This window comes from Chanodichthys erythropterus, chromosome 4, assembly GCF_024489055.1.
Source record: "Chanodichthys erythropterus isolate Z2021 chromosome 4, ASM2448905v1, whole genome shotgun sequence".
Lineage (NCBI taxonomy): Eukaryota > Metazoa > Chordata > Actinopteri > Cypriniformes > Xenocyprididae > Chanodichthys > Chanodichthys erythropterus.
The window spans coordinates 38,714,129-38,786,217 of NC_090224.1; the positions used below are offsets into that span (position 1 = coordinate 38,714,129).

The window sequence follows — 72,089 nt, forward strand, 5'->3', positions numbered from 1 at the left end:
TATATCGACTGCAAGAATGTGCTGTTATGATATTTACTGTAAAGTCCCAAAAGCCCCAAAACATTTCGAATAACCGTTGCACAAAACATGTTTTGAAAGAGAAATGCTATTAGTAACAACATTAATAATGTCTATTACTCGTATATATATTTTTCAGTTGTATTGTGTGATTACAAGGTCACTTCAATATTGCACACATCAAATTGTGAGATTATTCTTCTGGGAAGAACACATGCTGGACTCCAGTACTTTGAGCTTCAATCATTGATTTATTGAGAGAAAACGCCTCAAATGAAGCAATAAAAACCAGGCAGGGCTTCCTGAGAACGGATCGTGTACATTCTGAATGACTTCAACAGCAGCTATGACGGTAAAAACAATGGCCGTTTTAAATCTCAGAGCATTATGGGATCAGATTGGTCCATCTGTGCTGAGACAGTAGCTGTTTACATACATAGATTTATATGCAAATTTCACTCAAGACTTTCAGGGACAGGGAGATCTGGCTAAACAGGATGTGGTCCTGGAACAACATCCCTGTCCGTTAATGAGCGATGACTCAGATCTCATCTGATGGGAGTGTTGAACACTCACGGGCATCAGAACTTATTCAGACAGAGATCATTTCTCATCTTTCATTTCAGTATTCTGTGATTTAATTGCTGTTTGAGTAAAAAATACGGGGCCAAACTGCTTCCTGTTTCCAGAGCGGCTCCAGAGTCGTGTGGTAATTTCATCTGAGTTGGCATCTCTGACTTTACTGAGAGGAAGGGAGAGAGTTGTTCTGACCTCGATGTGCTGTTGTCACACTGGTTCTTACTGTAAGCATCTGTGTATTTTGGGCCTAAAATGAGAGACTGTTTTAGAAATCATGTGAACCGTTCAAAGGGGCCATTATACTCTATCAATCTAATGTTTGGGTTTGGAAAGATTTTTTTATGTTTTAGAACAGTCTTTTTTACGGAAGAGGATTAGGGCCAAGCAATAATAAAAAAAAAATAAATAAAACCATCTCGAGATTAAAGTTGTTAAATTATGAGAAAAAAGTTGTTAAATTTCGAAAAAAAAGTCGAGATAAAATGTCGTAATTTAACAAGTTTATTCTCAACATTTTATCTCAACTTTTTACTCGAAATTTAATGACATTTTTCTCATAATTTAACTAATTTGTTCTCGTAATTTAACAACTTTTTTCTCGTAATTTAATGACTTTATTCTCAACATTTTATCTCAACTTTTTTCTCGAAATTTAACAACTTTAATTTCGAGATGGTTTTATTTTTTAGTATTGCTTGGCCCTAATCCTCTTCCGTACTTTTTAACCCTTTAAAAAAAGTTACACATAGGTCCAAAGAGGACAAAAATGTCAAAATCCAAAAACTTTCATAAAAAATTTGGTCTCAGTTTAAAGAAGACCCTTGGCAAATAATTGCTGAAGTAAAAAAAAAAAAAAAAAAAAGTTTAAGAAGTGAAATAAGAAAAAAGTTAGGAGGTTTTAAGTTAATGAAAATGATTTATGAACATTATTTTATATAAAATATATATTTTATGAAACATGTTGTACTCTAAAACTGCTACTAAATCTAAATAAGTTGTGTTCCAAATTTGAGGTTGATATCTCAAAAAATGAGCTTTCAGTAAGATTTTATTTGGGTGCAATATCAAATTTCCCCCAGCAAATCTCCGCTGGTGCACACCATTTATGATCTGCATTACAGTAGAGTGTTTCTCTCAAGCGTCACACACCCACACAATTATAGCTTCATGATAAACATGCAGAAGCAGAAAACAGGAATAAAGCGAGTATGTGCTTTATAGACCAAACCTGAGAAAATGGCACCATCTGGCAAAAAAAAAAAAAAAAGAGAAAAAAAAGAGAAAAAAAAAATTGAAACTGAAGCCTTGAAAACAGAATGAAAGCTTGTTAAAAAGACATTATAATTTTAGAGCTAAATGGCCCTGGGATTAAAAATGGCAGTTTTAATAGGGACATTTTTGTCCTTCAGTTCTTGAGAGGAACTATTTCGTGTTTCTAGTGTAAAACAGATTTATTAAAGAAAATGAGGTTGAAAGAGTAAAATTCCAATAAAAATACACACCTGTGCCGAAATTTATGCAGCTGACATTAACCAAAAAACAAAACTGAAAAAGACAAACACGTCCATAAGGACGCACAAGGGTCAAGACTGCATTTATTTGATCAAAAATAGAGTAAAATGTGAAATATTATTACAGTGTAAATCAGCTGTTTTCAATGTGAATATATAGTGAAGTGTAATTTATTCCTGAATTTTCAGCATCATTACTCCAGTCTTCAGTGTCACATGATCCTTCAGAAATCATTCTGATATGATGATCTGCTGCTCAAGAAACATTTATGATTATTATTAATGTAGAAAATATTTGTGGAAACGGATTTTTCAGGATTCTTTTATTCAAAAGAACAGCATTTATCTGAATTAGAATCTTATTTTCAATGTCTTTTCTGTCACTTTTGATTAATTTAATGTGTCCTTGATTAATAAAAGTTTAAAATTTGACTATATGTTTATGTGACTCTGAAATATCAGGTGTTTGAATATGACAATATATGATTTACATAAAAATAATTTGATTCAAAACATGCATTATATACATATCATGTGGAATATGACCATGTGAGAAGTGAACTTCCAGGTTTGTCAGATTATCGTTTTCAGTTTTAAACCCCCAGTGCCATCTGAATTCCTGAGTTCAATCTCGCAGGAACGACACAAACATTCTTTTACAGACGCTCTGCTGTGAAACAATGAGCCTCGAGAAAGGCTTATTTCTGCGTCTGCGCTCCAGAACACACATTCACCTCGAATAAACCTGGAGATCTGGTGTCAAACGTGTGTTTTCTCTCACGCTCGACAGACGGCAGGCGACACGCTCCATTAGAGGATGAGCTAAAGAAATAAACAAACGCAAAGACGGAGGTGTTGCGAACGTATCACACTCGTTAATTAACTCTCACCGAGAGAATGAATCATGTCGAGTCGCCTTTATTTTTAAGAGTAAAAAAGTGACAGAAGGGAAACCAAAAGATAAACGATGACATCATAGTACAGTTTACACAAATCAAGCCTTCGTCGACACGGGCAAATCAAGAAACATCTCATACGAGGAGCATAAAAATACACATTTTAAGGTTCTGGTGAAAAAAATGAATCAGTGAACTAAACAAAATGTTCTTCAGCAGAATAAGAAGAAGGTGTGATTCTCTAAGGCCACAGTGTGTGCTGATCTGAACTCCTGTAGGTCTTAAAGTCCCCCTAAAAATCAGGCCGGCCTCTCTTCAGAGAGTGTGTGAGATGTTTGGCTGGTCTGAGTGTGTGTGTGTGTGTGTGTGTGTGTGTGTTTTACTTTGGGACGGTTGTGTCAGTGTGGACTTCCTCCGGCGGACAGCTTCAGCTCCTGCAGGATCTTCGCTCGAATGTTTGCTTGTGCTAACAGTGTCTTTATGGCCTGCACTCGTGTCCGTCTGCGCTCTCTTTCCCAATCCATCCCGCTCTGAGCGCGCGCGCACCCTGCGGCACAAACAACACACACACGGCGTCGTCATGTGACAGTGACGGCAGGTCAGACATGTTCATACGGCAGAGTTCATGTGTCTGGCTTTGGATTGGGCTGCAGGTCACGTGCACACTCGATCTGACACTCAGCTGCTCTCTCTGAAGGAACCGTCACAAACGAACAGTAAAAGACGGGAGAGGGAAAGGTACGTGTTTGAGTCCCGTGTGCAGCGGCCCTGATCCTGTTCACTTCAGCTCTCTCTACTCAAACGCCTCTCGGCTGGCGGGTGAGGTCGCGGACGGGTCAGGGGTCACGGGGTCATTTGGTGCTGTTGAGTTTGGACGCTGGCGGACCCTCGTCTTTTGGCGCGACGCCGTTCTGTTGGGTTTCCTCCATGTACTGCTGCACGGCCCGCAACACGGCGTCTTCGACCAGCCGCTTACTCAGACTCACTAACTCCTCATCGTCCGGCACCGCTGCTTTCGTAACACCTACACACACACACACACACACACACGCACACACACACACAGTCAGTTACAGCTGTACGCTGACCAGCGCAGACAGACACAGATCAGATGATCAAACACACGTCTACATCGGTCAGATGTGAGGTCAAGGGTTACAGCTGCTAGTCAATCATAACTCTCTTTCTCAGCTTTCAGATGTTTTAGATTTATAAACAGGAATAATATAGGGATGCACAGATATAGACATCGTGACTAATACTATTACACTGCAAAAATCATTTTTTATTTAGTATTTTTGTCTTGTTTCCAGTCTAAATATCTAAAGATTCTTAAATCCAGATGCTTTTACTAGGTAAGTAAAATGACATATGATATTTTTTCTTGTTTTCTGTCAAAAATGAAATAAAACATGAATATCTTGAACTTTTCCCCCAGAAAACAAGAAAAAATATCTTGAAATTTTACAATTTATTTATTTGTTTTATATTTGGACTGAAAACAAGACAAAAATACTAAGAAAAGCATTTTTTTGCAGTGTAACCTACAATTATTCAGCTGATTTGTTCACTACCGTTTGGGGTCAGTAAGATTTTTTAATGTTTTTGAAAGAGTCTCTTCTGCTCACTAAAGCTGCTTTTGTATGATTAAAAATACAGTAAAAATGTGAAATATTATTGTAATGTGAATCACCTGTTTTCTATGTGAATATATAGTAAAGTGTAATTTATTCCTGTGATCAAAGCTGAATTTATTTAATCAAAAATGCAGTAAAAATTGAAATATATTTACAATTTAAAGTAATTGTTTTCTATTTGAATATATTTGACAAAGTAATTTATTCCTGTGATCAAAGCTGAATTTTCAGCATCATTACTCCAGTCTTCAGTGTCACATGATCCTTCAGAAATCATTCTAATATGATGATTTGATGATCAAGAAACATTTATGATTATTATCAATGTTGAAAACAGCTTCATATTTTTGTGGAAACCATGACACATTTTATTTTTCAGGATTCTTTGATGAATAGAAAGCATTTATTTTAAATAGATTTTTTGTAACATTATAAATGTCACTTTTGATCAATTTAATGCATTCATGATGAATAAAAGTATTAATTTCTTTAAAAAAGAAACATACTGACCCCAAACTTTTGAGCAGTATATTTTTTAAAAAACAGTATTTATTAAAAATAAACAATAATAAACCCGAGAATTGTCAGTTTACTCTTTTAAATAAATAAAATAACCCCTCATATTATCTAGTTATTATTACATAATTATTTGTATGTTATTGTTCATAACTGATATGATAAAATTAAGTGTCCATTACACTGAAACTACAGTCGAGAACTGCTCATGCTTAAATCAGGAATCAAAACCTGAATGATTGTTGTGTTTTTTACTAGTGGTGGGACAATAAATTATTGAATCGCTAATCGAGAAATGATTCTGAGATTTTCCGAATGCATCGTGATTCTTTCTCGAACTGATTCTGAGCTTAGTGTTGAACAGCAGATGGCGCTGCTTTAGAAACAGCCTCTCTTCCAGTTCCTCACAAGGTTGAAGTGAATCTCTGTTTGCAGTGGGTCGTTCACATTAATCTCGCGTCATAAAAGCTTTCTGAGGTGTAAGTACAATCTCAGACTCAGCCGAGTCTTCATGAGCATTTGAGTGTGCGGTTAAAAACTAGCCTAGAGCACCACCTGCTGTTGAAAACTAAACTCAGAATCGATTCCAGAGAGAATCACGATGCATTCGGAAAATCTCAGAATCGATCCATGAATCGATTGATTTTCCCAGCCCTATTTTTTATAGTACTTCTGTAACATGGCACAGAAAAATAATTCACTGATTTAAATGAATAAAATAACCTGATAATATTATCAGCTGAGAAGTAAATATATTGTGCATCCCTAAAGTAATGGAAAACGTCACAGTATATTTACTACTGCAAACAAACACAGTGGGGGTGAATCTGCGTCTAGTTCCCTCAGTAGTAGGGTAGTGAGGGGTTGAAGTACACTACACAGAGACAGTGAAGGAGGAACACGTACTTGTCCGTGCAGCACGCTGCCTGCTTTGCAGAAGATCTGCAAGATAAACAACACATTTAGCAACCTGAAGTGATTTCCCCACAACCACAGCATCAGAAACCATCAGAATCACACAGATGGTCTGTGACGAAGCATGACGAAGACCTCTGCGCTTCTGTTCAATCACGATCGGCTGATTAACACTGCTGAGATCATGCTTTGTGAATTTCAGAACAATCGGGATGGCTTTGATTCATGATCGTGACAAAAATGACATTGCTGATTATTTCCCTTGATACTGTAATTATCATGAATAATGTTGAAAATGCACAATAAATTACACCACATCTGCTCCTTGCTGGTTTTGCTGATTGTGAACCCAATTTGACTCCATGATTGATCTGATTCTCACATGTCCTGTGTGTGTCTGACACAATAACTGTTCATTTAATAACTATCTGTAGAGTCACAGTCCAAAACACAACAACAGTCTCTCTGGTGTCTGCAAATATCTTCTGGCTACACAGTACAGCTTGTTGTTTGACATTTAAAACCCAAATCTTAGTGTAATATTCAGTAAAACTGGGATACTTTGATCAGAAAACATCTGAGACACACTGAACACACACATCCAATCAGATCGCACGGCTTCAATCCAGCCCCGCTCCTGTTTTACTCACTGAACATCCACAGACACAACTGCCAATTAACTAAACGAAAGAATGACCGAATTTGATCCTAAAATCAACAAAATACGTCAAAAGTGAGGAACAAATCAGGATTTATAAAGGGAAAAGCTGACATCAAAATGTTCTTATGTGTCCGACAACTGAAGAGTCCTAGTTTTTGTGCCCATCTATACTGGCAATTCAAATAATCCATTGTTTATTGCAATGCAAAGATAGAGAATGTCCAATATGCATTAAAGGGGTCATGAATTGAGAAATCAACTTTTCCTTTGATATATAAGAGGTCATCGTACTATAAGAAGTTTCAGAAGTGAAAACCTCCTTGTTAGTCCAATAAATGCTTGTATTGTCACCAGATCCAGAGAACGGCTGATCCTGGAATGTGTCTATAGATGGTGAAACTCCGCCTCCACAGAAGAAATCAACGCCTACTTCATCACTGCATCATTAGCCCCGCCCACTGGTGTGTTAGTGAGATGAGGAGCAGAGAAGAGCGATACAGGACTAAAATAACATTACCTTATTTGTGTTCGGTTCATTTCACTGTGGAAAATCACTGTGTAAATCAATCGCATTTCGACGCAAACAGACTTTTACGACATGAACTTGACAGTAATGCAACAACATGTCAGTAACTGAGTTCATTCTAATGCCTGATCTGATATTAATGATTCATGTACAGTCACATGATCTTTGTCTGTGTGTCAGTAAATCAAACCAGTGACTAAACGCTCAACTTCACCTTGATTCTTTTAGTAGGATGAAAATAATATGTTATTTAAACAGCGATCAGAGAACGCTCCCTTTACAATCGCTGGAGCTGTCAATCAAACAGAGTTTATCAGTGACTGAGTTCTGGACTCGAGCCAAAACTCCCGTTTTATTCACCAAATCTCTTATTTACATCGTGTTTGCACTGTTAGTTATGATGAAAGCATTCGTTAGTGTGCAGAATGACGAGATCACTGCTTTCATGATCTCAACAACATGTCTGTGATCGACTGCAGTGTTCATCACTGCAACCTTTCATGCCACGATCTCAATATAATGCAGCACTTTTTAACGATTAGTGAACCTTGAGAGCTGTAATAGTAAAAACATGGTGAAAGAGAGAGAGAGTAATACTTGGTAATTATTTTATATGCTAATTATTTTATATGCAAAGATGTCAGCCAATCACAGCAGTGGGCGTTTACACTGAAGTCTCACAGCAGACACGCCCCTTAAAACAGAGCACTCAAATCAGGGTACGAACAATACCTTTTATTTCTAAATTATTTAATTATCTAAATTATTAACAATTTTTCAGTTCATGACCCCTTTACTATTCGGAAGCTTTCGAACATTCACATTTATCTACGCATGTCTATATAAATGAGGACACAGACCTCACATATTCTTTCTAATGAAACACAGAGATGATCCAGCAGCCTCACAGTCAGTCAAGTGAACTTGAGAAGTTTAAGTTTAACTTAAGTTAAGCTTAAGTTTACTACAGCAGAAAGACAAATATGTGGAGCTGCTTATGTGATGCAAACATTGAAATGTATTTACAAATCATGCACTATGATAAAAGTGTTTTGAGCTCATAACGCAGTATTATGTAAGTGATCAATAATCAATAATCTGCCCCTGTACGCATGAAAAGGAATAAAAGTTATAGGTGTTTTACTGCCACTAGTGGTCATTTCAGCTGGAAACTGCAGTGAATTTTATGTATTGTTTTTTTGTGAGTGTGTTTTGAGCCCTGTTTTTCCAATGAGCCGTGTTCAAAGGTTTATCTTGTTTACAGATCCAAACCTCCTAAAGCAAGACAAACACAGGGATTTGTGGCGGTGCAGAATGAACTGACTGATGGCATTTCCTCAGGAAGCTTCATCTCGGAGGGGTTTCATTCGCTGTCCTGCAGGGGCCAAGGTCACGACCTGCTCCTAGATCAGTGCTCAGCGCCTCACCTCTCTCTAATCAACCTGTTCTTCCCATCGAGGAACAATGTGCAGTTACTGTAGGATGGTCAGCTTGTCTTCCGCCCACTTTAGAAAGCAAAGCGCCAGCAGCTATTTCCAGAACTCATTTCCAGTGAAATGGTGCTGGTGCGCGGCCAGAGAGTCTCTCACAACCGGCCCACAAATACAATATAAAAATAAACATGCGGCATCAAGGCCTTGGCTTTTTGCATCTTACATTTTAATGTCCAATTAAGAGCTGCTGACTTTAATATAATGCTCATAAATGGCAGCAGATTTAAGGGGTTGATTTGTTTGGTTCTCCTGTGCAAGAGCGAAATGTCTCCAGAATGGCCACCGGCTGAAAAAAGGTAAAGGTGTTTGTTTGTACAGCCATCTAGTGTACTGAAGTCAATCTGACGGGTATATTAGGGGTGGAGATTCATGCTTGCTTTTTTCTAATAATCGTATGTTTTTGTATGATTCCCATCGTATGAATTCATCACCTCGAAACAGTTGCGTTTTCCTGCGAGATCAGGTTGCTATTAGCGCTATATATATTTGGATATATAATATTTAATTCCATGGACAGTGTTGGTTAGAGTATTTACTTCCTTTACAGTCATGTTATAAAGGGCACCTATTATGCAAAATTCTCTTTTTCATGATGTTTGAACACTGATGTGTGTGAACAACCAGTCTGTAATAGTAAAAATCCACCCACTCCTTTTTTTATAATACCCATAAATCAGAAGCAGTGTCTGAAAGCACACTCTTCCAGATTTCCCCCTACTGTGATGTCACAAGCCCCGCCCACGACTGCCCTATTAGCATATATCCCACCCTGAGTGAGTCCGCCATGTTTATGTCCATGCTATAGCGCTTATTTATATAACGTCTGTGCCACATAAACTTTACAAATATTCTGTTTTCTGTTTAACTTTACTCCCGGCATCTGAGCCACTGAGGACAGTGGATGAATTTCATTTATGAAGGAAATATGCCGAAGAAATTAGGCAAAGTGGCTGCGTGAGATTCTCCAGCCTTGTTTTTGTTGAGCTGTTAAAGCTCCGCCCTCTTCTGGAAAGGGGGTGGGAGCAGCAGCTCATTTGCATTTAAAGGGACACACCGAAACGGTTTGTTTTTGCTCATTCCCAAATAGGGGCAATTTTGACAAGCTATAATAAATGATCTGTGGGGGATTTTGAGCTGAAACTTCACACACACATTCTGGAGACACCAGAGACTTGTATTACATCTTGTGAAAAGGGGTGTTTAAGTTTATTTATTTGTGAAAAATACTATAGCACGATTACAAAATCAAAAAGTTGAGCTTTACACAATCCAGATTCTGAGCAGCTTCACGTTTTGTTTGTTTGCGCGAACAAGCCTTAAATCTGGAAACAGATCTTTGTTGGTGATTCATCCTGCTTTTTTAGTTTTGTCTTAATTCTGAAAGTTTGGCAAATCAGCACAGCTCGAAATAAAATCCACAGAAAACGTGAATCATACACAGTGGTGTCCAGCATTCATATGGCGAGCCGCTGAGAGCGAACAACACACACACACACACACACACATTCACAGCACTGTGCGTTTGGGAGCTCTTATCTGTGTGTGTATCTCTGGAGAAGAACCGCACAAGGTAATCAAATCTGACCTTCCAGCGAGACTAGCGGGACATGAACATTTGTGTACTTTCTGTACCCAAGGCTGCTGTGATGGATCACTGTCCTTCACTTCATCTCACACAAACAGAAGAAGAGACACACAGCACAAGAGAAGAGCGATCAGCCTCCATACACACACTGACACGTCTTTAACACAAACCGCATCAAATGATGTTTGCCTCTCTGCAGGACATCAGACAGCGCCGTGTCAGTGTGCAGAAACTGTGTGAACGTCTATTATTTATCTGCATCCCACTGCTTCACCACAACCTCTCGCTCTGAGAGCATCACACACACGCCGGGCTCTCGCTGTGACCCCGTCAGCCTCATAAACACACTGTATTTCTGAGCCCCATGAGATCTTCCCATCTATACGGCACGCTTCCCTCTGCCGCTCTCTCATGCGTGTGTTTCTGCTCCCTCGCGCTCTTCACATCACGTGAGCTCAAAGTAGGGCACGGGCTTATGCGCACACCATGTGCACTCGTCTTCCTCAAACTGAGCTTCATCTGAACAATGATGGATTGCGGTCCTGCGGGGCCCCAGGGCTCGGTGGAGGCTCGTCCTGATGCCACTGTGAGATGCATCCTAATGTTGAAATAACATGGAACTATGCTGCAGTTTTCAAGTGCAAATGGGAAGCTTGTTATTACGACATTCATAACACGGAAACAGTCTACACTCTTAAAAATAGAGATTCCAAAGGGTTTTTTTTTTTGCAGTGATGCCATAGAAGAAGCCATTTTTGGTTCCCTTAAAGAACTTTTCAGTGCACAGATCTCAAAAGAACCATATTTTTCTTAGTGTGAAGAACATTTTAATCTCAAGAACCTTCATCCACTATGAAGAAAAGGTTAAAGGTCCTTCATGGAACCATCAATGCCAATAAAGAACCTTAAACAAAAAATATATGTATAGTGAAGAATAATGAATAATGTCATTAGTCGGTTAGTCGCAGAAAAAAAAAAAAAAAAAAAAACGTTTTGCGAAGTCATACAGATGTTCACCTATCATCCATCGACCTCAAATATGACTTATTTGAAACATGCAAGTAGTAGCAACTTTACATAACGTTATCCTAGATAAATGCGCGCTATTATTAGGTAGGGATGCACCAATATGAAAATTTTGGCCGATACTGATAAGTCTTTATATTTAAAAGCCCGTAACCAACCGATAAATCTAAATCAAAAAATGCATATAATTTTTGAGAGATTACAAAAACAAAAATCTCACCATTAAAAGCCACGTCCCAAGTACACAATTATAACGTTGTCAGTACAATTTTATCTAGCCTATATGACAGACTTGCATTGTATTTTCCTTTATGAAGTGATTTCAATCATATTTCAAGCAATTCAAAACCATAATTGCGGACAGTGCGCATCTGATGTGTCTCAGCTGAAGGAAAAATTATTCATTATTCATCGGCATTAATATATCGGACAAATTTTCTTATTGGACTGATAACGATAACACTAAAGATAAACATATATCGGCCGATAACAATATATCGTGCATCTCTATAACTAGGCGCATACCAAAGCGTTTGTGCGGAGTGTGAAGCTGCTTTACTGCATGACATGGAGGCGCCGGCGCGATCACTGGCATTTTTTCCTGATAACAGCAGAAACAACTTTGTCATTTTTGTTCATACAGATAAGAGTAATACATCATTCGAAACTTTTATTTGTGTGAACTCACTATAACAAGAAAACATGCTTTTGTAAAATAAAGAAAACAAACGCTCTCTCCTGTCTCGGTCTCCCTTAACTGGAGCACGTCACAAACATAAACCAAAACTCAAGATATACTTGCCTCACAGATATGTGAAATATATCTATAGAATGCTTAAAATGTCAAGCAGGGTTGCCAGGGTTTCACAACAAAACCCGCCAAATTGCTATTCAAAACGCGTGAACCTATTCAAATGGAAAACAAATATTCTCAGATTATGTAATATACGTGCATATAGACCAGGGTATTGACACAATTTTCACGCTTGGATTTGATTACTATTCACATGCTTTTGATTCGATTCCATTCCGATTCCGATTCGATGTCAATAATTTTGGATGTAGCATTTCAGTTTCAGTACATGGTAAATTTTCTAGAGGAAAAAAATCTCTCAACTAATGCTGTAAACATTAAAATTATAATGAATATGTAACGGTGCATAGCTATATTTATCAGAATGTTGCTTTCTAGAGCACTTCTCTATCTGACTAATGAGTTTCTGGTCACTGAATGTGTTTTTCTGAGGTAAATGTGACGTCACGTGACATTGTTTACAAGCTGTTTTATTGAGTCTTTCCGAGGTTGAAGCACTGATTGAGCGATTACACGAGACATGATACGGATTTCAGTAAGTTGTACTGTATATTTTAACATACCTTCAGATGTTCATGTTTATTTCACTGTAACTGGTATTAAAGCGGAGGAGAGGATGATCACATGCTTCTCTTTAACTGAGGCGCTATAGCGATCCGTCACGCCACATTTAACAGCGCCAAAACGGTATTTATTTTTTGAATCTCATAATAAGATGGACGTCATTTGAAATCTGAGACTTTGCTTCATATCAAAATGAAGCACAAAGATTATTGTGATTTATTGGATGGGAGGCGCTACATATTCTGCTCATTCATCAACTGAAAACAGACTAGACTAATCGATTCTTGGGATTTAAGAATCGATATCGGTTCGTAAAAATGAGAATCAATTAAAATCGAGAAATCAATATTTTTACCCAGCCCTAATATTGACAAGTCCACTACTGCAAACACACAAAATATTATCAATGAATTATTCAAATGTTTAGACAGTCTGTTCTTGAGCGCTGATTAGGCTATGTATTATAGGTTCGTTATTATGATTTATATGACTTATTAATATATACGCGTGATTAGTCGACTAATCGCTTTAATGAACGACTACTAGTTGACTAAAAACATCTTTAGTCAAGTCCTTAAACAAATAATTCCAACTAAAATGATAAACATTTTTCATTTCTATCACATGGTATCACAACTAAACGTGAAAGTCGAGTGATTCCTATAAGCTATATAAGCATGTAAAATTACAATAATCTACACAATAACTCATTATAACTCACTTGCTCTCCTATCGCTGATCTATAAATAGATGCATTATATGATATTATCTAGGTTATAGACAGTGTTTCCGCCATGTTTCATATAGAGATGCCCCTTCCCACGTCACAACTCGTGTATCATCTACAGACTGAGTTTCCCGTGTGTAAATATGACTGTCACACACTCATAAATGCAATCTTTAAGACTCACATATATGAAAACGGTCACATCTGTGAGATGAAATGACAAGAGTGAACACACCATACTGTACAAGAGAACCTCGACTAGACAATGATGTTCAGATGGACACTGACTGTGATATATATGAGTTTTTCCACAACACTTCTCCTCATTCATTCGAGCTGAAGCTAAATCTCTTTCTCCAGCCGCCTCTTTCTTTATTACCGATTAACAGCTGGCGTCCTGTCCATAGAAACACAAGCAGACTGTTTGATCCTCACCCTAATTCCAGACCTAAATGTTACTATATCTAAATGGTGTTTCACACATCCAGATGAGCACATGACCTTCTGTGACGCCCACATCCAGACTACAGACACTCCCACCTCTCCAGAGATCCCAATCACCGGCGTCCTCTGCTAATCAACATCGTTTAGACTCATCGCCTCATCGGATTCCCACCCTGAGCACTGCGATCAGACGCGAGACGCGCTCACAAAGCCTCCAGCTGCATGCATAAAACAGGCAGAGAAAGGAGCGCTCCTCACTGACACACGGCATTCTGGGTCCACGGCTGCTGGAAGAACGGCTCCGAACACTTACTGAGCTTATCCTGCGGTCGGGAGAGAGGGAAGCAGCACAACTGCCCCATGACGGCTGCGCTCCTCTGGCTGATCTGTCCTCAAGCGCAGGAGTGGTACGATCCAGCCATGGTGCGAGTGAGCGTGTGACTGTCTCTCGGTCCGCTGCGATTATGCAAGTCTGTGTGTGTGTGTGTGTGTGTGTGTGTGGAGGGGGCTGGTGGGAGATTGGCCGGCTGTAGCTCCGCCTCCATCCTCATGCCAGCTTGAATAATTGCTCTGGAACGGACAGCGGCTTACTGCTATCTGTGTGTGTGTGTGAACAAGACCTTTAAACACACATCTGTCCTCTGCTCACACACCCTGAAACCAGGGCAAGACATTTCTGCACAAATAAACAGTGTGTTTGCGCTCGCTTCATTAATCATGATTTAATCTGACATAAAATGCTCTGACAATTAAATTACCTCATGTTACATTTGACAGTGACTGTATGCCATTACGTTACTAATTAGACTACAGACAAAACAGCAACTAATTGGGTGTTACGATTCATTAACTATACTGGTGTTTTCAACATAGAGAGATTCATCACACTGACACACACACACACCCTACACGTACCCTTAACCTAATTAATCCCTAAAACCAGGTCTTGACCCACAAACAGGCTTTCAGAAAGTGACCGGCCAAAGTGTCCTTACATTACTCTCTTTGTCCTCAAACTCAAAGCAGTCCTCAAACAAAGCAGTCAATGTACAATGTCTCAGTGTTTTTGTTCATTCAGTGGTTGTTACTGGTCACCAAGATGGTTTAATTCCAGCTAATCTTCAAAATATCTTCTGTGTTTAACAAAGGAAAGTCATACAGGTGTGAGTGACGTGTGTGATAGGTGTGACAGGTGTGATTTTCATGTTTGTGTGAACTAACCCTTGAAGCAGCATCATGTGAGTTAGATGTGAAGTATGTCATTTCAATCCCTTCAGTGCTGTTCATGCAAAACACAGTTTCTGAGATTCAGTGAGTCTGAGAGCAGCTCATCGTGAGACGTGTCTCTGCTGACGCTGACAGATGACACTTGTTATTACTGACTAATGCCATAAATGTTACTCAATCTTACACAACTTTATGAAGCCAAAGTCCACACTGACAGCATTAAAGGCTTGATTAGACGGTTTATGAGAGTTGTTTTAAGTTTCACACTGTTCCAGGGTTACTGCAGTCCTGGGATTAGTTTTAGTTCAGTTTTAGAAGGTTTCACCCTGTAATAAATACTTCATAACGCTTTATTGTTGCCTTTTTCCCTGTCACATATTATAGTAATCATCATAAATTATCATTCGAAAGCTTAAACTCTCAAAATTCATCTGTTGTGAAATTTGACATCACATTACCATGAAATGCTCCTTTAACCCTCAGGGCTCTGAGGTTTTTTGAGACCCTGGAGAAGTTTTGACATGCCCTGACATTTGTGCTTTTTTCAGTTGTTCATAAACATATTAATGGAAAAAGTGTCATTACACTGTATTCAGCACAAACTAGGCTACAATAATATGTGAGGAACATGTATGAACATGTTTGTGTTTTTGAAGGAATAACGTTTATGCGTGGTTATTGTAAAAACAAAAAACTTAAGTCACTGAAATAAGGCCAAAAAATATATATTAAATCTTTGTTCACAAGACTTCTGGGTATTGGAGGTTGTAGACTAGAGTTTTTGCTTCAAAATGAGGTAAAAATGATGCTGCCTGCTTGTTCATATAAAACAATAAAGAGATCTTCTAAAACATCTTTGGTCAAGAAACACAGTATGCGTGGAGGCGTGAATCATCATGAATAATGGGTGATTCTCACCCGAGAAGACAAAAGAATTGCATAAAGAGCTCTAATGAGCTGCATAAATAATGAGCTCTTTCAGTCAGATAGGCTTTGAAAAAAATCATGTCTCAGCTCATCATGGTGTAAATCAAACATACAGAAAAAAGTGAAATACTGTGAAATATTATTACAATTTTAAATAATGGTATTCTATTATATTCTTTAAAATGTAATGCATTTCTGTGATGCAAAGTGTCTGAACAATTATGTTACCTCTATGGCATTTCATATAGGCTTTTAGCTTAAACGCATGCACATTTGGAGAAATATTGATGGGTTCTCATATGTTTGTCAATTTTCTATATGGAGGAGTAATATTTATTCAATATTTATTGTCATCACTATGAGCGCTGGATACTGTGTTTTCAATTCATACTTGCAGCCGGAGGGCGCTCTGTGCACCTTTAGTCCACAAATTCATATAAAGAAGAAAAGGAACTAGGAACTAACGGCATGTCTTCTAGAGATCGCTAACCATGGCTTTAACATCCAGATAAACACTTTTCAAGACAATAAATACACGATTGAGACGATGAATGCATGTATTGACTGAATTTGCGTCTGAATAGTGCTGGCTCCGTGGGCGTGGCCGCATTAGCGGATAATGAGCTGAATCACTGACTTCTGACATGGCTCTCTTTTCATACAGATTACATAAACACAGAATGTTTGTTTTCAATTTGACTTACATGATTTAAAACCTGACATTTCAACGTTTCTTTAGACACAAGTCTAATTTTTTTGTCATTAATATTCACTATGTTACAGTTCATTTTCTGAGAACTATCAGATTGGACTTCGTTCCGAGGGAGACGAGGGATCACGCATCATGATAGTTTTCTTTATTTTACAAAAAGCACAACATTTTGTTTTTGATCTGAGTGTACACAACTAAAAGAAGACATTCCACAGATTAAAATTGTGTATAGCTCTTAATTGTATGTGCAACATTGACAGAGTATTTTGAGTCTCTTTCACACTGGTTAGAAAAAAAACGCGAGAGTGTTAAACCTTTTAGCGGCTCAATTTTTGTGATATCAACTTCAAATTTGGAACTTAACTTGGTTTAGATGCATGGCTTTGATTTTCTGCCAATTTAAAATTATTTTGTAAAATATATAGACCCCTTAAAAGTTTGTAAACATTGCAACGTTTCCTGGTGGGCGGGGCTTAGCTGGAGGCAAAAAGAGGCGCTGGATGCAATGTTGACAAGCGTAAGCTAGCATGTTTTAGGAGGGATTTATTAAACATAGTTGCAGAAGAAGGTTCAGAACTGTCCAAATATGTACAGTCACTGACTCTGCGGGACCGTGACAGCTTTTTTTGTAAATTAACTTAAGTTTTGGATATTTCCTAGACAACATATGAATTATTTTCGGGTGGTTCGGGGAATTTTGTCAAGGCTTATTGTCTAATGTAACCTAACGCTGGGCTAACTATGATTAGCAATGTGAATTATTTTAAGAGACCATTCATTGATGGCACACACATCTATCGCTGTATGTTTGTTTAACATTTAAGCTAGCTAGTGCGCTGAAAGTTGGCGACTTTTCACCTATAAAACAGAAACTTGCTGATTTGTACTGATAAAACCAACTCACCATTACATATGCATCGATTATTTTACCTGATATGAAGTGTGCACTGCAAACACGAGTATTATATATGATCGTCTCCGTCCAGTCTGTACGCCGTATTGCATTCAACCACAATTATCTTTTTGATTTCTGTGAAGGAATGTCTGCCGGGATCTGGTAAAACTTTAGTTTTGAACCAAAAGTCCTGTTCCTTCTATTCTGGCAGCCAAAAACACAACAAGACGACATTTTAAAGTCAAAACCTCAAACTTCTAGCGCGCCCGCTATTAGTTCTTATTCATGTTTTGCCTCCAGCTAGAGCGGTGACGTCACAGTGACGTAGGCGATTAAGGGGTCTATATTTTGCCTATAATAAAGTTTAGTTCAGTATAATTGCTTTACAGTAAACAAACTTCTAGAACATTTTGACACGTTCATTGTTTGAAGTGCTTCACTTCTGTTTAGTGTCATTAAAGGATTAGTTCACTTTCAAATAAATTTTCGTGATAATTTACTCACCTCCATGTCATCCAAGATGTTCATGTCTTTCTTTCTTCAGTGGAAAAGAAATGAAGGATGAATCAGGAAGGAAAACATTCCAGGATTTTTCTCCATATAGTGGACTTCACTGGACTCCAGACGGTTGAAGGTCAAAATGTCAGTTTCAGTGCAGCTTCAAAGAGCTTTAAACGTCTAATCGTCTAGTCTAATCTAGCAAAACGATCGGTCATTTAAAAAAAAAAATACAACTGTATATACTTTATGAACACAAATGATCGCCATCCAAGTGCTTCTGCCAAAACTGCACTTTCATATTCTTCAAAAAGCTTATGCCGTATGTCTTACACCTTCCCTATTCTACTTACGGAACAAACGCAGCGCCAATTACATTTTTTCTGTAAGTAGGGTTTAAGATTAGACACTTATTCCTCGTCTGGTATCGTTTAAAGCTCTTTGAAGCTGCACTGAAACTGTAATTTTGACCTTCAACCGTCTGGAGACCATTGAAGTCCACTATAAGGAGAAAAATCCTGGAATATTTTCATCAAAAACCTTTATTTCTTTTTGACTGACAAAAAAAGGATGACATGGGGGTGAGTAAATTATCAGGAAAATATTATTTGAAAGTGAACTAATCCTTTAAAACAGTCCATCTTAGGTCTGTATTCCAGCGTTCATAAATTACAACCCTTTAAGTTCAGATCTATGATCAAAAAGTTATCATATTACAGGTTGTAAATTTGAAAATGAACATTGAGATGATTTTTTTTTGCAGTAGCTGTTTGCTGCACACGGTTTACTGACTTCAGAAAACACTAGGCTTGTTCGAGATGCATCGGTGTATGACATCAAAGTACCGCGAGAGCGTTTGAGAGCATTCGACTCTTATGCTGTTGAATCGCTCTTGCGGTACTTTGATGTCATACACCGATCGGTGCATCTCGCCTAGTGACAGTCACAGATGAATTCACTCAAGAGATCTGTTCGGCATCTTTATGGTTTCAGCTTAGCTCTTTGTCAAGTTAATAGCTTTGGTTTTAGTTAATAATCTCACTGTATCGTCACTGAAGAGGCTGGGAATGAAATAACTGTGCAGAATGATCATTATTGATTCTGTTTACTGGGTTGATGCCATGATACTATAGTGATGCTGAAATACATATGCCAGCCTGAAGACTGAGGCAGAGAGACAGATGTTTGGCTCTATTTCTGATAAACACACATTTCCAAAGCATGACAATTCAACAACAAACAGTCATGAGAACTAGTGTCTCTCTCTCACTCACACACACACACACACACACACACACACACACACACACACACACACACACACACACACACACACACACACACACACACACTTCACTGACTAAAGCCCAAAGTATAGACCAATTCAGAGCAGACGTCACAGTTACGTCACTCGCAGCTGCGCGCTCACAGTGGTGACAGAAAAACAGCAGTAGCAAGTGGAGGAAAATGTGCAAAATCCACTGAATAAGAGAAAAATGTTTTGTTGTCTTTGGATGTCAGAATCACAATGCAAAAAATATAGACTTCATTTTTATAAAATACCGTCGTAGAAAACGCACTTTGAAGCTAAACACAGACGTTTATGTTGCAAGTCACAGACCGAACTGATGAAACCTGTGACGATTAGTCTACTATTAAAGCAGGAATTTGATTTAATACATAATTTTCTCATTTGCAGTTCATAGTTGCAGCATGATATAATATTTAAACCTATAACATTTTACATAAATAACTTTTTAAACATTTTTATTTCACAATTCTGACTTTTTTTCTTGCATTTGCGTGTTTATATCTCTCAGTTCGGACTTCATAATTCGCAAAAGTCAGAATTGCAGGATATAAACTTGCAATTCCGAGGATAATAGACAGAATAACAAGTATATCTCATAATTCTGTTTTTCCTTCTAAAAAATGGGTAATATAAACTCGGAGATTTGCGAGAAAAAAAGTCAAAATTGTGACATATAAACTCGAAATTAATTATTTTATTCTGTGACTTCCATAGACTGCTACTGCAGAACTGTCATTTTCTGCAACCATCGCTGTAATGGGTCTATACTATATATATATATATATATATATATGGTTCCCGTTTGGTTATTTTTTGGGAAACCAATTCTGGGAACACACTGGAAACGTTCTCCCAACCAAAAGGGAACATTCTATTTATGTAAAGAAAACTTTCCTGGTGTAAGGATGTCTGTTCTGGAGTCGTTCTGAGACCCAGAAATTCACTTCTACTACATTTTTAGCAACAGAGACGAGAGATATGGTGTGACGCTCATAAAGCTTATTGTAAAAAGAAGTGTTTCATAATGACATAACATCAGTCAGTGCTTCATTTAACCTCATAAAGGCAAACAGCTGTCAGTAAACCTGCCCGATCACATGTCATTCGTACCGCGTGAACACTGCAGTAATACAGCTAACTAACGTTGACATAATGTTAAAGCAGAGTGAACTGGACCTCAGAGTAGTCTGGTTTGTCTCCTGTTTCTATCATTTCTTTCTTTCACCACAGGCGTCTCTGGTCTGCAGGATTTATGCAGTATGACGTGACTTTCTAGCAGCTCCCTGATAAAAATACTTGATGCAACCAAAATCTTAAAGCACGAGATCAGTTCCTATCACAGTAATGAAACACTTCACCATATTGTAATCCAGTCTGTAAAGCTGCTCTATTCAAATCACATTATGCTTTTCATTAAATAGCACATTCAGTGTGTCCATCAGGACTTCATTACCACAACATTCAGCATAACAAAACCAAACTGATCACAAACACACACATCCACATGGAGTCATCAACCCTGGACCTTCAATCATGCATATGCAAATGTTGAAAATTTTTCACAGCTGTTCTGATGAAGATCATATCACATTTGGCTCCTGTAACACACTCGTCCATCTCTCTCCTCTGATCTCTGCATTAACACACATGTGATCAATACTGGCCAGAGGCGCTTTCACACAACACACAGTCTGAGAGTCCATCTGACCAGCGTCTCTGACGTCACACACAACACTGGCTGTAAACGAAACACCCCGCAGGTCTGAACTCCACATCTGAGCGAGATCTAAACTAACAGTGACAAATGTATTTGCAATTTGCAACTTGATATTCAGAGATTAAGAGAAGCATTATTTATGGAGAAAATATTCAGAGATTCTGAAGGATTCGAGATCATTCCTGAAAGATGCCGAATGGAAGATTTAGGAGTGGTTTTTGGAAAGGCATGTCATCCAGGGATTAGAGAGCCGAGCTTATCCTAGATGAGCTGTGGTCAGACACCGTCAGATATTAACCACACCATCTGTGTGTGTGTGTGTGTGGAGCAGAACATGACAGGATTCAATCTCAAAGAAGAGAACACATCTGCAACAGTGTTACAATAATACTGTCACCAGCTGCTGCAATAGGATTTACTAAAACAAAATGTATTAAATGGTGAATTTTAGTACTTTTGACCAGGAGATCAAGGTAGAACATGCTGGTGCATGCAGTGCATACTACACTACATCATTCTGTTGTCAATGATGGGCATTCACATATTACCTTTACATTTATGCATTTGGCAGATACTTATATCTTAAGTGATTTATGTTGCATTCATGATACACATTTGATCAGTTCATGCAGGGAATCGAACCCATGGCCTTGTGTTGCTAGCGGCATAATCTACGGTTTGAGCGAGAGGAATGTATGTCGTTGTGTGTTCTGATATCCAGCATATATTTACTGTGGATACACTGTAAAAAAAAAATTTCTGGAGAGGATTGATTAATCGTTAAAAGATGGTGCTAAAAGTGAAGTCTTTATGAGTGAGTCACTGAATCAAAAGATTTGTTCAAAAATGCTGATTCATCCAGTAATGAAACAAGTGATGTCTTTATGTGTCATTGAATCATTCATTCAAAAGATTTCTTGAAAAATGTTGATTCATATAGTAATGAAACAAGTGAAGTCTTTAGGAGTGATTCACTGAATCATTCATTGAAAAGATTTGTTCAAAAACAAAACAAAAAAAAGCTTATTCATTCAGTAATGAAACAAGTGAAGTCTTTATGAGTGAGTCATTGAATTATTAATTCATGAGATTTGTTAAAAATTTTTTGATTCATCCAGTAATGAAACAAGTGAAGACTTTGAGTGAGTCACTGAATCATTCATTCAAAAGATTTGTTACAAAATGCTGATTCATCCAGTAATGAAACAAGTGATGTCTTTATGTGTCATTGAATCATTCATTCAAAAGATTTCTTGAAAAATGTTGATTCATATAGTAATGAAACAAGTGAAGTCTTTAGGAGTGATTCACTGAATCATTCATTGAAAAGATTTGTTCAAAAACAAAACAAAAAAAAGCTTATTCATTCAGTAATGAAACAAGTGAAGTCTTTATGAGTGAGTCATTGAATTATTAATTCATGAGATTTGTTAAAAAATTTTTGATTCATCCAGTAATGAAACAAGTGAAGACTTTGAGTAAGTCACTGAATCATTCATTCAAAAGATTTGTTACAAAATGCTGATTCATCCAGTAATGAAACAAGTGAAGTCTTTATGAATGAATCACTGAATCTTTCATTCATGAGATTTGTTCAAAAATGCTGATTCAGTATTTATGAGTGAGCCATTGAATCATTTATTCAAAAGATTCATTCAAAAATGCTGATTCACCCACTAATTAAACAATTTAAGTCTTTATGAGTGAGTCATTGAATCATTCATTCAAGAGATTTGTTTAAAAACACTGATTCATCCAGTAATGAAAAACTTGCTTACTTGCCACTTCTTTACAAATATTTGTGAAATTTACAAGCAATTTCTAAGCGAAAATGCTTTAAAAATAAATTCTACACCAATTTTTCCATTGAATGTGAGGAGAATGTGTTGCTTTCTATAAATATCTGCACTAGAAATGCTTCATCAGTCCACTGTAGGAAGCGAATAATACGTTCATCTGATTCATTAGCCTCATTAGCGTGTGCCAGTCCAGATGATCGTCTCGCAGCAGGAACATCACATCTGAATAACGAGCCTCTGATGACTTTACACATCATACGGGCTGCTCGTCTGTCTAGATTAATAATTGCCTCATCTTTAATTTTCCATGACCATTACCACCGCATGACCCCAACAATTAAACTACTCTCAGACTTCTATATATAAACGCCTTCTTATGATTGGCTGACCTCTTTGCATGTGAAATAAGTAGCTAACCACGCCCACACTGAGATACTGGATAGGTGTGGATATGTAAATATGGTGGTTATATGTTAATGAGCTGGTGTTTGTTTTGTCAAAATCATAATTTCTGAACAAGTTGCTTCTTCAGTAAATGTTCTGGATGACGTCTGAGTTCAGTGTGTCCTGTCAAACTCTAGAAAAGAGCTAGAAAAGCCCAGCGCTTCAGTGCAGCTCTGCTGAAGTGATGGAGAAACACATGTGTGTCAGTAATCTGGACACTCGGACACACACCTCAAGGGCTATAGTTAGAGCGAGCGTATTGATCAGAGCAGGAGACGCTGACTGAGAGACTATTGATCGTGACTCAGATCAGATTTATAAACTGCTCACCTCACGCTCTGGGTCTGCTTTAACACACTCACAGCCAAACAGCAGGAACGGTGTGACTTTGAGTGAATAAAATGAACAGTTAGCTTTTTTAGGAACTAATAAATAAAGCATGCATTAAAGACATCATGTTGTGCTAGTCTTTTCTACAATATTGTGCTGTATATCCGAGTGAAACGCTTCGCAAACAAGAACAAATGTAGGGCGGGGCTTGATTTTGTCTGCATGGAATTGATTGTTTTGTTATTGGTGGATCTCATGTGAGTGACAGGTTGCCCCGCCCTCATCATCACAGAAGAGAAGAGATGCTGCAAGAGGAAGATATTCTGATTCAAGATTATGAGGAACATGAAACAATGATGTGCAGCGATAAATCATTTATAAACACTGCAATATTCATCTGAAATGAATGTAGGAGGTTAAAAGTTTGTTTAGAGGCCAAAACCGTCATCTCAGATCCTGACACATAAATCACAGTATTTCTATGGTATACCACTAATAGTATACTATGGTAACCACAGAAGCTAACCAACTATGGGATTTCATCCAAACAATGTCATTCAAAATGGTGCTAATATAAAACAGTCTCAGATTTACTGTGATATTTGGCATCTAATCAGAGTTCTGTCAGAGATGATGACTGCTTGAACAGAAACTAAGAGCTTCAGATGAACTAGAGCGAATCAACACTGACCCCTGGTGTCAGCATGTGTAATAACACTAAACCCCTCCAGTGAGCTCACATCAGTTCTGTAAGTCTTTCTAAAAGACACACTTCTGTTCTGACAGTCAGTATTTTATCTGGTCTATATCTGAACTGAGACACTTCACATTACAGTGCTCAAGATATCAGATATTACACATCAATACTAGAAATAATGTTACTGGCAGCCAGTAGATTAGATAGATAGGCGCAATGATATTACGCAGCGTCTCTCACATACGTCTCCATGGTTACAAGGCACGTTCCCTGTGCAAGCAGGGGCTCACGGGCGCGGCGTAATATCATTGCACTGCTGCAGCCATGGAACGGCAACAAAGTTCCTTGATTATTACGCCTGAATGAGAGTATAGTTCCTAGCCATATCAGCCTAGAAAATCACAACTTTTCATTTTCCGTCGGTCTTAGTACACGATTTAACTACAGAAGAGTCAAGTTTTAAATAGGAAAAATATCAAAACTCTTTGGTCATTTTTAAGCACGATGCTAACGGTCTAATCAGATTCAATGAACTATGCTAAGCTATGCTAATAGTGGTACCGCCAGAACCGGAGATCGGCTGAATGGATTCGAGAACGGTAAAACTCAACTGTTTAACTCTAGTTGGAAAATGAGCCTATTTTCAAAAAAAGTGGAGTGTTCCTTTTAAGTTGCTGTTTAGAATGTTACTTGAGTAAAAGCTTTAAAGTATGTGATATTTTTTGTACTTAAGTACGAAAAGTATATTTTTGATATTAAATGTACTTAAGTATTGAAAGTAAAAGTACAAGTAAATGTAAAATACAAAAAGAGCAAAAAAAAAAAAATATTACAAATTGTTCTATACAGTTTGAGCAGCAAGATTGTTTAATTTTAACTCTTTCTTACATTTTGAATAAAAAAAATAGCTGTTCATTGCAATTTTCATTGTAATTTTTAAATATAAATATATATATATATATTAATTATATACTGATCGTTCATGTTAATTCATAGTGCATTATAACTAATGTAAGAGACAACTTTAAAATGTTAAAATTAAAAATGAACAATACTTTTATTAACCTTATTTAATGTTACAAACGGACTCTTATTGTAGTGTTACCATTTCATTTAAATCCAAAGTCATGCTTAGAAATTGCCATCTTTATATGTATACTTTCACACAATTATTTGCCTGTATTTTAGAAAACTTGATCATTATCAAAATATGTGTTGCCGATAAAAAAAAAGAACTGAAATCGAATGCATTTGTGATTTATGTTTCTGTCGCTGCATGATGAGAATATAAATATTCAACTTCACTGGATAACAAATGCATGAAAGTGAAAAATGGATAAAAACGGATGGATTTTATCCATAAAAACAAATGGATATAAACTAATGCAAATGAATGGTACAATCATGACTTTAAGCAGTTGGTGTTTTTGTCACATTGTTTTAACCGCTGTAGGTACTGCTAATGTTAGCATCCTCTCAGCCTCGATGGCATACTACTGTTCTCCACTAATGCAGCATCTACTCAACAAACTAAATACTTTATAGTGATATGAAAACATGTACTGTAGTGTACACTGCATAACATACCGTTTTGTTGTCTGTTTTAAATCAGTTTTAAGTGTCCCGCTCTGTGCAGCGCGCAGACTCACTTCATGTGTCAAAACAAACTCTATGAGGCATCAGTGATAGTTTTTATTTCGCCTCTAGAGGTCGTTCTCGTACTGTATAATTACAGCGCACTCTTCTCAGCCGCTCCAGCAACGGATGCAACCCGGAAAATGAAATCAACCGCGGTTGTGCGAGTCACTTGTTTGTTCTTTCGACTTTATTTTGTAGTAAGTAACGAAAATGCTTTGGGAAAATGTATCAGAGTAAAAGTACACACTTTATTTAGGAAATGTAGTGGAGTAAAAGTAAAAGTTGACAGAAATATAAAAACTCAAGTAAAGTACAGATTCTCCCAAAAAATACTTAAGTACTGTAACAAAGTATTATTACTTCATTACATTACACCAATGGTCTTGTATATTGCTGCGTTCATGCCGTGTTGTAATTAGCATAGTCACGTGACATTTTTGATGTTGAAATTATGCATTTCTGTGCATTTCTAGATGAATCTGCAGCGGTCAGGAGGTACAAGTAGGAGCTCTCCGAAAATTCCCATCTTACAAGCTGTAATTACGAGCTCTACGAGGACCTGGACACTTTTTACATGTGGAAATCTCATAATTACGGTAATCACAACATGGTGTAAATGCACCCTGTTCAGTGTGGTTCTCGTTTATTGTTATTATGTGGTTAGAGTTGTTCCCTGCCTGACTTCCTGTTTCTACCCAGTATTTTGGATTATAATAAAGGCTGTCTACACAGTGCACTGCTGTGAACTAAGACTAATAAATGCTGTAGAATTTTTGTTTATGGTTAGTTTGAGTTAACTAATGTAGTCAAATAAAGCTTATTGTGAAGATGAATAATAAAGATGAAGATATTTCTTCAGAGTTCATGAACTGTGTCCTCAGACGAGTTAAAAGCCCATTTTCATGTTCCTGTTGTTGTTCTTGGCAGTTTAATCACAGCAGAGGCATCTGCCGAATACTGATCTCTTCACGAGTCACTTCCTGTTTGCACCGAACACTGCTTACCTGTGCTGTGACCAGGTTTGCCTGCCTCAAGATTTAGATTTGTTATCCGCACACGGATTCTACAACTACTCCGAGTACGATATTATTACAAATCCACGTGAAATATGAGGTGAACTTGTGTAAGAAGAAGAAAAGAAAATGAATCAAGCATTTCAGAGGAAGTACCATAGTATTCACTTAAGTACCTTCAAGTCTCATGTAAACACAAATGTATATATGGGAATATCACACCTACGTAATTCCCAGATAAACGCTTCCTGAGAGGACATATGGAAAACTGCTATTCAGGGCATATTCCCTCTAGACAAATCAGGAAAAAAACATCAAGAAGATCTATCTAGTACTGGAAGCAGAAGATGAAGGGATGGAAAGGCTCTCACAAACTGTCATTAATGTGGTGAAAAGCCGTGTAATGAGTCATTAATCTGAACATTGTCCCTTTTTAACGTTCGTTCATTCCTCTAGGCTCAAAGCTGCTTGCTGGGAACTGTGTGTTTAATGATCTAATAAAATATCTCATAAATCAATATTTAGTGCAGCGTAATAAGCAGGATAATGTGCATTCAGCCGGTTGTTATCCTAAAATAAAGTCCTTTAGGAACTGCTTCACATCACGATCCGTCAGGGTTTATTGTGCGCTAACAACCGGCTGGATGTACATTATCCCTCAAATGTGTATTGTCAGAAAGAAGTCAAGTTAAAAATACAGTTACTCATTAAAGATGTGCTTCACCACCGGCAGGATCGGCGTTCAATATTTTTCTTATTTCAAGTACAAATTCTCGAGATAAATCAAGATCCATTTTCTATACAAGAAAATGACATTTCGACAAATTACAATTTTTTTCTTACTCCACTGGCAGATCATTTTACTTGTTTTAAGCAAAATGCACTTAAAGCTGCAGTCTGTAAGAGTTTTCTCTCTTTGTCGCCATCTCTGTTTGAAACCTGCAATTGCAGTTATTTGCAGAATTATCATTTTTACGTGGATTGTGCATCGGCACGGGTCCTCAGCGCAGATGATGTTTGCTGTCAGTCACTGAACCGGTGTGGAAACTTCTACATCTTGAAGTGTGACCAAAATAAGAATTTTCACCAGAAAATGTCATCTGAACAAGTACTTAACATGTCATTTTTATTCTGACCAACTGAGAAAAAAAAGCATTACAATAAATTGCATTGCCAATGGTTATTAACTCTCTGAGGTCTGAAAACGCGCCGGCACGTTTTGCAGGAATTTTTTCACATTGCAGCAAAACAGACTTAAATTACTCCGTCATTTCTTGTCATAGAGACATAAGTAATATATCAATTGAAACTATAGAATGTCTTCTTTTATTTGTGTACACTCAGAGTAAAAACACAATGTTGTGCTTTTTGTAAAATAAAGAAAACAAACATGATGCGTGATCTCTCCTCTCCCTCTGAACGAAGTCCAATCTGATAGTTCTCAGAAAATGAACTGTAACTTATGAATACTAATGACAAAAAAATGACACTTACATCTAAAGAAACGTTGAAATGTCAGGTTTTAAATCGTGTAAGTCAAATCGAAAACAAACATTCTGTGTTTATGTAATCTGTTTGAAAAGAGAGCCATGTCAGAAGTCTGTGATTCAGCTCATTATCCGCTAATGCGGCCACGCGCACTGAGCCAGCGCTATTCAGACGCAAATTCAGAGGCAATACATGCATTCATCGTCTCAATCGTACGGAGCCCCGCACGTCACCCATAGGAGAAAAAAAAACAATCCGTGCCGACGGTTTTGCAATCCGTTCCCTCAGTTTATAAACCGTACCCACGAATTCTTAAACTGTTCCCACGGTTTAATAAATCCTGCCCACGGATTAATAAACCGTACCCACGAATTTCCAATCCGTGCGCTCAGATTTTGAAAACCATACCCTCGGTTTTTAAATCCGTTCCCACAAATTCATAATCCGTGCGCACGCTTTCACAATCCGTTCCCACGGTTTTGTAAAAACTGTACTCACGGATTCATTTTAGAAGAAGAACATAGTATAGGCCTACTTTACTACAGTAAACTGCAGTGTATATTGTAGAAAACTTAGTTCAATATTGGGTAAAGTAATTGTTTATATTACTATAGTTGTTATATTATCACAGCAACTATAGAATTACCACGATAAATTAATTCAGGTACTTCACTATATATGGTTAAAAAAACACTATAGTATTTACTATAAATTACTATAGAATTTTTTTTCACCTGGGCCAGGTACGTGTTAACGAATCTTATTGTTTTATTGTGTATTATTCATCAAATTATATTAACTGCAGTGATTCTCTATAGCAACGGGTAGCGGAATACAATGATTTAATAAGAATTATGTGCTTCAAAATCTTGTGTTTATTTGTTATAATCTAGCACTTTATTATTATTGCCCAATAAACCTGGCATTGTGTATTATGACTGACTTTTAATTTCTTTGTTCCTCTTTTCTTCTAAATGCATGTAGCCTAAATGTAACAATAGGCTAATAATAATAACAACAACAACAACTATTATTATTATTTATTGTATTTATTATTTAAATTTATTTTTATTCATTATTTTTATTCATTCATTATTTTTTTTTATTTATGACTATAAATGAGTGCACTTAAGACAGTATGTTTATCATAAAATAATTAATGAATGCTTTATTTAAAAAAAACAAAACAAAATGTTACAGTTTTAGAAATGTTTGTGTACTATTCAGTCTTAACATGAAGACTTGTTTTGGTGGTTTTAATATACTAAGCCTTTTACCCAAAATGGACTTTAAAAGATAAAAATAACAGAAATTCTCAAATGAATTCTTAATGGAAGTTTAGGAAATTCTCCATTTTGTAAAATAAAGTAAAATAAAGTTTATTGCATCCCGCACCTAAATAGGTGGCCTGGTTGAATCTGCCGGCAAAGATTGGAGGCGGGGCCACAAATCCGGCAGTTTTTACAAAACCGTGGGAACGGATTGTGAAAGCGTGCGCACGGATTATGAATTTGTGGGAACGGATTTAAAAACCGAGGATACGGGTTTGCGAAATCTGAGCGCACGGATTGGAAATTCGTGGGTGCGGTTTATTAATCCGTGGGCACGATTTGTTAAACCGAGGGAACAGTTTAAGAATCCGTGAGCATGGTTTATAAACTGAGGGAACGGATTGCAAAACCGTCGGCACGGATTGTTTTTTTTTTTCCTATGGGTGACGTGCGGGGCTCCGTACAATCGTGTATTTATTGTCTTGAAAAGTGTTTATTTGGATGTTAAAGCCATGGTTAGCGATCTCTAGAAGACATGCAGTTAGTTCCTAGTTCCTTTTCTTCTTTATATGAATTTGTGGCCTAAAGGTGTACAGAGAGCGCCCTCCGGCTGCAAGTATGAATTGAAAACACCATTCCTGAAATGTCCTCTTCTTCTTTAGAATAATTTGTGGACTAAATGTGCACAGACAGCGCCATCAAGCAGCAAATATGAATTAAAAACACAGTATCCAGCACTCATAGTGATGACAATAAATATTACTTCTCAGTATAGAAAATTGACATAAATATATAAGAATCCATCAATATTTCTCCAAATGTGCATGCTTTTAAGCTAAAAGCCTATATGAAATGCCATAGAGGTAGCATAATTGTTCAGACACTTTGCATCACAGAAATACATTATATTTTAAAGAATATAATAGAATTATTTTAAATTGTAATAATATTTCACAGTATTGCTGTTTATGATGAGCTGAGACATTATTACAGAGGGTTTTTTCACAGCCTACCTGACTGAAAGGCCTCAATAATATGCACGTCATTTCAGGTCATTATTATGCGATTCTTTTGTCTTCTCAGGTGTAAATGGCCCATTATTCATGCAGATTCACGCCTCCATGCATACTGTTTCTTGACAAAAAGTGTCTTACAAAAACTAAATCAATATATTGTTTTATATGAAGGAGTAGGCAGCATAATTTTTACATAATTCTGAAGCAAAAACTCTAGTCTACAACCTCCAATAACCAGAAGTCTTGTGAACACAGATTTAATATACTTTTTTTGGCCTTATTTCAGTGACTTAAGTTTTTTGTTTTTTCAATAACCACGCATAAACATCATTCCTTCAAAAACACAAACATGTACATACATGTTCCTTACATATTATTGTAGCCTAGTTTGTGCTGAATACAGTGTAATGACACTTTTTCCATTAATATGTTTATGAACAACTGAAAAAAGCACAAATGTCAGGGCATGTCAAAACCTCTCCAGGCCCCAAATCAGCCTCAGACTCCAGAGGGTTAAATGATAAATATCTTTGCTCGGATCACGTCAAATTGTGCAAATTATTATTGTTATAGTTGGTTCTCAAATTGTTTATTTAGAGTTACCTGTAGATTTCAATTTCTGTAGCCACTCTACAGCCCGACGTCTTTTGCTTTTGACTGCAGGTGAATCTCCAGTTGTCACTGATGATTGTCATTTTGATCATTCTGGATTACAATCCACCATCAAAATGATAAATTTACTTATTGCAGCTGCTGTGAGAACAGGCTATAAATGATCAGTCACCTGCACCTCATCTTCAAATGATATAGCTACTAGCTGGGACTCCTTCTTCATGTAAACAGACGTGACGTAGTGACGCAAAGACGAACGGCTGCATGCTTGAATTTCCTGCAGAAACTCACCAGTACCAATTTTATTATAAAACAATATTACAATCTTACCGTTGTGAACCAGGTTAAGGTACGACTGAACACTGGCTGGTTATGTACTTGCTCATAAATTGATTTTGGATCATGTTTAACCAAAAAAAGTTACGGACTGCAGCTTTAATGTACATTTTTCCCCCCATGAAACAAGACTAAATATCTTGTAATTTTTCTTGTATAGAAAATGCATCTTGATTTAAGAATTTTTAGATATTTTGACTGGAAACAAGACAAAAATACCAAGTAAGAAAAGCATTTTTAGCAGTGTAAAACTGAGCTCCCTCCAGAAAGGTGAAAAATGCTGAAATCGATTCTACTTGAATAGACAAAACAGAGAAAAAAATAGGTAGGAAAACTTAACACCCATAATCCACTGGGCATGTTGCCGTCCAACGCCATGCCACGCCCACCAGTCTGCTATGAGTCCCATACATCCTTGCTTTAGTAGGAAATACTTCTTAGCAAACTTTTAGTCATAATGGTGCAAGAATTCAAAGAGTGAACATTTAGAGGGAGTGAACTAGCTTCAGTTTCAGTGAAGATCGTTTCAGCGTGATGCAGACAGCGGCTAAAGACTGCAAAGAATTGTAAGTATGGAGAGAATGCAGAGATGGAAAGTCTGAAAAACCTCAGTGTGTGTAGTCAACATTTCAAACAGGATGAGCACGAACAGTGTTTTAGGCCAAACAGAGGGAAAAACTGAGAGAAACGGCCGTTCCTTCAGTTCCACCTGAAGCAAAACTGTCAATAATGATCCATTTTACCATAATGCTGATTTCAGCAAAGCCCTGAAGCTGTCAAATGACAAATAAACGTGAATAAACGTACAAAAGAGCACTATGGTATATAATACTGCATTATTATCCAAAACCATCACACAGACTGAAATAACAGACCTAGAGTTTGGAAATGACCTGCAAACCTGAGCCCAAATCACAAGCCAGAAGATGTGCTCTACAGCAGTGCTTCCTCACTGGACCGACACGGGAACTGATGAAGTCAAAGAACAGCTGCTGAACTGAGTGTATATCAGTGTTTCTCCTGTTCACTCTGCTGTCCAAACCTCAGTTACACTCCTGACCCGTCCAGTCCAGAAGCACTGCTTCATACTAGAGGAACCAGATGTACAAAGATGACCCTGATTTACTCACTGAACGTGACGCTCTTCTCACGGTGGTAGTATCCATCTTCTGTCTTTTTCTTGAGCATGGAGCACAGGTCCACTCTACACACGCATTCGTCTCCGAATACACGGCTCTCGAAGTCGGAGAACAGCGCCAGATCCAGCTTCTTAACGCCCTGTGAAGACACACGTCACACAGTAAGTCTGGAGCAAACAGAAGGACTGGTGAGGGAAGAGACTGGACAGCGGGGCTGGAAGTGTCTGTCGTGGCCGATAACCTCAGCAGGAAGCCTGTCCTGTGGGAAGATTACAGACGCGCCTCCTATCCGTGTCCTGCACATGAAGAAGAAGCACTGTCTGTCCGTCACGTACACACGTCTCACAGCACACACTGAAGGAACGGATCAGCCAACGTGAGAGTTTGAGACCCAGTCCCTTTCATCATAAGGATAAGAGCAGCGTGAACTCTGGGACATGAGGGTGAGCCGTCTGTTTCAAGTTGTGGGAGGTTAAAGCTGTGTAATGTGTGTTTGATTTGATTGTGTGGAGCAGAACAGAAGATCTGGCGTCAGTCTCACCCCTCACTGTCTGAGCAGATGGCTTCATCCTCTCAACACCATCAAACCGAATCAGTATTGATTTCTTAATGCTTCTGAAAGACTCTCCTGCTCAATAAGGCTGTATTTTTTTTTATCAATATACAGTAAAAACAGTGATATTGTGAAATATTATTACTATTATGCTATTTTAATTCTGTTTTGGAGTCTCATACAATAGGTTTACGTGCCTCCAGGGTCCATCACATTTTCTAGCTTCCCGTGTTTTCACTGTTATATTGTAGGGGGCGCTATTACGAATCTTCTGAAAGCGTACAGAATCTCCGGATTAAAACACAGAGCAGGAACAAGCGTTAAAAGCAAAACATTTGTCTTCGACAAAACGCAATTTTCTCAGCTTTTTGTTAATTTTTAAAAAAATAAAACCCACATTCAAGTGCTGATAAAAAAATAATGCATTTTAAAGGGTTAGTTCACCCAAAAATGAACATAATGTCATTAATTACTCACCCTCATGCTGTTCCACACCCGTAAGACCTTCATTCATCTTTGGAACACAAATTAAGATATTTTTGATAAAATCCGATGGTTCAGTGATGCCTCTATTAACAGCAAGATCATTTACACTTTCATATAGCCAGAAAGCTACTAAAAACACATTTAAAACAGTCATGTGAGTACAGTGGTTCAACCTTAATGTTGTAAAGTGACGAGAATACTTTTTGTGCGCCAAAATAACGACTTTATTCAACAATATCTAGTGCTGGGCGATTTCAAAACACTGCTTCATGAAGCCTTACGAATCTTTTGTTTCAAATCAGTGGTTTGGAGCTCAAAAAGTCACGTGAACTTCCAAAACACATATGAAGTAACGAAGCCTCGTTTACTGAAATCATGTGACTTTGGCAGTTTGATTCATGCTCCGAATCACTGATTCAAAATAAAAGATTCGTAAAGCTTCATGAAGCAGTGTTTTGAAATCGCCCAGCACTAGATATTGTTGAATAAAGTCGTTATTTTGTTATTTTGTCACACAAAAATGTATTCTCATCACTTTACAACATTAATATTGAACCACTGTACTCACATTAACTGATTTAAATATGTTTTTGGTACATTAATGGATCTTGAGAGAGGAAATGTCATTGTTCAGGCCTCACTGAGCCATCGGATTTCATCAAAAATATCTTAATTTGTGTTCTGAAGATGAACGAAGGTCTTACGGGTGTGAAACTTCATTTTTGGGTGAACTAACTCTAAGTTTTTTTGTGTTTGTTTGTTTAAAAGCAGAGGCTCTGTTCTTTCTTTTGATATATTGCATGTTCATATATTCATACAACAAAATATTCTGGGGGCCATGAAATGTTTGTCTCAACAAAGACAGACTCAAAATCACTGTTTAAAATCTCTGGTGTTTCTGACATCACAAATTACCTAGTAACCAATCGTGTCAAAGTGTGATCGTCAACGAGTGGATCTCAGAGCTGGTGCGAGTCAGTGGAGGCGGGGCTAATTTGCATATTCATAGAACTGCGTATACTAAATGAGGCAAGAGTGTAGAGTTACATTCAAGCTATTTTAAGGCATGAAGAAAAAAAAACATTTAAATATGTCATTTTGGTGATCAAAGATGAGTTTTAAGGGATAAAATGATATAAGCACTTTAACTTTTGAACGGTTCTGTATCATTAACAGCTTTAGAAATGGGCACATCAGGCGCATTTTCACTAATCAAAGCTGAATTATACACACCTGTGACTGCACAGATAGACTATATGATTGGGTGGAAGAATAGTTTATCATGATTGCCAAAAATAAATGTCAAATATCACTGTTGTCATTGACAAAGCTGTATTACAGTAACTGCATTACGTCTACAGGAACAGTCCTGAACCGCGGTGAGAATCAGCTGTAATCACAGCACTGAGTGTCGTAACGCTTCAGCTCATCTCCTTCAGAGGAAACAGAATCTCAACGCTGTTCATGTGAAAAGAGCAGAGAGTAAGATGGCAAACTACCGGCAGACTCTGCAGTATTTGCTTATGATCAGATAAATAAAACTCCTCCTTCAACACACACACACACACACACACACACATCTTACCTGCTTGCGTAGTTTGGGAGCTCGTGAGAGTTTGAGGAACGTCAGATGAGGTTTGAAGGCTTTGTCATCTCCAGAAACGATGCCACTCTCCTCAAACGCCTTCCTCACACTCTCTGGGTGGAGAGAAACACACACACACAGCCTCAGAGACACAGATGCATCCTGGGATAGTCTATTTACAGCCTCCCGCGGACCGGCCTGAGACCGTCCTCGATGTAAGACAAGAACATAATCAATACAGAGAGAGAGATGACATGAGCAGACTGAGCTCTCAGGATCTTCAAGGTGTTTTCACTTCCAGTAGAGATCCAAAACACTGTGCTCATATAATCACCGGTGGAGATTTTTTACATCATATCAATCTGATACTCCAGCAAAAACCATTAAACAAGATTTTTTTGACTCAGCCAATATCAGATTTTATAAGTGAGGTTTGAACTGCACTGAGGAGAGGATGAGGAGCGAGGAAGAGCGATGTACCTGCCATGAGTGCGAGTGTGTTCAGATGCTCTCCTTCTGTGATCTGAACAAACGCCACTTCCTGTTTAAAGTGTCCGACTCCACAGAAGGGCAGGATCAGCCGGCGTCCCTCCAGCAGCGCGTTCAGAGGAGCCTCCAGCGCTGAGAGAGTAGACGCAGCGCTGCACACACACACACACACACACACACAGATCCTGTTAGTCGTGTCATAATTACTGCTGTGGTTTGAGATTTATTGCGTGTTGTCACTGTGACAGATCGTACACGTGGCCTTCAAAGACAATAAAACGAGTTTGATGTGGACAGTTCGTCTCTTTACGGAGCAGCTGATGCTTTCAGGTTATTTTAACCGGGGTGAAGTGTGCTTTCAGGGAGATTTGCTTTTAGTTTAATGCCAGGAGCAAAGAGTGAAAAATAACTCAAGAACAATAAAGAAAAGATCCTGACGATCAATATACATTATACAACTATTCTGGGCTTATATTCAGTCCTTTAAACAGACACTACAGTCACATGATTGACACCTGACACAGTCATCTGGACCCTGAAGTGAAGTGCACAGTGCGTTATCACTCTTATTTCACCAATGTTCACCAAATAAATGGAAATTAACGAGTTCTTTATGAATGCTTATGATTTTTTTCTGTGAAGAAAGAGATGGAACGAGCACAGCCATTACACACAAACATTAGACCACAGAATGACATCACTGACCAATCACAATCAAGCATTCAGCTGCGTTGGTTTCCATTCATTTCTCCCATAGGGATTTCAAAAACGTCTTCGTTAAAGCATCATAAGCCATGAAACAAACCAACCAGCTACGAGGAGAATCATGACATTACAAACCTTGATTTGAAAGTTTTTGAAAATCAGATAAAAGATACAAGAGTGTGAACTAAACAGCTTCAGTGAGGGAATGAACTACAATCCCATGAAACATTGAGAATGATGGAGAAAAAAACGATGGATAAAACTATTCATTTGAAGATGTTGATTTCATGTGTATATATAAACAATATATTTTAAGTTTATTGCAAAATATGCACAAGTATTTTGAGAACGGCTTGATTATGTCATTCGCAGTGCTTCATGGGACTCTTCATCCACTCTCTGATTGGAGGAATTTTCTGTACAGCATTATGGGTAATGTAGTTTTTCACCACGAATTCCAGGTTAAACATGATTAAGTTGAAACGGGCTAATGGCTTCAACAGAAGCAAATGCCATCGATTAACAACCTCGTAGCTCACAGTAGAACTGACTTTACAGGTTTAGAAGTTATTGTTAAAAAATCAGATGGAGATTTTACTTTGCATTCTATAATAATCTCACTCGCCTGAAGAAGAATTGTTTATTGCATTTATTTTATTATTGATCATTAGTGTCTTTTATCATACAACCGTCGCTGCTGTTTTAAAGAGCAATAAACCGTGTGTCACATAAGGAATGACTGACAACAGATCGGTGGATTATTAAAAACTGTCCGATAATAGATCATTGAATTATTTAATTGAGATCAAATTATTTTTCAATAACAATTTACCAGTCTGGAATTATTTATTCCTCTTATAGCATGGTCTCAAGTCATTTTCACATTTTTTTACTTTTATTATTATTATTATTATTATTAAAAAAGCACTGATTATGCACTTTATTTAATGTTAAAAGAATTTAATGTGAGTTTGAATAACATTTTGGATGACTTTTATAGCTGTACTGAATGTAACAATAGATAATTCAATTCAGATCTTGAAAATAACTGAAAGGAAACAAGAACAAGAACTGTGAACAAACGAGTATTCTATGACAAAGATTGTCTGTAACTCAGTATGTATTTTTAATACTGTTTAAATAATATAATATTTATGAGTTTATGAACGAGTGCAGTGTGTTTGCAAAGAGACTCCGCCCACACTCTCTTCTGATTGGCTGTGATTTCTGATTGATTTAATTGTGAGGACAGTGAGCATGCAGAGACTCCGCCCACACGCTCTTCTGATTGGCTGTGATTTCTGATTGATTTAATTGTGAGGACAGTGAGCATGCAGAGACTCCGCCCACACTCTCTTCTGATTGGCTGTGATTTTTGATCGATTTAATTGCGAGTGCAGTGTGCATGCAGAGAGACTCCGCCCACACTCTCTTCTGATTGGCTGTGATTTCTGATTGATTTAATTGCGAGTGCAGTGCGCATGCAGAGAGACTCCGCCCACACTCTCTTCTGATTGGCTGTGATTTTTGATCGATTTAATTGCGAGTGCAGTGTGCTTGTGTGTGTGTGTGTTCTTACAGATCGACCTGCTCCTGTGTCTTCAGGTGAGCCACCAGTAGAGTGATGTGTAGGGTGTCCACAGGTATCAGCGCCCGCGACAGACGAGAGTCCTTCTCCAGCACCAGCTTCTGCACGTCCTGCACCACCTGTTTGATCTGACACACACACACACACAGAAATGAAACAAACAGACTCGTCAGGTTTAGATAAGCAGCTCCCGTCACTGGCTCGTACCTCAGGATTGGTGATCGGCACTGAGACAAAGTAGTTTGGCCGAGCGGCCTCCTTCTTCTTCTTCTTTTTATCGCCATCTTCCTCACTCTCCACTCGACTGCTGTCTCCTCTCTTACGCTTCTTCTTCTCGCTGGATTTTGAGCTGGCGACTGAAAACACAGACAAGCATTCAGTCATCACAGCAATGATCAGAGTCCAAGATTCATTACATTTAAACCTGCACAGTTTTGTGTTTTTCTTTATATTAAGTGTCTTTAACTGCTATGAACTAACATTTCAGTTAATTAACTACATGTTTTAACACTGTACTTATATTTAAAAGCTACCAGCACGTCTTTAATTCATTTCTGAAATCATCAGAACATGATCACCAGGTTCTGTTCATTCTCAAACTCACATTCATGTCTCTGTTCAGACGGACATTATCATTTGTCGTGAAAACATTTGCATGAAATCAGAAACAGAAGCACGTTCACTAGTCAGACTGTAAATCTCAGAATGTCAGCGCTATTGATCGAGGAGCGAACGCTGACAAACACAAGCATTTCTGAACTCTTGGCGAGAGCAGAAGCAGAAACGCGCCCGACAAATGTTTTATTCATAGCATGTAGCCAGCTGGGAAATCTGAATGCAAGAGCAGCTGCGGTACTAGGACGATCCACGGATCGCTTGGCAACCGAACACCGTCCTTCAGTCCAGCGTGGCTCTCTCAGTGTCTGCCATGCTTCAGCGCTTCATGCAATGATTCCTGCACCCGGAAGATGACACGAGCCTGCAGGAGCCGCGTCGCACCGCCGCTTTAAGAGGTAAGTCGAGCCTCAGCTGTTGTTCTAGAAGGGAAAGTGTGGACTCACAGCCCAGCTCTCTCCAGACCTCGGTGTTTGCGAAGGGAAGCTCGGCCATCAGGCTGCTGGCGCATTCTGCCTCCTTCTGCTGCTGCTTCTTCTTCTTCTTGCCTGTCGCTTTCTTTGGCTCTTTCTTTGCTTTTTTGAACTTCTTGACTGCTATAAACAGAAACAAAGAAAGAGCAAATGAGGACTGAAGACTAACATTGACTCAGATGTCTGCATGGTGTCGATCGCTTTAAGTCGAGTTACTGCAGGTGTAACACTAAACATCAGATTAAAATACTGTAACACTGAAATACTGCATGCTTGATTTCCAAACAACCCTTGAATTGTTTGATGTTGGATTCTCATTGTGCTCAGCACTTATCCAGAATGTTTAGTCTGGCTGGTATTTTCCTTGACTGTTGTTTTATAGTGTACTCATTGTTTTTGATGAAATGCAATGTCCATGTGTGCAAAAATACCGCAAAGTTTGATGCACAACTTTGACAAAAAAGATATGGGACATTTTCTTTTTATTGCCTTTTTTCCCCACATAGTAATCAACATAAAATTTATCCTGTGCTTAAAAACCTTTTAGTGCCTCAATTTTTGTAATATCAACTTCAAATTTGGGACACAACTTGGTTAGACATTGATTTTATAGCAATTTTAGAGTCTATAATCTTTAGCAAAATATATATTTAGTATCAAAATAAAAATGCTTAGTTTACTACATTTACTTTTTTTTTTTTTACACTTTTGTTTTTTTAAGTGCTTTCACTTCTCCAATAATCTGAGTGTCTTCATTAAAGGTGCAGTAAGTGATTTCTGAGAAACGCCGCTGATATTTGAAATCTCAAAAAACAAACACGCCCTTACCCAAAGGGATCACACCCCTATTTTGATAGCCCCGCCCCCAAATCCACAAACACGCCATAGAGACAGAGCGCATTTATGTTAATCTGAAAGCCACGCCCACCGGGGGGGAAAACAATCCAATCATCTCCATTGAGTTTGTATTGCGTGAGGCTGCCTCTTTGTCTTTTCTGACTTATTACAAAAAACAAAACAATGTCTAAAAGCTGCTGTGTGACAAGGTGTACAGCTAACAAGCTAAAAAAAAACAGAAATAAGTTTTATAAGCTGTCGACCCCCAAAAACGAATGTTTAAGGACATAAAAGTGGATACAGGCAGTGAGACAGAGAGCAACGGGTTATATTACTATAAGAAATGCATTGGAGGGGAACGTAATCAGTGACAGGTGAAATAATTCTTTGACATGGTAAAAAATAATGGTTTGTTTTTGTTGGTTTGTTTAGCACATGTTGTCGCCGATTACGACCCCCTCCAGTGTATTTCTTAAAGTATGACCATTTGCGCTCTGTCTCACTGCCTGTATCCATTTTATGTCCTTAAACATTCATTTTTTGGGATCGACAGCTTATAAAAACTTATTTCTGTTTTTTTTTAGCTTGTTAGCTGTACACCTTGTCACACAGCAGCTTTTAGACATTGTTCTTTTTTTTGTAATAAGTCAGAAAAGACAAAGAGGCGGCCTCACGCAATACAAAGTCAATGGAGACTGTTGGATTGTTTTCCCCCCCGGTGGGCGTGGCTTTCAGACTATGACGCGTTGCGCTCTGTCTCTATATCTGCATCTCACGGTGCGTTCAAGTCCTCTTGGGAAGTTAGTATGTACAAGTTGAGAAGTCGTGTTTACGAAGTCAGGTGCCTTTAAGTCACTTCCGTCAGAGCAAACGTCTCTTAATTAACTACACAAGGTTTTTAAAACGGACCTATAACGCCCTTTTCACAAGATGTAATATCAGTCTCCCAGAATGTGTGTGTGAAGTTTCAGCTCAAAATCCCCCACAGATCATTTATTATAGCTTGTCAAATTTGAATTTGCCCCTATTTGGGTGTGAGCAAAAACACGCCGTTTTTGTGTGTGTCCCTTTAAATACAAATGAGCTGCCGCTTTCCAGAAGAGGGCGGAGCTTTAACAGCTCAACAACAACAAAGCTGGAGAATCTCACGCAGCCAAAATGAGGAAAGTGTTCAGCCTTACATTGTTCAAACCGGAGTCGACACTGATGGAGAGACTCAGGAAGAAGTTACAACTTTTAGACGTTTCTGAATGGTTAGTGGATAAATTGATGTAGTTGCTGTGGAGTTGATTCAACTCATCCACTAGCATGTGCCGTCATGTTCATCTTTTGTGTTGAATTGACCCTCGTTTGTGAAGCAGTCCGGCGTAAAATGACGGCATGACAACAACACTCAACTACAACAACTCTTCCTCTTCTCTAAAGCAGCTCAACATGGCCCCGCCCCCTTTGTTGTGTATTCTCGGGGGCGGGGTTTATGCAAATTTTAGGGTTTGTGATGTCACTAACCCATGAAGAAGCTGTTTGTAGTCCCTACCAGCTGTTAGTTGTAGTGATTTATATCTTCCTTTCCATTGAACTTTGAGCGTCGTAACTTTGCAGATGTTGTTTATGATCAAACAGCAACATTACACACTAACTAAAGTTAAAAAGTGAAATCATAATCAACTACTCCTTTACTTCTAGAAAATGAACAAAGAATGGGCATCCGGTGTGTTTTGCTTTTTAACGTTTTCTTTATTAATTTATGAAGCCACTGTAAACTTTATTGTTACACATTATGTTGTACTATTACAATGCTATTATATTTTGTGCGAGGAATTAGCTTATTTTGTTGTAAATAGAAAAGCTTGAAAATGTCACTGCTAAATACTTACAAATATTGTGGTATTCCGAAAAAGAAAATCCTGAGCTTCGCGCTCGTATGTGGTGGCGTTCATGTGTAAATACGATCTTTGACATAACCTGAACGCACCATCATTTCAGAGGCTGCGTCTTCCGGAGGTCGCATTTGAAGGTTGTATACATCATCAAGGATATCTCATTTATTAGTTAAAGTAACTGTATTAAAATTTACTGTTATTCCTCATTAGGTCTAAAATACTATAATTTCTTTCTTACTTTGCAATCTAACGGTTACTTTTCTTAAATGAGACCACCTCCATGATTTATGCAGCCAAGAAATGCGCCCTCCGGAGGACGCAGCCTTCAAAATGAGATGCAGCTAATGCAAAACAGGCACCTCCCCCCAGTGAGTGGACACGCCCCTTATTGGCTACAAAGTGTTTTGGTGCTTTGCTTTCAACAGCGTTTCTCAGAAATCGCTTACTGCACCTTTAAAAGTTGCTTCACAGTTAGTAAAGAGAAAATACATTATTTGTCGCTTAAGTATATCAAGTCATATTGTCTTATAAAGGCTGTTTATTTGTCATCTCTTCGGTTAGTCAAAAGCTCGCGCACATGTCCAGTAGTGTGCATGTCTCACCCTCGGTAGTGTCCTTCAGTTGCCTGGCGGTCTGCGGGGACACAGAGTTGTTATTGTTGTCCTCCATGGAGCTCGACTGACCCTCAGCACACACTGCCCGCCTCACACTCACACTGCACGGGCTCTGAGAGGTGACCCGCTGCACCTCACTACACTTGATCACTACTGAGTGGACACCTGCTGTAAACAGCCCTGAGAAGCGCTTTAACGATCTAGCGAGCAGAAAGTAGCGACTGATCATGTCCAGTCAGTCTAGTACAGGTGTGAGATGAGATGTAGAATCGCACTATATGAGTGTCTATCGTGTAAGTCAGCTCTTGATCTTAAGGCGTATTTCTGAATCTACTCCTGCACTACAGGATCAGCTTTCGAGTTAAAAACAGATACAGTGTTTACTGCAGCACAACATAACACCACACACATGGTACGGGCAGTCAGAGGGGACACGCGGTGCTCGAAGGGAAAAGCGTTTCACAAAAACACAAGTGACAGTTTTAAAAGGAATACTTTGCACATAACTGAAGCTTCAGTCATCTTTTACTTTGTAGTTTCAAAATGAGATATTTGTGCGCGTCACAAACGCTGCTGTTTTCCGCATAATCAAAAATGTATGACTCGCTGTATTTCGAAGTCTTGCTTTGTGTATGCTGTAAATATCATGTGGACTTCTGCATATTCAAATTTTGTGCATCATCAAGAGGCGGGAAAAATGCATGAGAAAATCTTTACGATCCTAAAACAGGCTAATATAATTTTCCTTTGATTTTGCACTGACATAATGTATGGAATCTTGTTTCCGTCATGGAATAAAATACATTAAAAAAGGTAGGCCTAATGCGACTTTTTATCTTTTTTTTTTTTTGCATGCTTGTATCTCGAAATTCTGATATATTTCCTCAGAATAATGAGTTTACATCTACCCCCCCCCCCCCCCCTACTGAATAACAAAATAATATCTGAAAATACAGACTTTTCTTCTCAGAATTTCAATTTAAAAAACTCAAATTTTTGAAATATAAACTTTATAAACCAAATTGTGAGATCAAATTTTGCAATTATCTTTAATATATCATGATCATGATGAATATTAAAGGGATCCTATAATGCAAGATGTAATATAAGTCTCCCAGAATGTGTGTGTGAAGTTTCAGCTCAAAATCCCCCACAGATCATTTATTATAGCTTGTCAAATTTGCCTCTATTTGGGTGTGAGCAAAAACACGCCGTTTTTGTGTGTGTCCCTTTAAATACAAATGAGCTCCACTTTCCAGAAGAGGGCGGAGATTTAACAGCTCAACAACAACAAAGCTGGAGAATCTCACGCAGCCAAAATGAGGAAAGTGTTCAGCCTTACATTGTTCAAACCGGAGTCGACACTGATGGAGAGACTCAGGAAGAAGTTACAACTTTTAGACGTTTCTGAATGGTTAGTGGATAAATTGATGTAGTTGCTGTGGAGTTGATTCAACTCATCCACTAGCATGTGCCGTCATGTTCATCTTTTGTGTTGAATTGACCCTCGTTTGTGAAGCAGTCCGGCGTAAAATGACGGCATGACAACAACACTCGACTACAACAACTCTTCCTCTTCTCTAAAGCAGCCCAACATGGCCCCGCCCCCTTTGTTGTGTGTTCTCGGGGGCGGGGTTTATGCAAATTTTAGGGTTTGTGATGTCACTAACCCGGGAAGAAGCTCGTTGTAGTCCGTACCAGCCGTTTGTTGTAGTGATTTATATCTTCCTTTCCATTGAACTTTGAGCGTCGTAACTTTGCAGATGTTGTTTATGATCAAACAGCAACATTACACACTAACTAAAGTTAAAACAGTCAAATCATAACCAACCACCCCTTTAACTTATCCAGGATTAACTAATTGGCTGAAAATTATGAATCCTACAATTGTGAAGGCTTGGATTATGAACTGGACAGTTCAGGCAGATTCATCAGATAAGCCCTTGTCATAGTAGAAGCTGCTTTTTGGTGTCTTGAATTGATTTATTTGTTCTTTGTATCCAGCGCTTCCTTCAGCCACACTGAGGCCTTTATTTCCAAACATAAATCGTTCTTCCGTCTTGACGAAACATGACACAGAGAAGGGCAAAGGAAACTGACCTCACAATCTAATGATTAACCTGCTATTAAAAATTCTTTGTTAACCAACAATAAATGTAGAAGTTCAAAGAATCAAACAACCAGAACAAAGACAAAGACAGAAACTCTTCTGCACATTCATTAGTGTGCTGTGAAAGCCTTTGTTTGTTCAGACCTTGAACCTACTGACGGATTATTTCACTTTCACAAACGCTGTGGGAAGAAACTCAGAGGTATAAGTGAGCGCACATATTCTGATAACACGGGTATTGTGTTGTAGAATGGCAGCGGCGCTGCTCTGTTATTGGCTGTGTTCAGCTTCTCTCTCACACCCTTGTTTGTGTGGTGTAACATTAGACTGCCGCTTGGGTTTCAGGCCGCGGAGGGCGAGCAGAACCACAGCAAACAGGTGTAAAGGAAGGACCGGTTCTCTGACCCGTTCATCCAGGTGAGCCTGACGGTTCCTGCCCTGATGTTTACCTGAGAAGGTTTGTCCTGGAGTTTGAGGTGAGCCAGTGGAGCGCCGGGGGCTGTGTAACGGGGTCAGGGCTTCAGTTACACTCCATTCTCTCTTATGAATGCACTGCTTGCTCTTTAACAATACAGGAAAACCTTTTCTCAGTAATTACAAAGCTCCGGTTCCATGATGAGGTTTTGTCAGAGCTGTGGAGAGCAAATATTTAAAGAATAGCTTGATCGTCATGTGACTCTTCATGCCAAACACGCTAACCACATACTGTATGGCTTTTATTTGAATGCCTTTACAGCTCTTCGTGTTTTCAGTTCTGTGAACATAACTACGATGCTTTTCTGAAACATGATGGTTTACTCTTCTAGTCTCTTATGTGATATGTGATGATTAAGATGCACTTTAAAGGAGCAGTTCACACAAAAAAGAAAATGAAGTCATTAGAAATCTGTGTACTTCTGAATTTCTCATTTTGTGTTCAAAGAAAACTACGGAGGCCCGCTCATGACATGCTGGGAAAAAAAGTAAATCGTGCGCACTATTTACTACGTTCCCTCGATTTGCTAAAACATGCGCGTGATTTACTATTTCATTTCCTCGAATTTGCTAAATCGCGCGCAGGATCTACTATTTCATTTCCTCGAATTGCTAAATCGTGTGCGTGATTTACTATTTCATTTCCTCGAATTGCTAAATCGCGCGCAGGATCTACTATTTCATTTCCTCGAATTGCTAAATCGTGTGCGTGATTTACTATTTCATTTCCCGATTTGCTAAATCGTGCGTGTGATTTACTATTTCATTTCCTCGAATTGCTAAATCGTGCGCGTGATTTACTATTTCATTTCCTCGGATTTCTAAATCTTGCACGTGATCTACTATTTCATTTCCTCGAATTGCTAAATCGTGTGCGTGATTTACTATTTCATTTCCCGATTTGCTAAATCGTGCACGTGATTTACTATTTCATTTCCTCGAATTGCTAAATTGTGCGCGTGATTTACTATTTCGTTTCCTCAATTTGCTAAATCGTGCACGTGATTTACTATTTCATTTCCTCGAATTGCTAAATCGCGCGCGTGATTTACTATTTCGTTTCCTCAATTTGCTAAATCGTGCACGTGATTTACTATTTCATTTCCTCGAATTGCTAAATCGCGCGCGTGATTTACTATTTCGTTTCCTCAATTTGCTAAATCGTGCACGTGATTTACTATTTCATTTCCTCGAATTGCTAAATCGTGCGCGTGATTTACTATTTCGTTTCCTCAATTTGCTAAATCGTGCACGTGATTTACTATTTCATTTCCTCGAATTGCTAAATCGCGCGCGTGATTTACTATTTCGTTTCCTCAGTTTGCTAAATCGTGCACGTGATTTACTATTTCATTTCCTCGAATTGCTAAATCTTGCACGTGATTTACTATTTCATTTCCTTGAATTGCTAAATCGTGCGGGTGATTTACTATTTCATTTCCTCGAATTGCTAAATCTTGTGCGTGATATACTATTTAATTTCCTCGAATTGCTAAATCGTGCTCGTGATTTACTATTAATTTCCTCGAATTGCTAAATCGTGCGCGTGATTTACTATTTCATTTCCTCGAATTCTAAATCGTGCGCGTGATTTACTATTTCATTTCATCAAATTGCTAAATTGTGCGCACTATTTACTACGTTCCCTCGATTTGCTAAATTGTGCGCAGGATTTACTATTTTGTTTCCCGATTAGCTAAATCGTGAATGTGATTTACTATTTAATTTCCTGATTTGCTAAATCGTGCGCGTGATTTACTATTTCATTTCCTCGAATTGCTAAATCGTGTGCGTGATTTACTATTTCATTTCCCGATTTGCTAAATCGTGCATGTGATTTACTATTTAATTTCCTCGAATTGCTAAATCATGCGCGTGATTTACTATTTCAATACATTCAATACATCATGCGCGTGACTTACTATTTCGTTTCCTCAATTTGCTAAATCGTGCACGTGATTTACTATTTCATTTCCTCGAATTGCTAAATTGTGCGCGTGATTTACTATTTCGTTTCCTCAATTTGCTAAATCGTGCACGTGATTTACTATTTCATTTCCTCGAATTGCTAAATCGCGCGCGTGATTTACTATTTCGTTTCCTCAATTTGCTAAATCGTGCACGTGATTTACTATTTCATTTCCTCGAATTGCTAAATCTTGCACGTGATTTACTATTTCATTTCCTTGAATTGATAAATCTTGCGGGTGATTTACTATTTCATTTCCTCGAATTGCTAAATCTTGTGCGTGATATACTATTTAATTTCCTCGAATTGCTAAATCGTGCTTGTGATTTACTATTAATTTCCTCGAATTGCTAAATCGTGCACGTGATTTACTATTTCATTTCTTCGAATTCTAAATCGTGCGCGTGATTTACTATTTCATTTCATCAAATTGCTAAATTGTGCGCACTATTTACTACGTTCCCTCGATTTGCTAAATTGTGCGCAGGATTTACTATTTTGTTTCCCGATTAGCTAAATCGTGAATGTGATTTACTATTTAATTTCCTGATTTGCTAAATCGTGCGTGTGATTTACTATTTCATTTCCTCGAATTGCTAAATCGTGTGCGTGATTTACTATTTCATTTCCCGATTTGCTAAATCGTGCATGTGATTTACTATTTAATTTCCTCGAATTGCTAAATCGTGCGCGTGATTTACTATTTCAATACATTCAATACATCATGCGCGTGACTTACTATTTCGTTTCCTCAATTTGCTAAATCGTGCACGTGATTTACTATTTCATTTCCTTGAATTGCTAAATTGTGCGCGTGATTTACTATTTCGTTTCCTCAATTTGCTAAATCGTGCACGTGATTTACTATTTCATTTCCTCGAATTGCTAAATCGCGCGCGTGATTTACTATTTTGTTTCCTCAATTTGTTAAATCGTGCACGTGATTTACTATTTCATTTCCTCGAATTGCTAAATCGCGCGCGTGATTTACTATTTCGTTTCCTCAATTTGCTAAATCGTGCATGTGATTTACTATTTCATTTCCTCGAATTGCTAAATCTTGCACGTGATTTACTATTTCATTTCCTTGAATCGCTAAATCGTGCGGGTGATTTACTATTTCATTTCCTCGAATTGCTAAATCTTGTGCGTGATATACTATTTAATTTCCTCGAATTGCTAAATCGTGCTCGTGATTTACTATTAATTTCCTCGAATTGCTAAATCGTGCGCGTGATTTACTATTTCATTTCCTCGAATTCTAAATCGTGCGCGTGATTTACTATTTCATTTCATCAAATTGCTAAATTGTGCGCACTATTTACTACGTTCCCTCGATTTGCTAAATTGTGCGCAGGATTTACTATTTTGTTTCCCGATTAGCTAAATCGTGAATGTGATTTACTATTTAATTTCCCGATTTGCTAAATCGTGCGTGTGATTTACTATTTCATTTCCTGATTTGCTAAATCGCGCGCGTGATTTACTATTTTATTTCCCGATTTGTTAAATCGTGCGCGTGATTTTCTATTTTGTTTCCCAAATTGCTAAATCGTGCGCATGATTTAATATTTTGTTTTCTTTCGTTTCCTCGATTTGTTAAATCGTGCGTGTGATTTACTATTTCGTTTCCTCGATTTTCTAAATCTTGCGTGTGATTTACTATTTCATTTCCCGATTTGCTAAATCGTGTGCATGATTTACTATTTCGTTTTCTTTCGTTTCCTCGATTTGCTACATCGTGCACATAATTTGTTATTTCGTTTCTTCGATTTGCTAAATTTCCATTTTTTGAGATGCCTGTCATAGTCACACACAGACACCTTCACTTCACTGCATTTATAATCACTAAACAATATTAATAAAAAAATAGTGTTATTATACTATAAGAGCTAACTATATATAACAATAATATTTATGAATGTATTATTAATACATTTAAATCTTACCACATAATGTATGCCATAATATTAATGTTAATATTATTAAAAAATTATACTTTTTAAAACATTTTATACTTTATAATATATTTGTACTAATTGTTCTGCCCGTGCAATGGTTTAATAGCCTAAGCGTGTGTGTGTGTGTGTGTGTTTGTACAGTATGTGACTAAGGCCAAACTTAGCATCAAGAGGCTTTAAAAGCAAAAGAGTCACTGTATCCTCTCTCCATCACAAATCCCCTTTCACGTTAACCCTGTCCACAGGCATTGGTCAGCGGTCAGATCAGCAATACGCTATTTTTACTTCAGGTATTAGCCCAGTTCACTGCCAACCTTTCCTTGTTGTGCCGTAAGTAACTCTGGAGTCGGTTCCACATTCAGTCTCTTGTGCTGGATCTGTGTTTCATCGGATGTCTGCGGTCCAGGTGGTGGACTGTGATAATGCTTTTGCTGTAATCCTCTGAAATCTGTACAGTCATGCTCTGGGATTTCAGCAGAAACGTCAGCACTCACTGGCGGAAGGAGAAGTTTTAATAGCAGAAGAAGATCTACCAGGGGAAGATATATCAGGCTGATGAATTTCCTGCAGGTGAGCGGAGTCGTCTGAGCTGGACTGAGAACAGCATCACACAGGTACGCATGACCTCTTCATCTGTTAGCTCTGTCAAGGTTGCAAATGTACAGAAATGAGTGAGTCTGCCCTAAACTCTCTTTCCTCTCTCTCTCTCTCTGTCCTGCCATCCATCACAACAAATGCGGATGGATTATGACCATATTCTCTTCTGGGCATCTGTCCGTCCTCTGGTGAGTTTTGTTCAAGAGTTTAGACATGATGAATTCATCATAAAACCTCCTGATCTACATGCTCGACATGAGTCTGTAGACAAATTAATTGTTATTTCACATTCTAATGCATCATGAAGTGCATCAATTCTGTGGATCTGTACATCATTACTGTAACTATCAGAATGTAAGGTGGTTTTCTGCTCATGGAATGTTGAAGCGTCTGAACTGGTTAAAGTTTTGTGTAAAGTATCAGTATTGTGGCATTTCTGAGTGAAATGGAATATTGAATTGAAGGCGGGGCTTCATTTTTGGATTAACGTGCACAGATTAATTGTTCACCACAGGACAAGTGATGTGGGTCAGTTTTGATTTAGAGTGCATTTTAAAGGGTTAGTTCACCCAAAAATGAAAATTCTGTCATTAATTACTCTCCCTCATGTCGTTCCACACCCGTAAGACCTTCATTCATCTTCAGAACACAAATTAAGATATTTTTGATGAAATCCGAGAGGTTTATGACTCGTCCATAGACAGCAATATAATCAACACTTTCAAGGTCCAGAAAGGTACTAAAGACATCCTTAAAACAGTCATGTGACTGCAGTGGTTCAACCTTAATGTTATGAAGAGACGAGAATACTTTTTGTGTGCAAAAAAAAAAAAAAAAAAACCCCTTCTCTTCCGTGTCATTATCTTACGCAGGTGACGCATCCTTCCATGTTTACGTCCGAACACTGGCTCAGTATTGGCCAAAGCTGGTCACGTGATCAGCACAACACGTGTGATGCTGATGCAGGAACCGGCCAATAATGAGTCGGCATTCTGACGATGAACCTGGAAGCGCTGGACGTAAACAACGTATGAGAATGACACCGAAGAGAAGAGATTGTTGAATAAAGTCATTATTTTTGTTTTGTTTTTGTGCACAAAAAGTATTCTCGTCTCTTCATAACATTAAGGTTGATCCACTGCAGTCACATGACTGTTTTAATGATGTCTTTAGTTCCTTTCTGGACCTTGAAAGTGTTGATTATAGACATTGAGTCATATACCTCTCAGATTTCATCAAAAATATCTCAAACGAAGTTCTTACGAGTGTGGAACGACACGAGGGTGAATAATTAATGACAGAAATTTTTATTTTTGTCTGAACTTACCATTTAAATCATTCTGCAGGATTTTTCCCACCAGAATCATTGTAGAAAATGCAAAAATAGTCTGCAGATTCATCTAACAGCCTTACCAAAATACCAAAATACTGCAGTTATTACCAGAAGCTCAATCTCATGGGTCCAATGAGAACATTTTTATGAGTGGGCCCTGTTTTCATGATTATTAGTTATAGTTATTACAATATATATGCAGTAACACGGTATTTACACCATTGTTATTAAAAAATGAAATGAAGAAAGGTTTTCACTGAGTTTAAAGTGGAGAACATGTTTAATTTATGCAGTCATAACCGCATGGTGAATATAAACTTGTATAATAACAGTGCAAATTCCAAGGAAGTTTCTTCAGTGCTCAGTTGACTAACATGTTGCTATGGAGATGGTTAGACTGGTTCTTTTACTAGTCCTGTGACTTTAAATATATCCACTAGTGAGCGCTATTTCACTGAAAGTCGACAGCCTTCGCTGCGGTTCCTTCGGTAATCAACATCCTTATTATAAACTACTCTCAGAGCCCACCAATAGAATTCGAGCATTTCAGACAGACAACGAGTCCCACCAATTACATCCCGAGTTCGATTTTTGCCAGCCAATCAAAACGCAGAGGCGGGGTTTGTGCGCGCCCGTCGAGGGGAGGGTTCGCGTGTTTCACTACGTTGGCTTTTCTCCCAGAAAGATTTCGGTGTGGGAATTTCAATTTTACATTTCTGAGGCGGTCGGAAGCAATTTTTACCGGAGACCTCATCCTGAAAGTTTCGCTGAGCGCGTCTAGACTGAATAAGGTAGGCGATTGTGGTTGTTTTTGATCATATCAGGAGTGTGTGTGTGTGTGTGTGTGTGTATATTTCCCTCAGATGATCCCGCATGGATCCGCAGGAGCGCGTCATTATGAGCCGTTAGTCTGATTTAAAGAGAGAAAACTGTTCGGTTAAATATCAATTATGTGTCTGTGTGTGTCTGAATATGATCAATGTGAATCTGTGTGTTGAATGAATCGTGTAAAGATGATTTACAGCCTTTCGTGTGTTAATCGCGCTGCTGAGGTGATTGTATATGTCGTTGGTGTGTGTCTGTGAGGTAAATGTGTGCGATTCATACCGAACATATGGACTCTCTCGTGTCAAATCCCCTATGGCGTCTTTATGTAACGCTATAATCTCCAGTCGTGATGTTTACATCGATCACCGCCTGCTTTAAGAGCACTTTACACGGCTGAGCTCGTGTACCGCTCATCTGGATGATAGACGGCGTAACATCAGCGCGTTTTCAAGCAGCTGGAGGCCGTGATAATCATGTTAGATTGTTTTGTTCGTTAAAATTCAGCGGCACGTGCCCTTAATGCAGCGAGCTGCCCGCGTGGCTGGCGCGCGATCACAGCTCTGTGTGTGTGTTTAGTGTGTGTGTGTAGTGCTTTTACGTGCAAATTAATATGTGTATGACGCGACGCCATCTTCGTGTGACGCGCACCTTCTGTCCAGATGTGCTTTACGTTACACGCCCACACTGCGCGCGACAACCTTCGACCTCAAACTCCAGTTTTATTTTATTTATTTTTTTTATCTCAACACTAAAATATTCTAGTTGATGGCAAAAAAAAAAAAAAAACGGACCAAAATGACCGAGGTGATTATTTAATATCAAACTATTCTGACAGGCTGTTTAACGCGGTGTGTTTTGGTTTTGCATCAGTAAAAAGGATAAAATTTGCAGACACTACATGGAAAACTTGGCAATTTTTGGAGGGAAATAATTTATTAGTTGGTTGATACTTTTCCAGAGCGCAAAACGGAAGTTGCGCTCGTCTTTTATTCTCTATTGTCATATATCCGAGTTAAACGCTTTGCAAACAAGAACAAATGTAGTGCGGGGCTTGATTTTTGCCTGTGAGGAATTGATTGGATGGTTGTGCTTTGCTATTGGTGGATCTCATGTGAGGGACAGGTTGCCCCGCCCTTGCGCCAGTAAACACCTCATCAGAGAAGAGATGCTGCAAAAGTAATTTTGATTCAAGATTATGAGGCTCCATCTTTTTACCATCTTTGGCTACACTGGTGTTTCCATAGCGTTTCAGAAATTATCTTCGTCTTCAAAACATGACTGAAAATTTAAATTTAATAAATGCTTCTCGAGTCTAAAAAGAAGTTTGACGCATGTTGCTTTTCAAACTCGCAGTGCTTTCAGATGGATTAGCATTTGGAGCCATAATTCATTGACAAGCCGCGCATAAAAAAATAATCGCTGCTTTGCGATTTCATAATCGCACTAAGAATCGTGTTTAAGCGATAATCGCATTCAAGTTCAATGTTATTTTTCGCATCGTGCGATATATCATGCAGGCCTAGTGTAAACGACATGCGTAACTGTAGCAAAACGTAGGCGTTTTTAAACGAAAACACACTAGTGTAAACGAGGACTGAGGCACATAAACAATAATGATGCGTGCTGATAAACACTGCAATATTACATTAAAATTTTCAGGTGTTTATTTTGAATTTTATTTTAAAAGTTTAAAGTTTTGATTTAATTAAATCACTAGCTTTTCATCAACTTCCAAACCCTGTGCATCTACACAAACTCAATCTAGCGCACCAACACATGCACAAAAATCATAATGCAATGCAAGTATGCGTTTCTGCACGGGACGCTGAATTTTAATCCAGCGCGATGTCAAACAGACACTGCATAGTATACAAAGTAATACAACAGAACAGACATTCTTTTCATGCTGTACACCCAGAAACTTTCTTCTCAAAGTGTGTTTGATAGATCTGTGCAGCCTGAGCAGTTTTCCTGTGTGAACCACACGGTTTCTTGTTGTGTTGCCTATTTCTAGCCCTGTCTCTAATGCATGCATCCTGTAATGAAGTAGGCATATCAACATGTTGAAGGTTTCACTAGCAAATATTTGCGTTTGTAAGTGTCAGTGTGGACGTGCAGATCATGTGACGCGTGTACGAGCTAATGTTTGACAAGAAACAGCCGCTGAGAAAAGTCTGGTTTCATTCCCATTCGTGGTTTGGGTCTTCAGCGTTTGTTTTGACATTATCAAACGACACGTCATGTGAAACGTGTCGCCCGCCCCGCTGCGGCCGCTTACAGCCGTTGCGAGCGCTGCAGGGATTAGGCTGTGGTGGAGTGTCAGGTTTGGGTGGATCACGGGCCTCTAGCTGAGCTCTATTGGGTGAGATTTGAAGGGTTTACTTCCAATTGGATGGTTTTCCGCTGGTCCTGCTGCTCCGTCACCAGGTTTACCAGTGTAGCTTTATCCCTGACCATCTGTCAGATCCGTGGAGCGTCTCTGAGTGCACCACACACACACACACACACACACACACACACACACACACACACACACACACACACACACACACACACACACACACACACACACACACACACACACACACACACACAAAGGAAAAGCATCATGTGTTGTGTACGTAGTGTTTTCGGGTATTTTAGTGTGTTGTGAGATTGCATGTGTCATGTTTTAAGTGTGAACGCACTCCGTCTGTTTGTTTGCGCGCTCATTATCAGTGTTTTTGTGAGCGTCTGGAATAAAGGGAATTGTCTTGTTTGACCCATGTGGGGTTATTCATTTCAATCATATTTCTGAGGCTGTAACTCAGGGGTGTGAAAATGTAATAAATTTAAATAAAGTGTTTGACCTTATCACTCAAAGTGTAATTGTGAGGTAGATGAAGCAGCCATAGGCATGATTAACACACAACATGGAGGATGAAAGGACAGTTTCATTGTAAGGAAAACAGATGCACAATAGAACAACAATCTGAGATTATCAGACTGTTACAGAACGAGAACAAGGTGACTAAGTAGATTAGTCCCTATATCTGTGAAAAGTGTAATAATAACCAAACAAAATCTAGAAAATCATAGAAAGGATAGTCTGCTTGTTGTTATATGAAGCTTTACTTGTAAATATAAATTTCTGTAGCTTTGATTTTAAATTGTAGTTTCATATCACTCAAGGACAGGGATTTATTGTATGGGCGGCACAAGAATCATTGGCTGGTAGAAAGAAAAAGAAATCTGCATTTTATTTCATATGAAAATAAGATAAGGGTATCTTCGAGAGCAGGGTTGCTGATGTTTTAGTTATGTGCAGGTGTCTTATGTAGCATAATTTCACAAATCTAAAGCTGGACAGTCGGAGAGAGAGAGTACAGCAAACCAGTCAGTTCACGAGAATATAAGCAAAAGTTATGAAAGCAAGCAAATAAGTCATGACGGCACAGACAGGAGGTTGTTCCAATTTTCCGTCATCTTACCTGAGCACTCAAATGCACACATATTTTTATAATAATAGGAGTAAAGGACGTGATCAGCATGATTGATATTCAAAATGGTAAGCAAGCGCTGCTTTGTTGTCAGATGGCATTCTGGATTTTTGCGTTTGCGTACTGTGGCTCTGAATTGTCAAAACGTCTCTCAAAATGCGTGCCACGGATGCGAAAAACGCAGAAAATCGAACCTGATCCGAATATTTTTTTGACGGACAAAAGTTTCGGAGGCAGTGTGCAAACGCGATTGACATAACGTGAGGTCGAATTTATTTTTTAACGTGCGAAAGTTTCGCATGCAAATTTCGGACTCATTGTGCAATGACCAAAAAAGTCCACTTACATCATTCTGCATGCTTAAGATGGTTTTTTTTTCTCTCTCTACAGGTTATTTTAAGGGTTTTTTCCCATTGTTTTAATTTTAGTTTTACAATGACGTTATAATACCATGCATGTTTTTACTTTTTTATTTTTTATTTTTTTAATTTAAAGCAGCAGCCAAATGAATAGTTGACATTTGAGGCTTAATGTTATAGAAAAGCAATACGAGTTTTCAGGAAGAGTGTTTTCAGCTCGTTTATTTTCATATAAAAATATAGCATACAGTTCAAACAATGGTGTAAAGCTATTCAAAACATTATTCAGTGTAAATTGTGATAATCGTAATTAGGGCTGGGCGATATATCACATGCGATTGTCACACGCATTTCGTCAGTAAAGCCAGTTCCCTGGTTTCCGCTAAATCGCCATCACCTGCTTTCAAATGGAGCGGCATTTAACAGACAGAGCCGTAGATCACTGATAAGCTACGCAGTAAAAATCACGAGTATCAAATATGATTCATCTCTCATTCTTCATTGTATTGCATTACATGTTTGAACTACAGAGATCATAAAACTAAGCATTTAAATATCATCTTACTGAGACACATTATTGGCAGATATTGAGTGACGACTGATATATCTTTCTAAACAATCGCTGATAAATTTTAATGTACGCATATGTCCATTTATAATGCGGTTTCTTCTTCCTAATTCAGATTTGATGAGCATTTTTGCTGCTGTACCTTTTAAGACTTGAATGCAGATGCCCTTATGATCAGCTGACCTCTTCACCTATTAAGAAAATAACCACTCACCCGCCAACCTGCTCAATACGGAGTACATATGACACGAGAGGCAGTGCATCTGTCATGTTCACACTCGCTTCTGTCTGTTTAGTTTGGGATTTGAGAGGAAGAGCAGGATAAAGCTGTTCATATAGAGGAGAAGATCACATGTGGAACATGGATTGAGACGAGAGATGTCCTGTTTGCTCTGCTGTGAATGACTCTCGTCCTGACGCGTGTCACGGGAGGGTGAGGCGACTTCACTGCCGCACAGGTGCATGCGTGTCACCATAGCAACCGTCACCAGGTGTAAACATGAGCCACAAAACACTTCAATGATGGAAAACTCACAACTGAGTAGTGAAGGGCAATCAGAGTTTACAGTATTACTTTTTGATATTAATGTTTGCACAGAAACTGCATGATGGTTGTGTGCTGTTAAGGAAAAATGATCAGCATTTAAACCGATGTAGTAGATGGCACTTATGGAAAAGCAGAAATACAGCTCTCCGTACAAAAATCTGTCGCATTTGGGTCTGAACAGACGCTTTAATAGCTGTTCATGTTTGTGCGAACAGAAAACATGCATCACAAACTGACTCAGCCAGTGATCGTCCAGTATATCAGCCCATATTTGTCATTAATTATTGAGCATCAGCTGATATTAGGGCTGGGTAAAAATACAGATTTCTTGATCGATTTTCATTTTTACAAACTGAATATAGATTCTTAAATCCCAGGAATCGATTAGTCTAGTCTGTTTTCAGCTGATGAATGAGCAGAATATGTAGCGCCTCCCATCCAATAAATCACAATAATCTTTGTTACTTTTGATATGAAGCAAAGTCTCAAATTTAAAAAGATGTCGATCTTATTATGAGATTCAAAAAATAAATACCATTTTGGCGCTGTTTAATGTGGCGTGACGGATCGCTATAGCGCCTCAGTTAAAGAGAAGCATGTGATCATCCTCTCCTCCACTTTAATACCAGTTACAGTGAAATAAACATGAACATCTGAAGGTATGTTAAAATATACAGTACAACTTACTGAAATCCGTATCATGTCTCGTGTAATCGCTCAATCAGTGCTTCAACCTCGGAAAGACTCAATAAAACATCTTGTAAACAATGTCACGTGACGTCACATGCCGCTCCATTTGAAAGCAGGTGATGGCGATTTAGCGGTAATCAGGGAACCGGTTTTACTGACGAAATGCGCGTGACAAAAGCATTCGATATATAGCCCAGCCCTGGCTGATATGTTTTTCTTTTTGGCCAATAAGTGACGTAACAATGATATGAGTGCAGAAGATGAGCTTGAATCTCTGAATTCATTAGTTTACTATCCGTTTAAATTATTAAAGATGAAAGCATTGTCATGTATTGTCATGGGCAGAGTTGAATGTGGGGAAACTCTTTCTCTCATCTCTCCCTCGTTCACTCCCTCTCTTCTGCCCATTAAGTCACAGTAAACCGCAGCACAATGGCCTCATTCACAGAGCGAGCGTCCTGACCTGATCTCATGCCTGTAGGTGAGCGCAGCGCTCCTCTCTAATGACCGCGTCACACGCTTCACATGAACGCGTGGACAGGTGCGGCTGTTGACCTGAGAGCGCCTCATCACCACACGCAGGAGCAGAGGAAGAGGAAGACGAGACGTCAGACCTCTAGTGTGAATCTCCTCTGGTGATGATGGCTCGCGGTCAAAGCATCAGTGGGAACGGGACCAATTAGCATTCACTGCTATGAAGAGCCGTTTGTCAGGGCAGCCAGAGAAAAGACACGCAGAAAGCTCTGAGGACTGAGCCATCATCTCCATGACCCTCAACACACACACACACACACGTGCATCTACTGCAACCAACGAGATCTCACTGTGGGCGGGAATAGTGCAACAGAATCGAGCTGAGATCAGAATACACATTTACACAGAAAGGGTAGGTTCAGCTAGTGCTGGGCAGTCAAACGATAATTATCACTATATAATTTTCCTCAATATAATTATAACAACTTCATTAAGTGTTAGATATAATGTTTCTGCACTATGCAAATAATACTGCACGTGTGTTGCAGACTTCTGCTCTGGTGAACTGATAAGTGCTGGCATTTCTGTTGCATATGAAGAACGTCTAGTCCACTAGATAGTGTGCACAAACTCTTTCCAAAGGCCAAAGGAGTATAGGTTACTCTGAAGGCTTGTGCGTTCAACTGTGCACGAGATGGAGCGGGACACGGAAAATTTAAGACAACTTTTATTTTCTTTCACACACAGCAAAGAGAGAAACAACTTTCTAATAAAGTGACCAAAACTGCCTGTCAAGTGATAGATGCCTTTTTTTTAAACTGAAATGAAAGTGTGGATAAACATTCACAGCCACAATGTACAGAACATCACACAAAGATGCAGACGGAAAAGAATAAAAACATTTTAACATTTTAGGTATCAATAAACCTAAAAATATATATAAATAACTGCAGAAAAGCCACACTGCATGCATTTCAGGTCGGCAAATCAAGTTAAATTGGCTCAATTACCTGTGCGATCAAGCTTTAACTCTACAGCGCAACATCGATGCACCAAATTGAATTAGAACAGAATATACCTTTCTAATAAATAAAAATAATTAAAAAAAACAAACAAAACGAAAGTCATAATCAAGTCGCAAGAAGCAGAACAAATGTGTGCAAAATGCCTGAAATGCAGGGGAACGTATTCAAAACACAAGCTACAAATGGTTAAATTAGATAACCCAGAGTGATCGATCAATCATATCAAAAGACGAATCATATCTCATGTTTAACCACTACAGAGACATCCGAGCCAGCGGCAAACGTCAGAAGGACTAGGCTGTTCTCGGCGGGGTACATGAGCGCTGAGCGCCCGGTGATCGCCTGGATCTCACAACTCCAACTAGGGCTGCGATTATTTAATGCGCAACTTGTCAGAGCTGTACGGCTTAGAAATTTCACAATCGCTCTAAGAATCGCGTTTAAGTGATAATTGCGTTCAAGTTCAATGTTATTTTTCGTATCGTGCGATATATCGTGCAGCCCTACCGACAACATCAGATCAAATTTTCAAATAGGTGCTATCTTTATCAATAAACCACAAATTTGAGCTTTAAACCAGTACATTCTCACCTGAAAAACTCTTAAAACCACATATCATGACATAATAATGATAATATGTTTAAATTATGCGGGTTTTCTCGGATACCTGGCTGTCTCAAGTCCGCACAAGTCACCTCTTGATGCATCCTGGATAAAAGGGGCGGATCAAGAACACATCCGGGGATTTGAACTGAACTTGGCTAGATGTGAACTTTGAATTGGAACAGTACTTGGGCAGCGACTGACACAAGTACAGACAATATTGAGAAACGGCTATTGTTAAAGATTTAATCTGCCAAGATGCTCCTCTGTCGGTCATGGATCATGGAAAGTGAAACTTAACTCGGTCACGGGATGGTTGGATTTATTCACACACATTAAAAATTTCGTTCTTTTCACATTTTTATGTAGAGCATTATCATAAGAGGCTGTATATTAACCTATTGGGAGAGAACCGGTGTGTCTATGTGAAATCAGATATTGAGCGCCCCCATAACACCTCTGCGGAGATTGGTGGTCGAATCAGGCTCCTCCTATCAAAGCATCGAATCGTCGACTATTCAGGGTCACCCCTTTTAGTAACGATATAGTTGGCTAATGATGCCTTTATAGGAAACGCACATCGTGTAGAATTCATTTGTGCTTCAGACTGCTGAACACAACAGTATTTGCAAGACAAATTCAGCAGAGCTCTACAGGACACGAGCGAGCTGCTCTTTCAGCTGCTGTAAAGCGCTGTGATTTGAAGAGCAGCACATTTTACCCAAATGACTTCAGGTGAAAGGTTCACGCTTTAAATTGGACTCCTGCAGATAAGCTGTTTTTAACTATGGTTGGGACAAAGCCAAACCCCAGGCTGTTCCTCTGCTCTTTCTAATCAGTCTGACAGAAACACGGACACCGGGACGGGACAGACAGATGATCCTCTCTCCAATGGTCTTCCCGTCAGTGTGCATCTGTGAATGAGCTCTGATGCTCTCCACTGTTTGAGTTTAGACTGCAATAATGAAACCAGCTGCTGTTTCAACTCCTTCACATCCGTTATCTGCTTTACACAATAATAACATGAAGCAATAACCCAAACACTGGGAATATTTTACAATGTAATTTTTTAATGAAACAATTCTGTTCATCCAGTATGCATGCATGATTACCAGCATAATCCAAATTCCACAACTGGAAACCATCAATTCAAACAAGATCCACAGAGATCAATGTTCAAGTGTAACGCCGGTGTCTCTCTGATGGTCCAGCAGTGTTGCCAAGTCCGTGGTTTTCCCGTGGAATTGGGCTACACTGTTGTATTTCATGTCTGCAGGTTGAAGCGACCCCAACTAACATGATATTTAGCCCCTGGAAAACAAATTTTACCAGGGGAACCCTGCCAAAAACGTGGATTTTATCCCCTGAAACACTGAGGACGCCCCTGGAACATGATTGAGTAGCAATTGGGCAGGTTCTAAGTAGCAATATGATGGGTTTTGTTGTGAAAACCTGGCAACCCCGCTGTCCAGGGCCTCTGTGGGCGGATGGGCCGAGCGCCCGGCTCTCACATTCATATTCCCACAACCCTTCCGAATGGTTAAGCAATCGCTCTCCCAGCATGCCACAGAATTAGGAGGGCACAGTCAGAGCCGTTCTGACAGGAAGCGCACCCTCAGACCTGTCCCCATTTCCACCCACCTTATTAAAAATAACAGCATTACGCTTCAGTGAGGTGACGTGAGAGATGAAGCTCTACTTTTGTGATTTAAAGTAGGACACAAGACCTGTCTTTAAAAAGTGTCAAGTGCAGGAAGATGGCGGTTTATTAGGGCCTCATGAAATCCGTAATTCCTGTTTTTCTCCAAATTCTGCTTTTTTGGGATTCAGTGGTTTAACCTGTTATCTGTCTGTCCAACTTTTTGGGCATAGACCTGAAAATGACATTTCCAGCTTCCAATTATTACAAATCTTGAATACTTTGGATTTATTACAGCAGTTTAATTCATCTCTTAAATATCACCATTGGGTTCAGTGCGCTGCTTCTGATTTATTCATCTTTTTTTTTTTTACACAGTAAATTCCATTTTTATGACCGGATTCTGCGCTGTTTTTCACATCATAGTCTCTAGTTTATGATGTTTGTGCCTGTATGAAGCGCATGGATCGGTGCGGCGCTGCATCGTCCTCTGATGTGGTGAACAGTATCACATTAATGATTAGTCAATGGATGATGTCAGCTGTGGAGAGAGCCGATCCACAGGGAGCGTCAGGAAAAACAACTCTCCTCCCGAAGGCACAGGGGCCGAAACTCACCCCAGAGAGACCGCATGAACACCCAACAAACACCGCAGCTCAAACCTGCTGAACTCGAGCTCACTCCCAAATCAAACGATTTACTGAGCCTTCAGATGGTATAAAAAAAGTGTCATAATTGATACCTTATTTTATGGCTCATATAGTCTGATATAGTGAGAATATGAAGGAAAAATCAGCTCAGTTTTATTCAGAGGCCCAAACTAAGCAAAAATACAAGCAATAAAAAATCAATCAAAAACCACAGCCAATCAGAAGAGAGTGTGGGCGGGCTCTCTCGGCAAGAGCACAGCAGACACAATTTAAACATTATTTAATGTACATATGTAGTTACTGAAACAATCTTTGTCATAGAATACACTTGTTTGTTCGCATTGAGTTGAGAGTTTGAACGTTCTTGTGCCCATTTATTTATTTTCAAAATCTGAGGTGAATTAGAATTGTTTTCATTACAACTAAAGCTGTGAACACAGAACGATATTCACACTCACGTTAGACGCTTTTAACATTAAATAAATCACATAAACAGTACCTGATATTATCATCGCCATACTTTGTGTTGTTGTTCTGGTTAAGACAAAAACTCAGATTAACATAGAAAAGATACCTGGTTAGGACACGGTGTAAGGCTGCTGTTAGTTCTGTGAAATCCGCTTTATTTTTTAAAATATTTTTATTTATTTATTTTTTTAATACATTTAATTTTTTTGGCACTCAATTTTAATGGTTACATTTTAAATTTGTCATCAAAAACCATGTCTAATTAGTTGAAATCATGAAACATACAATTTAACAACAATTTATTGAAAGTTTAGCAAATTAAAATTTTTTATGCCCTATGAAATTTTTTTTCGCATTCCATTTGATTTTGTCTATATTCCATTTTTATGGTTTAATTAAATTTTAATAATCAAAAGCATGTCTAATTAATTAAATGCATAAAAACAATTTATTTAAAAAAAAATTATATTAAATGTTTTGTTTTTTCAGAAATTCTGTGTTTTAATTTTTCTGGCAATCAAATGAAGGCATAAAACCTTAAATTAATTTAACTTAATCATGAGAATTTTTAAAAACAAAGTTTAAAAAATTTATTAACAAAGTGCTGTACGACAGAGCTTTACCTTTTAAAATTAAAACGTGGAAGACAATTTGTGACAATTCCTTAAAATAGTTGTCATTATTAGTGTTATTATTATTATTGCATTGAGATGTAGGTAAATTCTACTGTACAACAGTAATGTATATTTCTGTCACCATTTCTTCAAGTTAAACTGAACTTTTATTTTGACAGGTTGCTGTGAAAACTTCTGTGTTAATGATATGATGATAGTTTTTCTTAAATGAAACGCTAAAATGCTGATGAAGTGACTCGGAGAGGCTCTGGAGATGATGTTCATGCATTCAGAGGCTGAAAACACTGCAAGCGTCACGCGTTCCTTAGTGTGTGTGTGTGTGTGTGTGTGCGCTAAATGAAACCATTGATTCACACACAGACACAGAACATGCATGATTCATATTTAAATAGTGTGGTTTAATATGCACAGACACTAGTCTGTATCACGATCTGATTGAAGTGTACTGAGCTACTTTTTGTTTTATTCATCAAAACTTTGACAAGTTCCGTGACATTCCACCTTCTATAGTAAATTCAATTTTTATGACTGGATTCCGCAATTCCGAATGACTAAAATATTGACGTGTTCAGGCTGAATTCCGTGCACTGGCTCAGGAATGACCCACAGGAGCTTCTCTCTCTCTCTGTTTCATAATGTGATTGGTGTTGTGTTGGTTTCCTGTGTAATCTCCTGATGTTGGGATCAGATGGGAGGATGATATGAACATTTTTGAACAGTTTTTTCTGCACCCAAAAACAAGGCCTTCTGGGACAGATGGCAGCACAGATTACATCAAGTGTTTGCTCATAGGATGTTTCCTTTTAAACCTCATTAACAGGAGCGGGTGTGTGGCCAACAAGTGCAAGATCGACTCGTCTTAGATTTCCTGAAAATAAATGAATAAAAAGTTATTTAATGTTCACGATGGTGGACTTGAATTAAGATGCATCTGAGCGGGTTTGAGTGTGAATCTCGCGTCCTGAAGCGTGTCCGTGTTTCTCAGCATGTCACGTCTGAAAGCTGATACCACGTGAAGTTTAAAAAGCTTCATCTCTGGTTCTGCTCGTGTCTGATCTGCATCTGGACTGAGCTTGTGTTGCTCACGCCTTTGGCTTGTGTTCTTGTTTTTATCGAGAGCAGTGAATTATGGGTCGGATATCAAGAATCCAGTCCTCTGTGGATCCACGTGTGTCCGAGCAGTCCGTCTCAGAAGGGTGGGAATGCCATGATGTCATGTTGTACGCGCTCCAGATTCGATCGAGTTACATCCAAACAGCTGGAAGCGCTCGGTTAGCGAGCAGCTCTAGGGTTGATGTCATGATGTATGGAGATCGTCATGTGTTTGCTGTGTGATCTTTACATCAGTCTTCCTCTCTGGACGCGCCATCTCTGATTGATCAGATCAAGATGTCGACTAGATAGCACCTCCTCACTAAACCTCACGCTTTACCAGCGACGGTGCTGAAGGGTTGGAAACAATACGAGGTCCTTAATCATGGAAAGCAATAGAAGTTACACTAAACGTTGATTAGTTGAATTCTGTTTCTGCAGATAAACGTGTGGTCATATATCCGGCTGTGTGCTTTTAGTCCAGCAGGAACACTTCTCGCGCTTCCTCTGTCATGTTGGATGGATATTTTTCCACTGACCTCATGGCAGTGTCATTTTCAGGTCACTCTTTGGTCAAATGCTGTCACTTCCTGCCTTTTTTTAATTTTGCGGCCATGATGCCTATAAAGGCTGTCTACATGGGCAGCTCGTTATATTTTGGGACAGAAACCACATTAAACTGCTTTCGCAGCACATTTAGCTTGTCTAATGTGATTATGTACTTAATATCTCAAGTCCTGCCCACTGAATTTATTTCAGTACAATATTTTTTCCCCCAAATATGAGTATGATCTAATTTTTCTGATTTAATATGAAGTATTAAAATATTATCTGAAGGAAATTGCTATATTTAAGTTTTCTACCCACTGTTGGAGTAATGTTAGTCAGGGTTGGAAATGAACAGGGGATTGGGGAAAACTGAACAAATTTGACCCTCAAATTTAATATTAAGGGACAAAAATACCCTTTTACTGCGGTCACAATTAAAGTGATAAAAGAATGAAGTGTGTCTATTGCAGCATTACATTGATACAACATGAGCAGATCTAAAAGTTACGTTTTATGTGTTTTTTTTTTTTTTTTTTTTTGCAGTGTTCAGCATTATTTAGGGCCCTATGAAATCCGTTTTATTTTTTCCCAAATTCCGTTTTTTCCATTTTATTTATTTTTTGACTCCATTTTAATGGTTAAATTAAATTTTAGTAATCAAAAAGCATGTCTAATTAATTGAAATAATGAATCTTGTCCAATTTGCCAACAATTTAATAAGTTTAACAAAAAAAATACTTTTTTTTTAGGGCCCTATGATAAACGTTTTATTCTTTCCCCTCAAATTTTATTTTTACCAAATTTTTACCAGTTTTCTGGATTCCATTTTAAAACAACAATATTTATTAATTAATAAATAAATAAATAAATATATATATATATATATATTTTTTTTCAGAAGTTCTGTTGTGTATTTAAATTTTTCTGGCAATCAAACGAACGCATACCATTTAATTTATCTTTTAATCATGAAATTAAAGCTCTGTTGTGCAGCACATTGTTTGACAAAAAAAGTTTACTGTTACAATTAACATGGAAGAAACACTGAGATTGTTTAAAAATGATATTTTAATTTGTTAAATGAAACTGCAGTTCTGCATCATTCATTTCAGAGTCACACAGTCATGCAGGATTCATGTTTAAATAGTCTTTTGTGGTTTAATATTCACAGACACTAGTCTATATCGCGGTTTAAGTGTACTGCCCTGCTTTTAATTCATCAAAAATTTGACAAATTCCATGACATTCCGCGTTATATAGTAAATTCCGTTTTTATGAATGGATTCCGTCCGCGATTCCATGATCGCAGAAATTATAGGGCCCTAATTATTACCAATCACACGCATAGACTGTAAAAAAAGATGGACGACGCGATGTCGCTTCCTTCCATTGTATTGAACTGAAGCCAAAATGGGCTGATGAATGGGCGCTGACACGTTACGCAATACGTCAAAAAAAAAAAAGTTTGGAGCCTGGGCATGCGCAGAAGGAATCGTCAGTTGAGCCGGAGGCGGAGGCGCGATATCAAACTTCCGCCCAGACGACTGCGTCATCATTCTAGTATTTTAAATAGACTATAAAAATTATACACAATTTAAAAGTCTACCTATAAAATAATAGGCTATTCTGTTTCTAGAGCAATAATATTTTTGAAACAGCAAATTCAGTAGATAAAATCAATATAATATGCCACTAGAAACAACTCTAAATCGTCAGAAACGGTCCTGCCATTTTAAATCAAGTTCAACTAACGTTACAGGAGATCGATTGCTGTAATTAGAGTAAGCTATCATTAGTTTTGTCCTGCTAATTATTATTTTATACCCATAAAAATAATAAGTAACTGCCAGATAACGATCACCTGCTTTTTCCCGACATGGTTAACATTAGGTGTGTTATCTTAACTAATAACATTTATTAATTAGCTTATAACGCCCACATTTGATGTTACAGAAAAAAGTTCAGTGATCCGTCAGATCCTGTAGGTCGGTTAGTACAGTTTACTGCTGAACAACTCATTTTGTTGGTGTTAATGACAAAGAAATCGAAAATTAACAGTTAGTTAATACATCTTCAATCTCCCCTCGAAGCTCCGACAGTCCTCAGACAACCTGTCAATCAACTTCGAATCATGACGACACGCCCCGTTTTTATAGAATCAAATTGCTAGCTAAAATCTAAATCATCACAAAAACGAACAATTGAATATATATGAGTGTGATAACAACTACCTTAAATGACCAAAACCATCTTTCAGAAAGTTTTATTTGAAGCAGAATTTATTTTTAAGTTTTCACTGAAGTCTCATTCGACTGCATTGAGAGGGCGGTGTTTATGACCTGTACTGCATCCAGCCTCCAGGGGGCGATCAAAGAGCCCGTGGCTTCACTTTTCAGAACGTATGAGACACACCCGATCACACGTTTCTGTTGAGCATAAGAATGCAACGGCCAATCAGAGGCGTTTAGATTAGTCATCTCTGAAAACACCAGATTTGTCAGTGTCAGTTTTTGTCAGTGTCATTCATCCAGTGCTGAACATGGTGAGAAAGACGTCCTGGACAGTTGAAGTCAGTCGACGCCTTTGAGCAGTATTAAACCAATGGTTCCCAAACTTATTCTTCCGGGCCCTGCTTTTGTGGGGAGAAATGTTTACAAGCCCCCCCATGCACCCACATAAAGACACTCTCGGACATGACCTTACTTGCAAAACCCTGTAGGATTAATTTGAAACATTGAAATTAATACAGTACTACAACATCGACCCGTTTCTCTTTGAGTGTGTGATGCGACTCTCTAAGTGGCGTCTTGATTTGTTCGGCTTCATGCTGTCAGAAGCTGATATTTTGAGGCAGTCGGCACACTGTGCTCTCTCTTCATTACCCACCGTTGTGCTGGTGAATCCGAGGGCGAGAGATTCCTCGTCATATTTTCTTGTCTTGAGGCGGTCTACACTGGACGCGCATGTTGCAAATCCACTTCTCCATTGTGTCAGAAACAAGGCATCAGTTTACTGTCGTGTTGTGCAGTGTAGACGGCATCACTGAATACGATGGGTTGCTTTTGTGTCGCACTGCTCGCGTTTTGGTAGTCGTGACGTTTGAAGTAGATTCATCATCACTGGAAGTCCAACTTATCCATGCTTGGTGCAGAACCATGTATCATTCATTTATATTTGTCCATGGCTCCCTGCAATATTCAATTCTGATTCTTCAGTTGCGCCATCTAGTGGTCTGTTATTGCATGAGAACAACCGCTGCGACTGATAAGTCCGCTCAAGCAGGTACTGTGAGACACTATCAAATTAATGTTCAGTTATTTACTTATGGGTCAAGTAGCTGCATAAGTGGTAATTTCACCGTGGGGTTTTGTATCTCCCACAACTATCTCTTAGCCTTGCCACGCCCCCTTTTAATAACCCCATTTCAGATGCCGCTTCTGTTCCACCTTTGAAGTGTGAAGATTAGAGATCAACCAATATTGGTTTTCTGATGGTTGATGCCGATATCATAGCGCTCACGTGACGCTGTCTGACAGCTTTGCTTCAGATGTGTGCGTTTAGAAAACCATATATGAGAAGTTTAGATTGATATGGCTTTAAAACATGCAGATAATAAACTTTCATGATGAAGAACTGCAGTGTCACGTGAGCGCGATAGAGCTGATCGAAACCAAACAGATGTTTTAGCTTTTGGCAGAGTATCCGAGGCACCAGCTGTAAGGCTCCGCCCTCTTCTAGAAAGGGGGCCGGGAGCAGCAGCTCATTTGCATTTAAAGGGACACACACAAAGACTGCTTTGATATGCTATAATAAATGATCTGTGGGGGATTTTGAGCTGAAACTTCAGACACATTCTGGAGACACCAGAGACTGATATTACATCTTGTGACAAGGAGCATTATAGGTCCAGGTAATTGGTCAGTGCTGATTTTACGTAGACGCGCGCGCGCACACACACATACACGGCTCGTAAGCCGCTCGTTCCTGAAGCGGCAACTGAAGAAACGCTTCTCAATCCAGGCTGCCTGCTTCCACAAATGTGCATGCTTTTAAATGCATCATGAATAATTCATCAGTCACTAGAGTGGAGTGTATTCAGAGATGTTTCCAGTTTATTTAAAACTCTTAAATGAGGGCAATTTGTTCCAGCCCAGCGGGTGGTATCACAGATTCAGTGTGTGTTTGTGCCGTCCTCTGTATTCAGCGCTTCCCTCTCGCTTTGACCTTCTTTTATTGCTGCTGAGTTGACATGACACAAACTGCGTGCGTAACCAGGAACTGCCTGTCTCCATAGAAACCCTGAGCAGGCAACTGGAAGGGGCAGCAGGCGACACTTCGAATGGGGAAAAAACATGACACACATGAGGAGCAGCAGATTGTCTCTAAACTGTCAAACACTGACCTTAGATTCCAAATATGCTGGTTCATGAATGGATGAGGTTTAAAGATGATGCAGCTGTCGTCATGGGCAGCAGGTCACATGATGCTGATGCTGAAAATAGGGCTCATTTCAGGGTCCATTTAACTGTCTGAATGTGAAATTACAAGCAGAGTCTAGTTGTGTCAAATGACGCACTGTGTCCTCTAGCATCTGTAGGGCCCTGTGATTTCTGTGATGCAGAAAAGTGGACTGAATCACGGAATCCAGACATAATTTACTGTATACATTGTAATGTTACGTAATTTGTCAAATTTTTATGAATAAATAAAACGTAGGTCAGTACGCTTAAATCAAATCGCGATATAGACTAGTGTCTGACTATTAAACCACAAAGACCATTTAAATATGAATCCTGCATGTTCTGTGTGTCTCTGTGTGAATCAATGGTTTCATTTACCACACACACACACACACACACACACACACTGAGGCACGTGTGACACTCAGTGTTTTCAGCCTCTGAACGCATGATCTTCATCTCCAGAGCCACTCTGAGAGTCACTTTCTCAGGATTTTACTTTCATATGAGAAAAATATCATATAAACACACAGAAACTCAAAGGTCTTCACTGCAACCCGTCAAAATAAAATTTTGGTTTAAAGGGTTAGTTCACCCAAAAAATGAAAATAGTGTCATCAATTACTCACCCTCATGTCGTTCCACACCCATAAGACCTTTGTTAATCTTCAGAACACAAATTAAGATATTTTTGATGAAATCCGATGGCTCAGTGAGGCCTGCATAACCAGCAATATCATTTCCTCTCTCAAGATCCATTAATGTACTAAAAACATATTTAAATCAGTTCATGTGAGTACAGTGGTTCAATATTAATATTATAAAATATTTTTGGTGCACCAAAAAAACAAAATAATGACTTATTTAGTGCTGGCCGATTTCAAAACACTGCTTCAGGAAGCTTCGGAGCGTTATGAATCTTTTGTGTCGAATCATGATTCAGATCGCGTGTCAAACTGCTGAAATCATGTGACTTTGGCGATCCGAATCATGATTCGACACAAAAGATTCATTCAACTAACCCTTTAACTTGAAGAAATTGAAAAATGTATCACTGTATTATGTACATTTCATAAAAATGAATTTTAAAAATTGTTGCTATTATGAACTCAATAAATTAGACTTTTTGGTGATTTAAAATTTAATTAAACCATTAAAATGTAATCCAGAAAACTTAAAACAGAAAAAAATGGAATAAGAAAAAAAAGTGTTTCATAGAGCCTTAATGTAATTTTTGTTACAATTTAACAACAATTTATTAAAAAGTTTGTTTCATGATTTCAATTAATTTGAGATGCTTTTTGATTGCAAAACTTTAATTTAACCTGTAAAATGGAGTCCAAAAAATTAATTAGGGCCTTGCGTGTAGTGTAGGACTGGGACAATAAATCTTTGCATCATGATTCGTGGATCGATTCTGAGATTTTCTGAATGCATCTCGAATCGATTCTGAGTTTAGTTTTCAACAGCAGGTGGTGCTCTAGGCTAGTTTTTAACCGCACACTCAAATGCTCATGAAGAAGAGCGCTCGTGCGTTCAGCTGAGTCTGAGATTGTACTTACACCTCAGAATGCTTTTATGACGCGAGATTAATGTGAACGACCCACTGCAAACAGAGATTCACTTCAACCTTTATGAACTTTATGAATGATTATTTTATAGAAGATTCAAGTGGTGTGTGTGAGGAACACAACTTGTCTTGCTTTTTTCAAGCTTTTACTTATTTAATTATTGCAATTTCCCTTATTGGTGCTGATATTATGTACTGCACCTTTTAAGACTTTCATGTAAATGATCTGTTAATGTCAACATGAAGTCAGTTAACCAGTGCATGTTATTCTAAAATTTTTCCTGCTGACATCATGAAGGCCGAGTGGGTGGGTGTGAACAATATTAACCAATAAACATCATAGTCTGCTTCTTATAATCCAATCAAATCCTGATGGATGAACTCGTTAATGCTGTTAGAGTTTGCGCTGGAGTTCTCTGGTTTATGAAGCTGACTGACACACTGTAATGACGGCGGTTATGAACGACACTCACATTCCTCTCTCCGGTGTCCCACAGCCGACTTTACTTCCGCATGAGTGTGTGTGCTGACACCGCTGACCCAAACCATCTGTCCTCTGATGTGCCTGCGTGTGTGTTTACATACTGCAGTTGAGAGCCGCTGTAAACCCATTAGACTAACTTGTAATATACAGTATGCATTAAATGTTTTAAATGCTAACTGATGAAAAATGCACAACTTATTTGCTGAATTAAAGATGCAACACACGGTGACTAAAGTGTGAAGTGCTCATGACTGCTTCAAATGATGATTTACGAATGAGTACACTGGAGTATATAGTGTGTAGTGTTCCCTTCTGAGTGTGTGTGTGTGAGCAGACAGAGAGAGGAGCCGTCTGTCTAGCTGCTGTCAGGTGACTTTAATCACTTCTTTTATTGCCGTCACAAGATTTTCTGTGATGGAATGAACTCGACAGGAGATGGTAATGCAGTTACTGACGGCTGCAGTCTGACTTCATGATGGCTTCTGAAAGCTGCTGCTAGTGTTAAACGGTTATTTTGGACCAACAAGGTTTTGCTGTGGGCGGGGCTAGCCACAAAACTAAACCAAGTGACCAGTGAAATGAAACTCAAGCGTAAAAGTAATAAGCAAACATAACTCATTTGCAGAACCTCAAAGCTTTAACGTAGAGAAGTTGAATGTATTGAGAGCGGTTTCTCTGAGTGTCAGAGTTTCCGCTAGAAAAAAATGGTGCCGG

General features: G+C 38.5%; 2 protein-coding genes across 15 annotated transcripts in view; one reads left to right on the top strand and one right to left on the bottom strand.

Annotated features, from left to right (window-relative positions):
• Window positions 1-1,303: 1,303 nt before the first annotated feature.
• LOC137019461 (A-kinase anchor protein 7) lies at window positions 1,304-43,212 on the bottom strand. Of its 4 annotated transcripts, none has more exons than XM_067384934.1 (9): window positions 42,800-43,212; window positions 39,451-39,597; window positions 38,597-38,745; window positions 38,381-38,517; window positions 36,088-36,248; window positions 35,608-35,720; window positions 32,975-33,122; window positions 6,064-6,099; window positions 3,409-4,028 (listed from the first exon to the last, which is right to left on the bottom strand). In XM_067384934.1, the coding sequence occupies exons 1-9, from the start codon at window positions 43,038-43,040 to the stop codon at window positions 3,856-3,858; spliced, it is 1,305 nt and encodes a 434-aa protein (XP_067241035.1). In that variant the 5' UTR covers window positions 43,041-43,212; the 3' UTR covers window positions 3,409-3,855. The 4 variants fall into 4 exon arrangements, with proteins under 4 accessions (XP_067241037.1, XP_067241035.1, XP_067241034.1 ...); XM_067384933.1 differs by having other exon boundaries at window positions 39,451-39,600; XM_067384936.1 differs by lacking the exon at window positions 6,064-6,099 and having other exon boundaries at window positions 1,304-3,551; window positions 39,451-39,600.
• Window positions 43,213-49,977: 6,765 nt separating this feature from the next.
• Window positions 49,978-72,089, top strand: part of epb41l2 (erythrocyte membrane protein band 4.1 like 2) — an 85,216-nt gene continuing 63,104 nt past the window's right edge. For 3 of the 11 annotated variants that reach the window (XM_067384942.1, XM_067384943.1, XM_067384944.1), the window contains exon 1: window positions 49,982-50,110. In XM_067384942.1, the coding sequence (XP_067241043.1) occupies window positions 50,073-50,110 (38 nt within the window). In that variant the 5' untranslated portion in view covers window positions 49,982-50,072. Of the gene's footprint in view, window positions 50,111-51,902; window positions 52,047-54,262; window positions 54,446-72,089 lie in introns of those variants that run through there. The other 8 variants (XM_067384946.1, XM_067384945.1, XM_067384939.1 and 5 more) reach the window with 7 other exon arrangements.

Bases quoted from the DNA above. Each gene is read 5' to 3' on its own strand.
- LOC137019461 (XM_067384933.1), bottom strand. From the start codon at position 43,040: ATGATCAGTCGCTACTTTCTGCTCGCTAGATCGTTAAAGCGCTTCTCA. The intron at 39,601-42,799 runs GTGAGACATGCA...TTCTGTTTATAG, and splicing joins ACTGAAGGACACTACCGAGG to CAGTCAAGAAGTTCAAAAAA. The intron at 33,123-35,607 runs GTAAGATGTGTG...GTGTCTTCACAG, and splicing joins CTCCCAAACTACGCAAGCAG to GGCGTTAAGAAGCTGGATCT.